The sequence below is a fragment of the Solanum verrucosum genome, unplaced genomic scaffold (genome assembly GCF_900185275.1).
Source record: "Solanum verrucosum unplaced genomic scaffold, falcon-dt-bn FXZP01000112.1, whole genome shotgun sequence".
Taxonomy (NCBI): Eukaryota; Viridiplantae; Streptophyta; class Magnoliopsida; order Solanales; family Solanaceae; genus Solanum; species Solanum verrucosum.
The window spans coordinates 2,774,721-2,828,620 of record NW_026020441.1 but is presented as its reverse complement, the minus strand read 5'-3'; the positions used below and the strand labels follow the sequence as shown (position 1 = coordinate 2,828,620).

The window sequence follows — 53,900 nt, the reverse complement described above, 5'->3', positions numbered from 1 at the left end:
GATTCGATAAAAAATGAATAAAACAATCATATTTTATAATGTAAATTTTTCATTAATTTATGATGGAGAAAGACATTATTTTTAGTATTGGATCTAATTTATCCTGAAGGAAATATTAATGTAGTCGATTTTCCCTCTTTTTCATTTTCGCTACAGCATCAACTGTTCTAGCTAATTATCTATCCTTTTCGATTGTAATTTTTATGTTATGCGTGGCCATGACTAAAAACATATCTATTAATTGAAGTAGATTTTTATTTTGATCTTTTTTTCGAAGCATACACCTTTCTAAATGTGAATGATTTTTATTTATATAGATGAATCTTATATACACCATAAAATGAAGTGTGTATATAATATTTATATAGATGAATCTTATATACACCATCAAATAAAAAGTGTGTATATATATATATATATATATATATATATAGCAATGTGTGAATGAGAAATAAGAATAAATAAGAATGAAAAAAAAATTGGGAAATGTGGGGAATCAATTTGGAGGAAACATGAAAAGTCATTTATTCCAAAGGTGAATACATCACGTGAACTTGTGTTAATTAGTTCTTATAAAACTCTCCATTTTGCTTTTTTATTTTGATGTAGGATCCTCCTAAAGTGCCGTATGCTCCTAATCTTGAAAAGTGATTATTTTCGCATGAAAAAATTTAAAGGCTTCTTAATATTTCAGCGAGAAATTATTTTTCACCATAAGTTTTATAGTGAATTGATCCGATGAAAATTAGATGAAGAAATTATATTTTATGATATAAATTTTTCATTGACTATTTTTAATAGTGGATCTAATTTGTCGGCCTCCGTTTTTAATAGTGGATCTAATTTGTCCACTCATGTAATTCTAAGGTAGTTATTTTCCCCTCTTTTCATTTTCACTACAGTATCCATTGTTCTGGCTAATTACATATCAATCTTTTTCAATTGTAATTTCTATGTCATGTATGATTGTGCCTAAGGACAATACGGTTGAAATAGACTTTTATTTGATCAATCAAATTTTTCAAATTATATTAAGCTTTTTTCAAAGCATAGGGCTTTCTGAATGTTATGATCTTCTATATTTTGAATCTTTTCGTTTTATTATCTGACTTATGTTTTACATGTAGCATTCAGAATAAATAATTATGAAACTATGTTTGAGAATTTGTATTTTAAATTATACCATTGAACTCCGAAAGCATGTATACCATATGAAGGTTGATATGCCTTATAAAGCTATTCAATTTCGATATGAAATTTACCTAAAATCTCATGTGCATCTCATCTTTAGAAATTTTGTAAACCTAAAAGCTTATTAGTCTCGCTTGAGCCTCCCTTCATTAGGGTGTGATATACAACAACCTCAAGAACCCAACGTCCTCATTGAGGTTTATTCGACTATTATATAGAGGGATTATTGGTTTTGATCTCATATTTTTCACGATCCGAAATCATGACACGTATTATCCTCTTTAGGCATGTAGACTTGTACTACTTTGTTTTTCAAGCTACGTCACATTAAGCTACAAAGATCAGTACACCACGTGAAACTTGTGTTATGTCTTATAAAACTCTTCACTTTTCTTTGTTATTCTGATGTCGGATTTGTGTAAATTATCATGTGCTCCTAATCTTTCAAAGTTTGTCAGCCTAGAAGCCTGGTTAGGGGCGCTCATGGTACAATATAAACTACTATTAAAATTTTTGATTCAATACATTAATTTTTTGTTTTTAAAAATATTATATCATTATCATGTTAAATTATGATTCAATATTTTTAAATTCATTGGCAAAGTACAGTACAATAAGTAGGTGTAGCCATGTGTTCCCAAAGAAAAAGAAAAGATCTTCTGTTCTTCTTTATTGGTTGTCACTCTTGATTAGTATGTAGGCTTCTCTAATATTTACAAATAATAAAGAATAATGACTTCAATTATTCAAAAAATATCTTCAACATCATATTAATACTTTACCCATACTGAAATATTTGAGAAAAGTAAAAACAAATTTCCTTTCATTAATTAATATAAAAAAAAATATGTCAATCTGATAAACAATTATTATAAAGTTTACTTGATCTATAAGTAAGAAACAAAATATATACAACTATAACAATAGAAGAAATCATAAAAAGAGATATCCAAAATAAATATAAAAATAAAAATAAAAAAGATATTCAAAATTAAATTACTAAAACAAATACAGTATGATGACATTCAAAAATATGGTCGAATGTATATGTTAAAATATAATTTCAAAATTTTAAATTTTTAAATTTTAAATTCAAAATGTATAATCGAAATAGGAACTTCGTATTGCCTCTTTTCCATTTTATGACACCATTCCTTTTCGTAATCGTAATATATAGGTAGAAAAGAATAAACATTCTTATATTAAACAAATAGTCGTACCACTAATGAGATTTTTATTCTATTTTTATTATTATAATTTGTAACATGCTAATATCATAAATTCTTATGATACTTTAAATATGTGTCAAAAGAAATTCTTCTATCTAGTCGAACATCACTTTATCAAGAGAAAAAAATTAAAAATAATCTTAAACTATCCAAAATTATATAAAAATATGTTTAGTTAATAGTTTACTCTAAAAATATCCTTCAAGTCAATAATTTGATCCAAAAATAGATTTATCATCAAATATTTGGTCCAAGATGTCTCTGTTGTTACTTAATAGATCAAACATGAACCCTAATAAATATATATTATTTTTTTAAAACACATTTTATTTCTAATAAAAATATTACTTTTAAAGAAACCTATTCATATTCCTTTTTAAAAATCACTTTAACTAATGAGTAAATAGAAAGTCATTTTTTTTTCTTAATTTCATTTAATCAATTGATATAAACTATAAAGTAACTATGAATATCTTTTTAATTCATTATATATATATATATATTTATATATATAAAGATCGTAGTAAGTCATAATTTTAGTTTCATTTCGAAACGATAAATGAATATTCTTATTAAAATACATATTTGTATTTCTTAATCTTTTCTAAATTGAAGTAAAATATAAAAAAGTATTTTTATCCATTAAGTAAATACAAAGACATTTTGAATTAAACTATTAACGAGATACTTTTAAACCAAATTATTAACAAAATATAATCTTATTCCGTTTCACATATTTTAAAGACATTCTTTTTATTATTTTCCATTTTATTAATAGAAATACAGAAAAGGTGTATTTGCCCCCATCATACGTGACGTAGACTGTTCAATCTTCAAATGGGCATCAATAAACAAAAAAAGGAAAACAGAAAAGAAAAGAAGAAGAAGACGAATTTCCCGTTTATGTTCCATATAATAAGTATATAATTCTATTTTTAAGATTCTATTCCACTTTTTATCTATATTGTGTTTAGAATAATGACGTTCCAAACATAAAAGAGTCGTCTCTCATCTTCCATACTAGATACACAATTCGTGTCAGCACAAGTCTAATATATATATATATATATATATTTTTTTTTTTAATTTATATAATATAGAGGAAATTTAGAAAGTCGTTCAATATGTTATATCGTTAATTATGATTTATAGTTTTTTTTTTATCAAATTTGTAAAAAATATATATTCCTTTTGTCCTAATTTATTTATATGTCTTTAAATATTTTAAGTAATTAATTATTTGTGATTTATAATATCTTTGACGTTATTTTCAAGTAATATATGTTATTTCCTTTGTCCTAAATTATGTGGCACTAGATAAAATTTCGAGAGTCAACGGAATTTTTTATGTTTTTATATATTTAAAGTTAATTATTGTGTTTTATAATACTTTTATGTCATTTTTAAATAATATATATTACTTTATCTTTATAAATTTATGTTGAACAGATAGAATTTTAAGATTCAACCAATTTTTTATGCCCTTTAAATATTTTAAACTATTAATTATTAGAATTAATAATATATTTACGCAATATTCAAATATTTAACAAACTTAAGAAAAAAAAGAAACTAAAAAAATACAAAAAATTCATAAATATTCTCATCTAGAAGCAGACACATCAACGTAGAGAGGCGTGTGCTTCTGGTAGCTTATGTGTAGTAGTAAAGTAATAAGCTAGTATAAAAAAGAATTAGTATGCAAAAATAATTAGCCAAACCAAAGTCGATGTTTTTAGTTCTCTCATTGTGGAATGAGATTATATTCCATGTTCCTGCCTTCACAAAACTCAAAATAACAAATAAAATTATAGGAATACTCATTTGTTTACACTAACTATATATCATTCAAATTCCCTAATGGCTTCCCAACCATTCCAATGGCACTATGCTGAGTTCGAAGACGGAAACTACGAAATCCATGGCTATGCTTTTTTCTTCATCCTCTTTCTCATCGTCGTAATTCTCTTACTTACCATTCTTATCCTCTACACTCGTTGCATATGCCATTGTCAAGGCCGGCCCGGGGTTGCTCGTCCCTCTCACGCGCCGCAGTCACTACTTTCTCATCGAGGTCTGGACCCAACTTGTAGCAGTAAATTGCCGATCACCTTATACGGAACTAACATTGCTGAAGCAGAGGAAGAAGCAGAGTGTTGTATATGTTTAGGTGTTTTTCAAGATGGCGATAAACTGAAAATTTTGCCGGTTTGTCACCATTGTTTTCATTCGGAATGTGTGGATAAGTGGCTCACAACTCGGTCTACTTGCCCGCTCTGTCGTGCTCAACTCCGATTCGACTCACTTGTTTGACGTCTATGTCAATGTGTAGATTACTTCTACACCACAAATTTATTTTGTCTTTTCTACTCTCTTCCTCTCATTTTATATGAGTTAGTTTGATTCGGCATGAAGTTTAAGAAAAAAAGACAGACTTTTAAAATTTATGATTTAAAATAAATGATAGATATTCGCGTGGCTATAAATCATTTAATAAAATGAGAATTTTAAAGTTAAATTGTTATTTAATATTTCCTCTATCCCTATTTACTTGTCCACTTTTCCTTTTTTTAGTTGTCTCTAATTACTTGTCCATTTTAACAAATTAAGAAAGGACAGTTTTTTTTACCTATTATATCCTCAATTAATTACATTAAAAAAGGTAGAACTTTTTGAAAAATTCAAGTTTTTAATCATCCACTTCATAATTAATAAGGATAAAATGGTAAACTCACTATGTCAATTATTGTTTTCTTAATAGGTATGTCAATTCAAAAGTGAACAAATAATTAGGGAAAGAGGGAGTATAGAAATATGAAACAGACTAAAAATGAAAGTAAGTTATATAAATTGAGACATAGGAATATGTTTTATCCTTTCAAAAATTGGATAAATCATTTTGTGTGTTGTTATTCCTGAATACCCTAAGTTAAAATTTTCGGCAATAGTGCGCGCAGCTCCAAATAAAATATGGGAGACGATTTGAGTGACTTGTAAAATTCACTCTAATCAATCTAGAAAGTATTTCTTTCTCGTCGAAATTTATATATGATGGAGATATATATATCTAATTTTGACTAGAAAAACAATTCTTGTTTTTAACGGTCCTAGATTAATAAATTATGAATATTGTATAAATAGTGTAGAATAGTTATATGATGTATAACTATATATCATAGATGTATATATATTCATATACGATTTTTTTTTCAATCCAAACCAATGCAAATCTCTTCTGAACAACCCCAATTTTTTTAGATATGAGTTCTTCTCAATGTTTCAAGTCTTTTACAATTCACGTTTGCAGCACATCAAATTTTGAAGTTGAGCTTTGAAGAAGTTTTAATAATTGGAAATGGAGTCTTTCAATTTTGATCAACTCAAGTCTCTTCTAAATAGTCTCAAGTTTTAAATGTGAGCTCCTCTCGATGTTTTGATGATAACTTGGTTTCATCACCCTACCACTTGTGTTTATAGGCTTTCAATACTGCACTAATATTTAGTCTTCTTGCATTTTTTTCTACTTTGAATGACTCATGATGCTCCTTAGCCTACTTTGAATAGAGTCTGGGGAAGTTTCGGAAAGTTTGCCACAAATCTCTTTCCAAAGATTCAAGACGTTCTTCATTTTGTGATTAAAGACAACACATTTTTCTTCAAAAGTAGATACAACTGCGTTTCCCCTATGAAGGACTCGTGCAAAGTCATTTAAATTAGAAAAAAAAACTCTTTTAAAACTTTAGTCATGAAAAGTAGATGATATCTTTTAATTTCTCTCAACAAATGAAGGTGATTTTGTCTTGTATTTTGGCCCAGCAATGATTCATCACTAACTTGCTACCTGTCATGTAGTGATCCGATAGGATTCAAGCTGGTTTGCGACATTACAAATCTTACCACACTATAAGAAAAGTGTGAATTACATGGGAATTTTCTTGGGATTAAAATGAAAATTCGTAGGAAACTTATTTTCCTGCAAATTTTCATACTAATCCCTAGGAAAATCTCCATTTAATTCACAGTTTTCTTGTAGTGCCAGATTTTAGATTTCAAATACATATATTTGACGCGTCGAGATATTTAAATACATTTATTTCATCATTTCAAAATTTGTAAGAAAAGACTTAGACTCAACGTAAAAGAATTGTTTGCATCATGTGAAAAGATTATTAAAGTATATATAACTAGCTACTATTGTTGACTAGTAGATTTTTATAAAATTGTGTGTATTTAAAAGTATGTAATCGCAAGTAATTATTGTTGTTCATCTTGTATTCCTAAGATACTTAGAACAAAACTTTGAAGAACTTGGTAAGAAACAACAAAGTTTAAAGAATATTTTCAGAACTAGAAAATTAAAACTAGTAGAGAAAATAGAATCAGAAACAGATTAGAAACAATATACACAATATTTTTCTCAAAGAAAGAAAATGAGCCCACTGAATGCACAGTGTCCCTTAAGGAAATTATTCCCCTCAAATACCCAAGGTTAATGGAATATATCCTCCCAGGTTAGAACAATCTTACTCACCGGTGTATCGGTACCTAAAACCACGGTGTCAGCGAACCACTCAATGACAGTAAAGTACACTTAGAATACTAGATTTAGTAGTAGTAGAAGAAGTCAAGAAAATTCATTCTCTTAAAATGAGAGAAAATTCCTGAATTTATAGAAAACAAAGGGTAGTGTGAAAAGGTTTTTATTGTACTTTATCGAAAATGTCACAATCCTTTGGAAAAGTCACAATCTTTTAGAAAGGTCACAACCTTTCATATAAGTCACAACTTTTCATAAAAGATACAACTTTTCATAAAAGTCACAACTCTTTATAAAAGTCAAAATTCTTCGTAAAAGTCACAACTCTTCATAAAAGTCGCAACTCTTCATAAAAGTCGCAACTCTTCATTTTTCATTCACACCTTTTAAAACCCAATCTCTCGCATGAATGAGGAATAACTCCAAGAAAAAGAAACAGACAAGTTTGTGTACTTTACAAGCAAGAATTAATTGCATCTAGATAAGTAGGTTTCCCTTTGAACTTTCCGTAGTGAACATATGTCAGATATACTTGGTCAATCGATAGATTTGATATCTTTGAACCATCAAGATTTGGTGTATACCTAGACAACCATATGTCACACAATCAACCCTTTACCGTTTATGGTTCTTACAGTTGTATTCATTTCAGCCATGTACACCTCCTGGTTTCATGAGTGTATAGAGAGATGGGTTTTTGACAATCATCCTCTTTGAAGCGGCTTACACTTCACACTCACATAGGTGATTTTTTAATTGTGTTATCGCGTAGATACACTATTTGGTCAAATCTGTCAAACTTAGCAAATCATTAAAAACTTTAAGCTTTATTAACTAATTAACAAGCCTTAATGTTGTATCCTTGTTCCTGAGCATTGCCTTCATCATGAGAATGGATTGAGTTGGTTGACAATGTCGAACCGTCAGTCACAATTTTGTTTTTCTCCTTGAACCTAGCTCTTGGGATCTCCAGTCTGCTAGGTAGAGTTACATCCATGATGACTTGTCCTAAGCCATAAACCCATTCCGTTAGATGATCTTTCAACTTTCTCTCTAGTTAGGCATTTTTGTAAGTGGATTCGACACATTATCCTTTGACTTAACAGAGTCAATTGTGATAATTCCACAAGAGAGTAGTTTCTAATGGTATTATATCTATGTCTTATATGATGAGACTTTCTGTTATACATCATGCTCTACGCCCTACCTATTGCATCTTGACTATCAAAGTGTATGCATACTGATGCCAAAGGTTTGGGCCAAAAAAGAATATCTATCAAGAAATTTTGGAGTCTTTCTACTTATTCACCGACCTTATCTAGAGCACCTAGCTCAGAGATCATTGTAGAGCTAGCGATACATGTCTTTTTGGAAGATTTCCAAGAGACTGCTCCTCCACCAAGAGTAAATACATATCCACTCGTGGATTTTACTTCATTTAATCCCAGTGATCCAATTTGCATCACTATATCCTTTTAATACCGCTGGATATTGTTATAATGCAACACATAGTTTTGAGTAAGTTTTACATACCTCAAAACTTTTTTCATTGTCATCCAATGGGTTCGATTGGGATCACTCGTGAACTAACTCAGTTCATTAATATCACATGCTATATCTGATCACACACACTTCGTGATATACATCATACTTCCCAATACTCTAGCATAATCCAACTATGAGTTACTTTCACCTTCATTCTTTTGAAGTGCAAAACTCACACTATTGGAGTCTTAACAATATTAAATTCAAGTATTTGAACTAGTCAAGTATCTTTTCAATGTAATGAGACCGTGACAGTGCTAAACATTATGGAGTTCTAAGGATTCTTATACCTAAGATCACATCAGCAACTCCAAGATGTTTCATATCAAAGTTGCTTTCTAGCATATGTTTAGTAGCATTTATGTCATTAGTGTCTCTACTGATGATCAACATATCATCAATATACAAACAAACAATGACCTTGTGATTTTAATGTAAACACATTTATCACTTCCTTCATTCTTAAATCCATTTACCAACATAGTTTGGTCAAATTTCTTATGTCATTGTTTGGGTGCTTGTTTTAGTTCATAAAGTGACTTAATAAGTTTACACACTTTCTTTTCATTATCAGGAACCACAAAACCCTCGGGTTGTTCCATGTAAATTTCTTCCTCTAATTCTCCATTTAAGAAAGTTGTTTTCACATTCATTTGATGAATTTGGAGGTCATATACCGCAACTAATAATATTAACATTCGAATGAATGTAATTCTAGTTACTGACGAGTATGTATCAACAAGATCAAGACCTTTTTTGGTCTAAAGTCTTTGACACAAAGTCTTGCTTTATATTTGTCAACAGTTCCATCGACTTTCATTTTCCTTCTGAAGATTCACTTTGAACCCAAAAGTTTATTTACTGGAGGAAGATAAACAAACTTCCAATAGGATTGCTCAAAATTGATTAAATCTCACTATTGACACCATCTTTCCAAAAGGATGAGTCCATATAAGACATAGGAAATGTTACAAACTCAGATCCGAAGAAAGTAGATGTCCTTTGACATTTACTACCTGAATCTCTTTATTAAGTACATTCTCCATTTGTTCTTTCCAAGATTTTTTAGACCCTTCACTAGACTACTCAAGTCTAATTTTACAGTCCACAGTCTTAGGTCCTATTTTAATCCTTTTAGGAATAGGAACTTGAACTTTGGCTAGACACTCCCACATTTTGAAATATTTCAAGTTGGATTTCCTTCCTTTTCATTTGTCATATGGAATAGATTATGTCCTGAACAAACAAAAAATTTATTGTTTTCTTTCTGAAAAGACAAAACTTTTTGTTGTTCCCTTTTGCTGTAAGGATAGTTTCCACACAAGTTTTGTGGCAAACCTGAACTTATAAGTAATGTAGCCATCATTTTCTTCAAAGTTTGATTTTTTTTCATTCTGCAATTCCATTAGATTGAGGTGAATAGGGCAGTAGTTTGATGGATAAATCTATTTTTCAAACATATTTCTGCAAAAGACAATTTATATTCTCCATCCCTATCACTTCTTATTTTATTCACAACTGATTTCAACTTCAGTTTTATATTGCCTAGATGTCTCTATTGCTTCATCCTTACCTTTCAGCAAATAGACATAACCGTATCAAATGCAATTGTCAATGAAAGTTATGAGATGGTATTGACTTCATATAAAAAAATATCAGTGTAAATCAACTCTAACACTTTGTTTGGATCATTGTTACCCATTGTTTCATAATGTATTGTATGGTAGATACAATGTTTGGCTAGACTGTATTGTTTGTTGTTGTTTAATAACATTTTAATTGTTTGGTTTGATTGTATCGTACTGTATTGTAATTTATAAATTTACTAAAATATCCTTAATTATTCTAGGGTAGGAGTTTAACTATAATTAAATAATATAAGGTAAAGGTAAAATAGTATTTTGAAATATTATGTAAAGATATAATTGGAAAGAGAAATTAAGTAACAATGGAAACACATCAAATCGGTTGTTCCATAAAATAGGGGTTTTCATTGTTACGTAACAACGAAATTTAACAATACAATACAATACATTTTAAGTAACAATCAAAACAAACATTGTAGGAATAGTAAAGATAGAATACAATGGGTAACAATGATCCAAACAGAGTGTAAGGGATTAGAATTCATTTCAACAGATTTATAAGAATGCTTAGCATACTTAGATTCAACACAGACTTGACATTTTTATTTATTGCACTCAAAGTTAGACAAAACTTCTAAGTTGATCAGTATTTCTTACAATGTTTTGTAGTTGACATGTCCCAAGTGTTCATGTCACAAATAGTTTGACTCAAGTAAGTAAGAACAAATAAAAATATTGAGTTTGAATAGCTCTCCGTGAGGTAGCTTTTTCTCACAAATATTTTGTTCCTACTTCTTACAATTTTGTGTGATACAAACATAGTTTAGAGTCAGCACCTTGTCAAATGTCCTTTTCAGAAGGACCTTTCCATAACTTTCAATTTGATTGTTATAGAACTACCCTTGACATGGTTTCATCGAGTCCAATAAAAACAATATAGTCAAAATGCTTCTTTTACAAAACATGACAAATGACTATTCACCAATTTTCATGTCTATACAAATAGTTATATTTTAATAGACATATTTTTTCATGAAAAATCCCAACATTTTAAGTGATACTTGTTGACACCCAATTTTGACCCTCCACAATAAAAATTAATTTTCGAACTTCTTAATTTCAAGATTTGAAATAATTAGTTTTAGAAAAATGCGAAATGTTTAATAGGTTTGATGATTTTTAGTCATTTCTACAACATTTTAGATAATAAATATGTTTTTACCTAATTAGTATATTTTATAAAATCATCTCCAAAGATGTTACATTTTAGTTAAGTGTTTTACTAATTCACTTTAGTTTAAGTTATAGTTACAATTTTCAAGTTTTAAAATAGCCTTGTAAATTTTATAACTTTTGACTAATAAATTTGCTTTATATAATTATATATATTATTAGTATGTTTTTTTATAAATATTTAATAATCATCCCCAAAGATTTCACATTTCAAGTTAAATATTTTATTAATTTAGTTTGGTCTAAGTTATAGTTGTAATTTCAAGTTAATTAATTTGCATATAATTTAATTATGTTTTAGTTAAATTAATTAATGTCGTTAAAATTAAGAAGTTTGTTAACTAATTAGATAATTCATCTTAACTAAATTTTAGTCGAATTCGTAAATTAAAATTGATTTGGCTAAGTTTGGAGCTTCAATTGGCCAATCGTAATTTGATTTGGTTTAATTCATTTGACTACCTTACTTTAAACCCACCAAAGGCCCAAAACATTTCAGCAGCCCAATACCAAAAGAAACCCATCCTTTTATCAAATAATCCATACAACTGACAACATACAATGCCCAAACCAGTCGACCCCACCCCCTGCACGTTTTCTTCTTCTTTTTCGTAGTGAACGAGCAGAAGCCAACAATTTCCAGCCGATTTAGTCCAATCCTATTACCTCGACCCGGCCCAATTTTGTTAATCAAAGAGACCCAAAAGAGATTCCCAGAAGCCTCTCTAACGCTAAAGCAGTAGCGCATGATCGACTCCAACGGCCTTATACGTACTTCATCTCCCTCACGCGAGGGAGAGTTCACAGAAGCCAGTCGTCAATAGATGGGAACACATGAATCAGTACTAGGCTATAATTTTTTCTTGTCTTCTTCCCCAATGTCCATGTCCGTCGTACAATTGCAGCAGCGCGCGTCCTACCCTCTTTCCTCTTCCAGAATGGGGGGATTTTTCAGAGAAAAATATGTTTTCCTTAATTGGTGAAAGGATTTGGGTTTGAATTTTGGAATTGATCCCTTATCTCATCCAAATTTCATCTATTTCCCCCCAATTTTTGCCCTAGTTTCATTTTATAAAGGCTGCCCTCTTTTCACATGTTAAGGGGGAACGAGATTTTTGGAGAAAAAAAAAATTAAGAGAAAAAGTGAGAAAGCAAAGAAAGAACTGAAGTTTTTACGCTTTAGGAATTCGAATATAATTTTCTGGTACCAAGTTCTTGAAAGGTCTTCGTTCGAATTTAGCTCAGATATTCCGATTCGCCATTTGAGTTTGAAGTTTTTGGATTATCCTTTGGTGTGAGATCGCTGCTCGTTCCAAGCTCTTAGCCGTCCCATTTCGCTGCCACCGGAAAGGTAATATCTCCTCGATTTTCTCATCTTTCATATTTAGAAAAATGGCATTTCTGGCATTTTGTGGGGTCTACTTAGTTGTTGTTTGTTATTAAGCTCTTGACATAATAATATGGTGTATCTGTGTTCTTTAACGATTTCATTGTCCACTAGTGGTGGTGGTGTTTTTGTTTTCAGTTTTCTCATGCCTAGCTTTGTTGCCTCTCTGTGTTTATCCTAAAGTCGTTTCACCATTTCTCATCTTGAGTTTACTGGCTTAAATGTTGTTGAATGATCATGTTGCGTCTTTCATGGCCTCTTAGCATCTAAAATCTTTTTTTTTCTTTCTACTGTAATGTCTTACTATTTGTTTCGTAACTTGAGTTAATGTTCGTCATTCAACGTCTTACCCGTCATTATTTCACCTCAAGTTGAATGAATAAACTAAAATGTCAATAATTTCGAGTTCGGATGTTGTATTTGTTACCATTCGAGCTCTTATTTTGCATTTGATTATGGCACATTTTTGTCCTTTACCCGACGGCTAGTTGAGTCATCTCTAAGTATAGGTTTTTTTTTTAATTTCTTTTTCTGGATTGAAATCTATCACGAGCTTTGATTTCTCACCAAGTTTGCTGTTATTTGTCCTTTCTTTTGCCTTTTTTTAGCACACTATATGCACAATCAATAGCGGTTTTGATGTCTAGTTTTCATGTTGATACAATATTTAGTTTTTTTGTGGTTTTCTTTCCTCTTTTGTTTAAGATTACTCCATCCTAATGAGTTTGTCAGTGTGACTTTGTCGATGCCTATTTTTTAGCTTCCTGACTCTTTTTTATGGTATATAATCCCTCGTCCCCTTAACTTCTCACTACGTCAAAAGAGCAAGACCGTAGCTTCTTGTAATTAATGTATTGTAAGATTTTCATATTTTGGTAATGTCATTTTTATGCTGATTGAATTCTTCGTGGTAACAAATGACCGTGTGAGACTTGATTTAGGTAGAGGCTTCAGTTTGCTGCTTCAGCTGATTGTTTAAGGTCTCAAATTAAAGTTTGTCACTTCCTACTTAATCTACATCATTTGTTTTCATCACTGGTTTATCTCTTCATCGTTGAAAAATTGTAAATTGGATTATTTTGAACTTCATTCATTATTTGAGAGTATGACATGTGATCTTTGTCCCTACTTGGCTTCGATTTCATGAAGTTTTCTTGGTTTCCTTTGGAGTGGCATGTAACGGTTATAGTTGGGTTTAATTTAAAGGTCTGAATTTAGTCTATTAGTTTCTTTCATTGCTTGTTCCTCGATAACTGGGTTGTCTCTAAAGCTTGTTTCTAGTTCATATTGTGGTTCATTCTCCTTTACTGTCCATTATTTATGATCTGAAATACCAAGTCTTCATCCTTTTCTTTTAAATGGTTATTTTGCTAATGAAGATAAGTATGGGCTAACATTTTCTATCACTTTAGTTTCTCCTTTAAATACTAATTCTGTCATTTATTTGTTTTACATGTGAAATCTGCTCAAGTCCCCACAGACTTTATCCTTGCATTTCCCTTGGGCCACGGTGGACCAATTTTAGTTTATTTGAGTCTGCCAGTCGTAAAAATTGATGACCAGGTCTCGGAGTTGAAAGAATATGCGACAGATCGGAAGATTGAAAAGATTGGGCCAACGGCCTAATCTTTATAAAAAGATTGTATTTTGTTATTTGTTGGGCCTAAGCCCATTTAGTCATTATTATTATTTTTTTTGTTAGAAGTTTAGGACAAGTGAAAGAATTGGGCCTAAGGCCCAAAGATAAAAATATATTTTTTATGTTAATTTAGTACAAGTGCAGGTGACTCAAATGGGCCCAAATACTGGCTCAAGCGGACATGAAAACTAGATTTGGGCCCAACTCTATCTCTCTTATTTTATTGTGTTTGTTTACTCATTATCATCTGCTATTAATCTTAAGGTTTTTGAAAAATTCAAATCCCCAAAAGACACCCATTTTGAATTAATCACTTAACTAAATTATTCATCTTTTACTTGACTTAAAAATAAATAAATAATTTTACAAAAATACTTCACTTAGATAATATTTCAATATTTTGTTTTCTCCCTTAAAATGGTCCTAACTATAAAATTGTTCATTTCAAATTAAGTCAAATGAAAATTAGACAAATAGTTAATTATCGGATAATCACATATTAGCGGGCATTTTGGGTGCTTCCAAACCCTTCCCGAAATGCTAATATGAACCCTGAATGCCCTTTAAATATTTTCAACAGATTTCTGTTTTAATCTTTTGAAAAAAATCAGTTTTCTTAATTTCCCTTTAAAAATTAAGTGGCGACTCTTAAAATCAGTCTAAATATATTTTCTTAATAAAACAGAATGATGACTTTGTTGGGGACTTGAATGGTTCTAATCTTAAGATTAATTTATTTGGCTATGTGTTTTTACTGTCTACTTGTTTTATTTATTGTATATATTGAATTGTGACATTCATGGCATCCGATTATGCCAAACGGTAAATAGATTGCATTAGGAAAAAAGGCAGTTACGTGGCTTACCATGACTGCCCTTAAAAGAAAAACACAAGTTGAATTCTTTGGAAGTGATAAATGAATAGTTGGCTTGTGGTCATCCAACGTCGTTTATTAATCTTCACCCTGTTGCTTGTCCGACTCAGGTTACCGTCATTTCTAGACCAATTCTACTCAACCTAGAGTAGAGCTAAACCAAATCTAAATTTAAGCATTAGCCTAAGACGACTTAATACCCAAGGCGTATTAATTTCATTAGTAAAACCGCCAAAAATCATGTCCAAGGTTCACAACCTAACGACATATCATATTATTTGACATTTGAAAGATGTATGTGTGGAAACATGATTGTTACCTATTAGGGGGGAATATTAACCGGGTTTTATTTTGTAGGTATGGATCAATTTCCTAAATTCGACATGGTGGTGGAAGCCCCAATTTTACTCAAGATGTGGTGCAACGACCTCAATACGTTTCACAAAAGGGACCTCAACAAATATGTAGGGGCCCTAACAGAACTCATTAATATGGTTGGGTGACCCGAGCTGATTGAAGTCCGCATGGGTTATTGGGACAACGAGAAAATGGTGTTCCGATTTGGAACCATGGAAATCACCTCGACAATTGAGGGAATTCGGGACGGAATAGACACAGTTGGTACAGGGCTTGAAAGAAGAGTGAGAAAATAGGAAGACGTCTTAATCCCTAACAAACCTACTCTCGAGGATATTATAAATTGGCTTGGATTAAGAAAGGATTACTCCTTCTGGGCCGAAAGTTCTAGCGTTTCTTTTATGGATCTCTATGTTAGATTCGGGCATGCAAGCTTTTATGCGAATTACAACCAAGAGTTCAGGGTTACCTTCAGAGAATGGGACGGGATCAGATTTTTGGCATTCACTATCGCGCTATTAGGTACTATGGTTTTTCCCCAAGGCCCGAGCCTCAGCATCAACACCCGGGTAATAATGTTTGCACACACTCTCTTCCACGGGCATCTGAACCATGGGCAAGTGAAGTATTATTCCATCGAGCCTGTCATCTTGTCTGAGATGTACCGTGCTTTGGGAAGATATAAGGAAGCACATCACTACTTTCAGGGCTGTAATCTCTTCCTCCAATGGTGGATAATGAGCCACTTAGCGAAGGGACACGAGACTTAACAACTATACACCCTCGATGATAATAATGCTCTTAAGGATTTGAATGATATGTTGTTTTGGACAGATATAGAAAATAGGAAGACTAGAGAAAGATGGGCTCAAATTTTCTCCGAGCTGAGAGAAGAAGATATTCAGTGGATGTTCGATCGCTTCATCTCAAAAGATGTCATAGTACGGGGCTTGTCACGATCCGGGATCACCCCCTAGTCGTAACCAGCGTACTCGACCTCGAAGAGGTTTAATACAAGCCTCTTAGCATTCATTCATCGCATAGACACTAAAACCATAAGGAATTAAAAACTTTCTTTACCAAGAAAACATTTCATTAAAAAAAAAACAATAGCAAGCGGAAGACTTTCTAGACTTTATACATGATGTCTCAAAACCATCTAATACTTTAGAGTACAAAATTCAGGACCAATCCCATACACAACTTAAACAATACTAAAAAGACATAAAAGAACATATGGGGTATTGTCCTCGAATATATGATGACTCACCAAATCTTCATCTTCAACACTTAGAAACCTATCAAATAGCCATGACATGTCACCATCTCCAAATCCCTACACTTTAGTCAAAAAGGGAAAGAAAGGGGTTAGCACAATTAAGTACTAAGTATGGAAGCCATGCAAAAACATGCTAAAAGGGACGTTTATTGGAGAAACATGCTTTTATGCCATTTGGTAAAACTTCATGAAAAAAATACAAGTATAAGAGTCACAATATCCAACCATAACCAACATACAAGTCATTAACCACTTTAGCACATACTCCACACATAACCCATTCCTTCACCTTAAACCATCCACCTCAAGTAACCCTTGGACAACACTTTGTGCAATGTATGGATAGCGTCCCATACCACCATCCACACTAAAACATCATCCTAAGGCCACCAAATGTGAACTTACCACTTATCATGCTTCATATCACAAGCCATCATGCACAACTAGTACCAATGTACAACACATGAACATAATTGACAAGTAAGCCTTTTTCATCATTTCTTGACCTCTATCTCAAGTTACCCAAAGCCACACTTAAGTGAAACATGAAGTGACCGCCCATACAATCTCTTCATATACACCTAAGTGTTCCTAAGGGTTACCATAGATAAGGAAATTTACCATTACAATATAACATACTAAGTCAATGTTCACATATTAAACCATAGCCAACCGTATACATACTCAACATATATTCATATACAACCCATGCTTAACTTTAAAGGAACACATGTCATTCATTACCATAGGACCTCTACCTAATATAACCTTAAGACACACTTGAGTAAGACAAGAAGTGACCGCCCATACAACCTCTTCAAGCACACTTAAGTGTTCCTCTAGATTACCTTAGATAAGGACATTTCCTTTACAACATAACATCAATAGACCAACATTCTTTAAGAAACCATTTTTTTGGAGACATTCAAGCACATAAGGGGACTTTCACATAATAGTCGTTAGACTTAGGGAACTCACTTTAGTATCTTCAAAGCCAACTCGTGCCATGTGTAGATAGCATCCCATACTACTACCTACATGTTGTAGAACCTATTCAATAACTAGAGTGCGCATCCCACATGATGGGAATAGGCATAACCGACATAGACCATACTAGCTAGGTATGAAATTCGGAGTCTATCCTACTCCGTGGAGGTTGTTCTACTTGCCAAAGGTAGAACTAGTAAGCAACCCATGTAGGCACATGGTTTAGGGGATGTCCAAGGAAGTTCATTGTGCCTAATCTCATACTCAACTAGGCCACCTTCCTAACCACATCCACTCGGTGCTAGCCTTGTTTCCCATAGAGTATTCAATCATATATGTACTTAGAGAAGGTTCCTTTTCTAGTTCAACCAACTCATAGTACCTCTTCCCAAGAAAGGCCCCATTTCTTAGTCATGGCCAATCAAGGTTCATAAGGATAGCTCATTAAATCCCCCTGGAAGGGTGCCTTAGGCCTACCGATTTTTCATTAAGGGTGCCTTAAGCCTGCCGGTCCAAGGTTCATCATTTCACACATGAGAAGGGTTACCACCATTAGGTCTACCGATTTCATGGTTTTACATTTACTTAGGAAAGCTAGACTTATGAAAGGGCACCATTTCTTAGTTTTGCCGATTTAAGTCTTGGCCTAGAATTCCTCTTTTAACATTTATAGAAAGGGCACCATTTTTTAGTTCTTCCCATTTCACACATTCATGCATTCAAGATTTTAAGTAACAAGGAGGGACACTTTAGTCTACCAACCAAGTCACAACATTTTCATTTAAGGATACTTCATAATCCAACATCATTTCATATATACATCATGAGAAATCATACTTTAACTCACAATGCTATCCATTTTACATAGGATCATCACAAGATCACATAAAACTCATTCACATCATACCTTCACATATAGCTTCACATAGGACTTTACATATAGCCTCATTCATATATAATAATATAACAAATACAATAACACTCATATAATGCCCTTTATGGCCTCAATTCACAATAATACAATATTCCAACATTATGCAACAACTTCCCCAATGCCTTCATGGCTACAATTCACAATAATACCACACAAGAACAAGATATAACACTTCCACCAAAGGTGGATTCAACCTACCAACAACAATTAATTCAATAAAGAGAGTTCAAGCTTTCTTACCATAATTCAAAGCCATAGCCAAAATCACCAAAAATCCAAGTAATCACCAATACTTCACTCATAAGGCTTACCACCCTTAATTCACCCATTATCAACAATTAATCATGAATAAACATTAAACAACACAAGATATATCAATACAATTCACTTTACACATAATTCCATCAACTTTGAATTTATAGAAATAGACCCACTTCATAAACACATTTTGGGGTTTTGTAGAATACAAGGATTCATGGAGTTTTTCATCTTAAAACATCAAATAAACATCAATAATATCATAACTTATCATTTGAAATCGTTTCATGCAAGAACCCATGAGTTTGAGTAGAAATTAGGCTTTTTCACAAACTTTGGAAAAGTTGAAAACCATTTGAAATTGTCTCTAGGGTGATAGCTTTCCCTAGATAAAGAACTCCCATACCTTTACTAAGATTCCCCAAGAAATTTGATGAAGAAAACGTCTTGCATCCACAACCCTAGCTCCCACTTCTTCTTCTTCTCTTCTTTCTCTCTTCTTCTCTTCTTCACTCAAGAACCCTAACTCTTACTCTTTTAAAATGGAACAAAAATGATCCACAATCAGCCTAACACAACAATATAACCTCAAAAGAAATGATTTGTGAAAAGACCAAAATGCCCTTAAATTTTCGGACGGACTCCTTGCCAACTGCCCAACTTTCAAAGGGCATAACTCGCTCATACGAACTCGGAATCGAGCAAACTCGGTGGCGTTGGAAAGATCGTTCCAAGGGCTTTCCAAACATAACTGGAACTACTCCTGGATCATCCTGAGCTAGGAGTTATGACTGCTCAAAGTTGGCCAAAAACTCACGGATTTCTACACTTGGCCGAATTTCCAGATTCTGAATTTTTTTCCAAAAATGACTACTTCCAATTTCAAGTTTCTTCATATTCATTTTAAATTTTCGGATGTTACAGGGCTATAGACAACTCGTGCTTCCTCTACCAGGTATTCGGGGTATCCGCCCGTATGCATCCATCCGGATCCTGAGGCAGTTTGGGAGAAGACAAACTACGCCTCCAAATGCATACTACCGTATTTATGTGTTCGACATCGGGGACGATAGAGTGCTTGAAGCTTCAGAGATGCTGAAGGAATGGAAAAAGGCACTCCGAATGAACAACGACACCATTGTCACGGATCAGTTCAACGCCGGTTATGATGAAACTTACAAGGCTTGCTTGAAAGATAGTCTGCAAGGTATCTCCTTTCCAGTCCCAGACATTTATCGCAGTGTGGAGGAAAAAGAGTTTAAAGCTTTGATAGAATTAAGGGAGGTAAAAAGGGAAGCTCAGGAAATGTACAATGAATTCCTTCGAAAGCAAGAAAAGGATACATATGCCCTCGAGAGTGTAACTCGAGAATTAGAAAGCTTGAGAAGCGATTTGGGAGAGCTTAATTTATGGATTGGAGATAAAAAAAAATGTGGAATGTGTCTTGAAGAATCGGAAGAGAAAGGTCGTCGGAGCGACGGATACTTGCTAATGATTCAATATAGGCTTCAGCATCTCAGGGCATAGAACAAGAGGAGCAGATTAGAAGCAGGGCCATCGGGGACTTCTTAGTGGACTTCGCCCCTCCGTGGGTTTTTCTATGTGTACTTGTTGTTATTTGCCCTTGTGTGGGCTTTCCTTTCTTGTGTTTCAATACTCTTTTCAAATGACCCCTGTGTGGGCCTTTCCTTTTGTGTTTCTCGTTTATTCCCTATTTCCCCTGCTTATTTTCACTTTTTGAACATCATTTTATATATGCGAAATTTGCTTTGGGGTAACAAAATAGTTCAATTCTACATATACATCTTTCAAATACGCTAGGCCTATCCTTGGCACAAAAGGCCCCCTACTTGTTTAGGACTCGTGTTAGCCGCTTGTGTGCTTTAACTGTTTATGTGATATTGTTGTTCTGAATGATGATATTTTAGTCCACTCCTTTTCAAAAAAATTTGGAAAAATCTCTACAATACTGAATACAAGTCACTACCCCAAAATGTCCGACCAAAATTCCATGATTCTTGAGTTTCTCAGCTAGAAATAAAATCCTACTACTAAATCCTAAGACATTACTCTATCATCTCATGAAAGGTAAAATCACAGCTAAGATGGAAAGAGGCAAGAGTATCGACATGGAGCTAATTGAGGAGGATTTGAGGATGGAATTGCAGCGGCTCAGACATGAGATCCAAGAAACCAGATAAAGGAGAATAGAACCGCAAATGCGGCACTAGATGAGGAGTTGGTGGCTAAGATGACAAGACACACTATCGTGAATGAAGAGACAACCGCTATACGGAAGGGAGACGATGTCTTCAAAGATAGTATAGCCATAAGGATTCAGAGGCTACGCGAAGAATACCCTCTCTTGGATAACGCAGTCCTTGTCCCGAAAGACACTGAATCGAAAGTTGTTGAAGAAGAACCTAAGGAGGAAATTGTCTATAGGCCTCCTTTCCAGGGACGGTGGAAATAAGGGAATGAGAAAATCGCCCTCGAAGAATACGAGTTTACCCCTCGTGATTAATGCGACAATCGAAAGAAGAATGGCTTGGATGGAGGCACGTTTTATCTTTTAGGAGCTTTATTGTCTGTTTTTTACTTTCCTTGTAATCACCAGAAATGAATGAATAAAAATGAAAATTTCCTTTGTATTCGAACTACGTAGGGCCTGAATTCTCCTATGGAGATACGTAGGCAGCCTTTCAAGGCCCGGCCCCTATCTTTTTAAAATTTTCTTTTCCCCCTTTCATTCTACAAGGAAACACTAAATTCACATCAACAGATGCCGAGAGATGCAGCAAGAAGACCTTAGCTCAACGAAATTTAACCTTTCTGAGTCACTAGTCCCGAAATAAAACGAGCAAATTCCCGCTTGTTCAAAAACCAGGCCCCGTTATTCGTGGGTTAACATGTTCTCAAACGAAGCAACTCTTCTGTGTTTATATGCCCTCTATGTGATATTTTGCATTGTTTGTCCTGAATCAAAACTAACTTATTTGCCTTTAAATTGCTTTCCTCTAAAGGTAGTTAGAATGGATTTGTGTTGATAAGCTAGCTGAACACCCCTATTTTACAAAATCAAAAGGCCCTACAGATTCATTCCCCAGTCAAAGTTCTCGGAAGGGCAACTCAACAATGGGCGATAACGTTAAGGATACCGGCTTAATAGATGTTGTTGTGGCTCAGCCCGTCATCGCTTATCAGAACGAGTTAATCATGCAGTGATGCAACAAATCACCGAGATGAGGGTCGAAATGCAGAGAAGGCAAGATTTGCCTAATCCAGCTTTTGCTTTCAATGCTCCAGCAGATAGAATGCTTCCACTTCACTTTCCTCCTTCAAGTGCGGAACAGGCTCAAAACCCACCTTCCAATCCTGCTCATAACCCCTCAATCATCGAACTAACCACCTAAAATCCCTATTATGCCTCCGCCTCTTATCAGACACCACCCCCTTCTCAAAATACAAACCTTCAAGTGTCATTTCCTCCCCAAAATGCCAACCTCCAAACTGGTCCACCCCCTCAAAACCAAAATGTTAACCACTCGCAAGCTTCCCTCCATCACCAAAATCAACACACCAACCCCCAGACTTTCCCTCAAAACTACCAAGCCACTTAAAATGCCCAAAGTCCCTCCATCGCTCCACCCCTACCTCAGAAAGACACTTTCCAAATTTCGGTCCCCAATGAGCATGACGCCAATGGTTCTGAGCTCAACCACTATGAGGAGTGAAAGAGAGAGTGGAGGTAAAAGGAAGAGGCCGCCAAGTTGGATATGAAGGAAGAGATCTGAAAGGCCATGAAAGAGTTATGGTGTATTCCTAAAGTCGCCGATTTGAGTTATGAGGATTTATGCATTCATCCAAATTTAGACCTCACGGAAGGGTTCAAGGTGCCAAAGTTTGACGTTTTCGTAGGAATAGGGAACCCCTTAGCGCACCTGAGGGCCTACTGTGACCAGCTCATAGGAGTTGGAAGAGACGAAGCTTTACTGATGCGGTTTTTTAGCCGGAGTTTGAGTGGAGAGGCTTTGAAATGGTTTACATCTCATGAAACAAGTCAGTGACCTAGATGGAATGCTCTGGCTAAGAACTTCATCGAACAATTCGCCAACAATATAGAAATCGTTCCTGATCGTTATTCCTTGGAAAAATGAAGCAGAAACCAAATTTGCATACAGATGGAGAAAGAAGGCAGCTAGAGTTCGGCCTCCTATATCTAAGAAGGAATTTGTTGAAGTATTTGTGCGGATTCAAGAGCCCAAATATTATGATAGAATTATGTTGCTTGTTAGAGCAAAGTTTCCTGAGATAGTGAAAGTAGGTGAGACTATCGAAGATAGATTAAGAATCGGGAAGATTGCCCTTATTGCTGCCTCACCCGGATCCTTGGGTTTGTTGAAGAAGAAAAGAGAAGATGTGTCTTCTATCTCTTATGAAGGGAAGAAGACCCCAAGGAAATCATTATCATACCAAGGTCATTCTCGACCTTTAAAGAGTTCTTGCCAGGCTTATTATGCACAACCTGATTACCAATATACCCTTCCCACCAGTTTTCAAAATACCCCTCCCAGTTATCAAAATACTCCCCCTCCTAGCTATCAAACTCCCTCTACTATCTACCAAACTCCCCCTCCAATTTACCAGACTCCATCTCATCACTACCGAAATGCCGCCCCTAACTGTGCCAACGTTCAGGCAAATTACCAAACTCTTCCCCCAATGTACCAAACCCAGCTCCACTTTACCAAAATACCCCCCCCCCCCCGAACTACAAAGCTCCACAGCCAAATTACCAAACCAACTCATATCCCAGATATCCACCCCCCTATCCAAACGATCCAAAGTATCATCAAATGCCTCCCCCTCAACAAGGCAATTACGATCCCTTCCATCCTAAATTTAAGAAGAAACCTGTTAGAAATTTCAATCAGCTCATCGAAAGCCGAACAAAGCTATTCGAGCAATTAAATGCGGTAGGATATATTCACCCAGTGGGGCCCAAGCCGGTTGACACTAGCTCAAAGTTTTACAGACCTGATCAAAGGTGCGCATATCACTCCAATAGTGTTGGACATGATACCGATGACTGTATCAACCTGAAGCATAAGATCCATGACCTGATTGACCAGAACGTGGTCTCTCTCCAGACAGTCACGCCCAATATCAATAGTAATCCTTTGCCAAATCATGTAGGCATCACAATCAATATGATAGAGACAGATGATGATTGGTGCGTGACAAAGGCAATGGTTTCGATCACTCTTGATGAACTGAAAAAGGGTTGTAGCCTCGTTGAGCATTAGAGAGAAGAAAGAGTTTGTGATTTTGACACCCGAGAAGGTTGTTGCCTTGGTGCCACGAGAAACTCTTACCTGACCAAAGTTTATGATTAAAACGGTTGTTACCCAGGGTATGACCAAATCCGGCAGGTGCTACACACCGAAAGAGTTGGCTCAAGGAGGGCAGAAGAAGGACCAAATAAAAAGGACAATCAGTGAAGCCGAGGCTGAGGAGTTATGGAGAAAAATGCAGCTGAAAGATTATTCAATTGTGAAGCATTTGGAGAAGAAGCCCACTCAGATTTCTGTATGGGCTTTGTTGATGAGTTCACAACTGCATAGGCAAGCGTTGATGAAGGCTTTGGATGATACTTATGTTCCTGTAGGCACTAACAGTGATAATCTTGCAGCCATGATAAACCAAGTTGTTCGAGGACACCGCATCAGTTTCTATAACGAAGAGTTGCCCTTTGAAGGAAAGATGTACAACAAAACTCTGCATGTCACCACTATGTGTCAAGACAAGGTCATAAATCATGTTTTGGTTGACGATGGGTGTGGGCTCAACATCTGCCCGCTTTCGACTCTCAAGCAGCTGAAATTTGACTTGGGAAAGGTTCAACAAAACTAGGTCAATGTGAGAGCTTTCGATGGAGTGCAGATAGACACGATAGGGGCAGTAAACTTAGATATTCAGATGGGTCTTGCAGAGTTCAATGTGGAGTTTCAGGTGTTGGACATCAATACCAGCTACAATTTACTGCTAAGAAGACCATTTATCCACATGGTTGGGGTCGTGCTTTCTACCCTTCACAAACTGATAAAATTTGTTTGGAAGAACCAGGAATGGGTCATTCATGGTGAGGAGAGTCACTCCGATGGGTATGCGCCGATCGTTGATGAGGTCTCCCAAGGTTGCAATTTTTACACGGTGGAGCTGGTAAATGCCACCGGTGATGACTTGGCTCCACAACCTCCTATGTCTGCCATGCACAAGATGATTGTTATTGTCATGCTCTAGAATGGTTTTGAACCAGGTCTCGGATTGGGGAAGCGTTGTCAAGGAATTATCGAACCTATTCAAGTTTCCGCTAGAGGAATGAAGTTCGGTTTAGGATATATCCCAATGGATGACGAACCAGAGACGAAGAACAAGAGTTTTGATCAAGCATTGGCCAGGCCATTTCCTCATATGTACTAGTCATTCTCGGTGCAAGAATATGTCAACAATGGTGGTCTCGGAGAAGGAATTTGGGGCCTTTATGAGGAAATTGATGCGGTCATCGAGGAGGAAGTTGGGACATCAGGCATCCGTGATGCAGAACCTGAGGAGCAATTGAAAAATTGGACCTCCACACCACTTCTGATTTCCCGCTCATTTAGGTAGAAAAGACATGTGCTTTTGTTTGTTTTTAAAATCGGTGGTAGTCCGAAAGAGGCCTGACACCCACCCTTTATGCAACTTTTATTTGTTTGAAGTTTTTAAATTCCCTCGTGATGTTTAAAAAGGCATAATGGCCTTTGGCCGTGGCCAAAGTTTGTTCTTGTTTTTCAATTTAAACGAAAGCCTCTTTTATCAAAAATTTGTTTACTTATCTCTTTATATTTTACTTTCCTAACTTTGTTTGATTATAATTTCAGTAATATTAATTTAAAACCTGCCAATGTCATGTCATTTCATGAACTGAGTGAACAAAATGAGGCAGGTGATGATGAGTGCGAGGAATATGAAAAAGAAAATGAGGTACCCGAACATGTTGTCGAAGAGTTTCGACAATTTGAGAATCAACACAAGTCGAATTTGGAAGAAACCGAAACTGCGAATCTTGGAGATGAGGAATGTGTTAAAGAAGTAAGAATCAGCGTCCATTTGACTGAAACTCAAAGAAGGGACCTGGTTCATCTGCTCAGAGAATACATCGACATATTTGCCTAGTCTTACAGGGATATACCAGGTCTAAGTACGAACATAGTGTCTCATAAATTGCCGATCAATCCAAATTTTAGTCCGATAAAGTAGAAAACTCGAAAATTCAAGCCAGAGCTGAGTTTGAAGATCAAAGAGGAGATTACAAAGCAGATTGAGTCTAAAGTGGTGGAAGTGACACAATATCCGACTTGGCTAGCCAATGTTGTTCTAGTGGCCAAGAAAGATGGGAAGATCAAAATTTGTGTCGATTACAGAGATCTCAACAAAGCTAGCCCGAAAGATAATTTTCCATTGCCAAACATTCACATTCTCATTGATAATTGTGCTAAACATGAGATGCAGTCATTTGTGGATTGTTATGCGGGTTATCACCAGATCCTAATGGATGAAGAAGATGAAGAAAAGATAGCTTTCATTACGCCTTGGGGTGTATATCATTATCGGGTGATGCCTTTTGTTCTCAAAAATGCCGGTGCTACTTATATCAGTGCTATGACCACCATCTTTCAAGATATGATTCATAAGGAGATCGAGGTATATGTAGATGATGTCATAATCAAGTCCCGCGAGAGTTTGGATCACTTGACTCACTTGAGGAAGTTCTTTGATCGTCTGCGTCGATACAATCTGAAGTTAAATCTCGCCAAGTGTGCTTTTGGGGTGCCAGCTGGCAAGTTGTTGGGATTTATAGTCAGTAGAAGGGGCATTGAGCTTGACCCTTCCAAGATCAAAGCGATTCAAGAATTACCTCATCCGAAGACCACGAAAGAGGTGATGAGTTTTCTGAGAAGGTTGAACTACATCAATCGGTTCATAGCCTAATCCACCATGGTGTGTAATCCCATATTTAAGTTATTGAAAAAAGATGTCTTAACCAAGTGGACCGGAGAATGTCAAACTGTTTTTGATGCCATCAAGAACTATTTGTCCAATCCACCGATGTTGGTTCCTCCACGGGAAGGAAGTCCATTGTTACTGTATTTGTCTGTCTCGGATAATGCATCCGGATGTGTGTTTGGTCAACATGACGAAACTGGGAAGAAGGAGCGAGCCATCTATTACCTGAGCAAGAAATTCACTCCGTATGAAGCTCGATACACTCTTTTGGAAAGAACATGTTGTGCTTTGACGTGGATTGCTCAGAAGTTGAGACATTATTTGCCTTTCTATACCACATACCTTATTTCTAGGATGGACCCGTTGAAGTATATTTTCCAGAAGGCGATGCAGACCGAAAAGTTGGCTAAACGGCAAATGCTTTTGAGTGAATTTGATATTGTGTATATGACTCAGAAAACGATAAAAGCACAATCCTTGGTTGATCATCTTGCGGAGAATCCGATTGATGAAGAGAATGAATCGCACGAGACTTATTTTCCCGATGAAAAAATAGCATTTATGGGTAAAGATATTTCTGAAGTGTACCCTGGTTAGAGAGTATTCTTCTATGGAGCGGCAAATCACCAAGGGAAAGGTATCGGAGCGGTCTTAGTGTCAGAAACCGGTCAACATTATCCTATGGCGGCTAAACTCTGATTTGATTGCACAAACAATATGGATGAGTATGAAGCTTGCATCCTCGGTTTGAAGATGACAATTGATATAAACGTTTATGAGTTGTTGGTTATTGGAGATTCAAATATGCTGATTCATCAAGTTCAAGGAGAATGGACCGTGAAGAATCCAAAGATCACACCGTATGTGCGGTATATACAGAAGTTATACAAGAGATTTCACAAAATTGAGTTCAGTCACACTCCCAGAACACAGAATGAGTTGGCCAATGCTCTTGCCACCATTGCCTCAATGATTAAACATCCAGTTATAAGTTATATTGATCTAGTAGATATAGAGGTAAAACAGCAGCCTATCTATTGTTCACATGTTGAAGCGGAACCAGACGGTTTACCTTGGTATTTTGACATCAAGAAGTATTTAGAGATCGGGACTTATCCTGAGAATGCAACGTTCAACCAGAAGAAGTTGATAGGCTGTATGGCCCTCAATTTCTTTGCAAGTGGGGAAATCCTTTATAGGAGGACACCCGATTTAGGTCTTCTCAAATGTGTTAATGCTAGTGAAGCTGCAAAGCTTTTGGAACAAATACATGCCGAAGTTTGTGGTACTCACATGAATGGGCTCACTTTGGCGAGGAAGATCCTTCGAGCTGGCTATTTTTGCATGACTATGGAACATGATTGTTGCAAGTTTGTGCAAAAATGTCATAAATGTCAAGTGCATGGTGATTTAATTCGAGTGCCACCTCACGAACTCAATACTATGAGTTCACCTTGGTCGTTTGTAGCGTGGGGAATGGATGTCATTGGTGCCATAGAGTCGACCGCCTCTAACAGACACAGATTCATTTTGGTTGTCATTGACTACTTCACAAAATGGATGGAAGAAGCTTCATATAAGTCGGTGACAAAAAGGTTGTAGCTAATTTCTTCGCAACAATTTGATATGTAGGTTCGGAGTGCCAGAATCCATCATTACTGATAATGGAGAGAATCTTAATAGTCACTTGATGAGAGAGATATGTGAACAATTCAAGATTACTCACCGAAACTCAACTGCCTATCGTCCCTAAATGAATAGAGCTGTAGAAGCCGCCAACAAGAACATAAACAAGATTTTGAGGAAAATGATTGATAATTGCAGAGGTTGGCATGGATGTTGCCGTATGCTTTGTTGGGTTACTGAACGACTGTCAGGACATCAGTTGGAGCTACTTAATATTTTCTAATATATGGAACAGAAGCAGTTATACCTGCAGAAGTTGAGATATCTTCATTGAGAATCATCCAAGAAGCTGAATTGAATGATGCTGAAAGGGTTCGCAAGAGGATTGATCTGTTAACATTAATTGATGAGAAGAGAATGGTTGTTGTTTGTCATGGACAACTGTATTAACAGAGAATGATTCGTGCTTTCCATAAGAAAGTAAGAGCCAGGATATTTGAAATCGGCCAGTTGGACCTAAACGCATTTCCCTCATCAGGATGAGTACAAACGGAAATTTGCACCAAATTGGCAAGGACTTACATGGTTCACAAAGTGTTATCTGGAGGTGCCTTGGTCCTGTCGAAGATGGATGGCACCGAATAGCTGAAACCGATCAACTCAGATGATGTCAAGATATATTATGTGTGAAGCTTCAATTTGTGTTTCTATCATTTCCTTGTAATCATTCTATTTGCTTGTAATCGCTTTGTTTGATATTTTATCCTTTTGTAATGAACTACGTCTGACCTGAATTCTCAAAAATGAGATACGTAGGCGGCCTATGTCGGCCTCAGCCGGTTTCCTTGTAATTCTCTTATTTTTGTTAATCCTCGAGAGAGGGAACTACGTTTGACCTGATTCCTACCTCAACAGGATACGTAGGCGCCACAATGGCTCGGTCATATCTCCCGTAAGATTTCTATTTTTTCTTTAGAATAGAAACTGGGACAGAATATTTGAGAGGGACACAAAAATTCTCAAGAAGAAGACCTCTCCAACAAGTCAAGACTGAAGTCACTTTGGGATTTGCAACTGGGACAGAATTTTTTAGAGGATCTCAAAAATTCTGTGATTTACTCACCAACAGTTCTAGATAAGTCAAGACAGTTAATTAGGACAAAAAAATTTTAGGATGACCTCAAGAATTTCAATAAGGTTTATCGGCAATTTAGAACAACTTTGAATACTTTTCAGCAAGTAATCAAATAGACCTCGAGACATTAACTTCAAAGACGTTCATTAAGCTTGACGTGACAAGACACTTGGCAGTGACTTTTTCCAAATATTACTTTTTGAAAGCCTATTTTCCTTAAAAATTTTATTTCATGTTTCAATTATTTTGCATAAAAATATTTGTCTTATCTACCAAGAGGCGGGAGATCGGAGAAATCAATCGAAGGTAGCCAGACAAGGACCGGACAACCGAGGGAATCGACACAGATCAGTTCACTTTAAACTAACGATTTTTCTGTGGATGCAGGTCTATAAGTTTCCTCAAGAGCATCATATTCCTTCATTCAATGAACACGAAGAAGTCGAAAGGACAAGAAGCTTCCCCAAAATTAATAATGTTTATGTGGATGCAGGAAACGTTTTATGCTTCTTATACCAATGAGTTGGGAATATGAGTAACACTATTTTATTCAAATTCTCAGCAAAACAAGGTTCATAATGAACATTGCAACTATGTTCGGAGATGGAACAAATGAAAACCACAAAGAGAGTAATATTATTATTTTCCAGCAACTAAAAATACCTGGAAGACGTTTATCTGCATTATATTATCAGATATGATAATATTCTTACCCTGAAGGTTATTTATATTGCATTATCAAATGAGACGATGCCACTACTCTAAGATTAAATCATATCGTAATGTCGATTAAAACGATTCCACTACCCAGAGAGTCATTTATATCGTATTGTCAAATGAGATGATACCATTACTTTGAGGGTCATTTTTATTTGTATTGTCAGTTAGGACAATATCGCTACCTAGAAGATATCAGAAGATCACTTATGTTGCTCGGTGAAGCATTACCTTCGTTCGGTACCAGGGAGGCATCAAGAGAAAGAAGTCATGCATAGCAAGAGAAAAAGGTCATGCATAGCAAGAGAAAGAGTCATGCATAGCAAGAGACAGGAGTTATACATCGCAGAGAAGTCATGCATAGCAAGAGAAAGAATCATGCATCGCAGAAGAAGGAAGTGATGTATTGCGGGAAAAATGTCATGTATCGCGGAAAGAGACTCTTGCATTGCGAGGAAAATGTCATGAATCGCGAGAAAGCTATTTATGCATCAAGAGAAAGGAGTCATGCATAGCAAGAGAAAAGAGGTCATGCATAGCAAAAGAAAGAGGTCATGCATAGCAAGAGAAGAAAGTCATGCATAGCAAGAGAAGGAGGTCATGCATAGAAAGAGAGTTATCAACATGCTACATCAGCCTATTTTATTATTTCAACATCAAAGAAAGAGTACATTGAAGATTATATTACAAATATGAGACACAAGCTTTATTTTCTTTACGTCAAACCCGATGAAGTTGACGTCAAATGTTCAAGGGGAGAAACAAAGTGTCAACACGATAAAAAACACTATCTCTCCATTTGAATTACATTTTTATGTTAATGAGTTTTATCTCAGTCTTTGTCGAGAGCATCTGAGAGGATGAATTCTCAAAACAAACCACAGATGCGGAAGAAATCAAAAAGGATGCAGCACAACGTGGAACTTTTTCTTAGCAGCGAACTAGGACATAGTCCAAAGAGTAGTGCCAAACTCTTAGGACGCGAGCAGAGAAGTGACTTCTACCACAATCAAACCACACCCCTATCAGAAGGCATATGGGTTTATCTTTGGGTTTGTTGGTTTTAGTTTCGCATCCGGAAATTTTTGGGTTCTACCGGAAGTAGCTTTCCAATCTGAGTGACAATGCACCAAGAGCTTTTAAAATTATGTCTGTGTAAGTTCTTAATTATGGGTGTGACGCGCGCCACACTCATGACTAAGAGGTTGCAAGACTCCTTTTCATACTCGACTTACTTTGTCGCTCTTCTAGAACCAAAGGTTATCTTGCATAATAGATTTCCTTTTCAACCGATCGAGTCGAACTACAAGCAGCCTAATTCCTTGAGTTGAGGGATATGTAGGCGGAATCAATATTGGAAACTCGATTGTATTCCAACATTCACTCTTAAATATTATTCTGGAGCATTCCGGTCCCTTCATAATTTGGTATCGGGATGACTTTTGAATTCTTTCAAAATCGTGTGTCAAATCAAGCATATCGAACTACAAGTTGCCTGAATTCTCATATACCCTGAGATACGTAGGAAACTCACTTCCGGTGTTCCACCATAATCCCTAAAGTCCATACCAAATTCCTTTTCTTAAGATGAAGATGTGGTCGGTCAAAATTGGATTCGTCAATTTCATTTTCCTCGAATTTCTTTCATCAATCCAAGTCAAATGAGGGACAGTTTTTGACACCCAATTTTGACCCTCCACGATAAAAATTAATTTTCGAACTTCTTAATTTCAAACGATTTGAAATAATTAGTTTTATAAAAATGCAAAATGTTTTATAGGTTTGATGATTTTTAGTCATTTCTACAACATTTTAGATAATAAATATGTTTTTACCTAATTAGTATATTTTATAAAATCATCTCCAAAGATGTTACATTTTAGTTAAGTGTTTTATTAAGTCACTTTAGTTTAAGTTATAGTTACAATTTTCAAGTTTTAAAATAGCCTTGTAAATTTTATAACTTTTGACTAATAAATTTGCTTTATATAATTATATCTATTATTAGTATATTTTTTATAAATATTTAATAATCATCCCCAAAGATTTCACATTTCAAGTTAAATATTTTATTAATTTAGTTTGGTCTAAGTTATAGTTGTAATTTCGAGTTAATTAATTTGCATATAATTTAATTATGTTTTAGTTAAATTAATGTCGTTAAAATTAAGAAGTTTGTTAACTAATTAGATAATTCATCTTATCTAATTTTAGTCGAATTCGTAAATTAAAATCGATTTGGCAAAGTTTGTAGCTTCAATTGGCCAATCGCGATTTGATTTGGTTTAATTCATTTGGCTACCTTACTTTAAACCCACCAAAGGCCCAAAACATTTCAATAGCCCAATACCAAAAGAAACTCATCCTTTTACCAAATAATACATACAACCGACAACATACAGCAGCAATACAATGCCCAAACCAGCCGACCCCACCCCTTGCACGTTTTCTTCTTCTTTTCCGTAGTGAACGAGCAGAAGCCAACAATTTCTAGCCGATTTAGTCCAATCTTATTACCTCGACCCGGCCCAATTCTGTTAATCAAAAAGACCCAAAAGAGATTCCCACAAGCCTCTCTAACGCTAAAGCAGTAGCGCGTGATCGACTCCAACAACCTTATACACGTTTCATCTCCCTCATGGGAGGGAGAGTTCACAGAATCCAGTCGTCAATAGACGGGAACACACGGCGAATTCATAGAAAGCAACGAAGAACACGTGAATCAATACTAGGCTGTGGGTTTTTCTTGTCTTATTCCCCAACGTCCCTGTCTGTCGTACAATTGCAGCAGCACGCGTCCTACCCCCTTTCCTCTTTCGTATTGGGGGGATTTTTCAGAGAAAAGTATGTTTTCCTTAATTGGCGAAAGGATTTGGGGTTTGAATTTTGGAATTGGTCCCTTATCTCATCCAAATTTCATTCGTTTCCCCCCAATTTCTGCCCTAGTTTCATTCTATAAAGGCTGCCCTCTTTTCATATGTTAAGAGGGAACGAGATTTTTGGAAAAAAAAATTAAGAGAAAAAGTGAGAAAGAAAAGAAAGAACTGAAGTTTTTACGCTTTAGGAATTCGAATATAATTTTCTGGTCTCAAGTTCTTGAAGGGTCTTCGTTCGAAGTTAGCTCAGACATTCTGATTCGCCATTTGAGTTTGAAGTTTTTGGATTCTCCTTTGGTGTGAGATCACTACTCGTTCCAAGTCGTAGCCGTCCCATTTCGCTGCCACCGGAAAGGTAATATCTCCTCGATTTTCTCATCTTTCATATTTAGAAAAATGGCATTTCCGACATTTTGGGGGGTCTGCTTAGTTGTTGTTTGTTATTAAGCTCTTGACATAATAATATGTTGTATCTGTGTTCTTTAGCGATTTCATTGTCTACTAGTGGTGGTGGTGTTTTCGTTTTCACTTTTCTCATGCCTAGCTTTGCTGCCTCTTTGTGTTTATCCTAAAGTCGTTTCACCATGTCTCATCTAGAGTTTACTTGCTTAAATGTTGTTGAACGATCACATTGCGTCTTTCATGGCCTCTTAGCATCTAAATTTTTTTTCTTTCTACTGTAATGTCTTACTATTTGTTTCGTAACTTGAGTTAATGTTCGCCATTTGACGTACCCGTCATTCTTTCACCTCAATTTGAATGAATAAACTAAGATGTCAATAATTTCGAGTTCGGATGTTATATTTGTTACCATTTCGAGCTTTTATTTCGCATTTGATTATGGCACGTTTTGGTCCTTTACCCGACGGCTAGCTGAGTCATCTCGAAGTATAGGTTTTTTTTAATTTCTTTTTCTGGATTGAAATCTATCTCGAGCTTTTGTTTTCTCACCAAGTTTGCTGCTATTTGTCCTTCCTTTTGCCTTTTTTTAGCACACTATATGCACAATCGATAGCGTTTTTGATGTCTAGTTTTCATGTTGATACAATATTTAGTTTTTTTTGTGGTTTTCTTTCCTCTTTTGTTTTAGATTACTCCATCCTAATGAGGTTGCCAGTGTGTCTTTGTCACTGCCTATTTTTGAGCTTCCTCACTCTTTTTTATGGTATATAATCCCTCGGCCCCTTAACTGCTCACTACGTCAAAAGAGCAAGACCGTAGCTTCTTGTAATTAATGTATTGTCAGATTTTCATATTGTGGGTCATTTTTATGCTGATTGAATTCTTCGTGGCAAGAAATGATCGTGTGAGACTTGATTTAGGCAGAGGTTTCAGTTTGCTGCTTCAGCTGATTGTTTAAGGTCTCAAATTAAAGTTTGTCACTTCCTACTTAATCTACACTATTTGTTTTCATCACTGGTTTCTCTCTTCATTGTTGGAAAATTGTAAATTGGGTTATTTTGAACTTCATTCATTATTTGAGAGTATGACATGTGATCTTTGTCCCTACTTGGCTTCGATTTCATGAAGTTTGCCTAGTTTCCCTTTGAAGTGGCATGTAACGGTTATAGTTGGGGTTTAATTTAAAGGTCTGAATTTAGTCTATTAGTTTCTTTCATTACTTGTTCCTCGAAAATTGGGTTGTCTCTAAAGCTTGTTTCTAGTTCATATTGTGGTTCATTCTCTTTTACTGTCCATTATTTATGATCTGAAATACCAAGTCTTCATCATTTTCTTTTAAATGGTTATTTTGCTAATGAACATAAGTATGGGCTAACATTTTCTCTCGCTTTATTTTCTAATTTAAATACTAATTCCGTCATTTATTTGTTTTACATATGTAATCTGCTCAAGTCCCCACAGACTTTATCCTTGCATTTTCCTTGGGCCACGGAGGATCAATTTTAGTTTATTTGAGTCAGCGAGCCGTAAAAATTGACGAACAGGTCTCGGAGTTGAAAGAATATGCGACAGATCGAAAGATTGAAAAGATTGGGCCAAAGGCCTAATCTTTATAAAAAGATTGTATTTTGTTATTTGTTGGGCCTAAGCCCATTTAGTCATTATTATTATTTATGTTAGAAGTTTAGGACAGGTGAAAAAATTGGGCATAAGGCCCAAAGATAAAAATATATTTCTTTTATGTTAGTTTAGGACAGGTGCAGGTGACTCAAATGGGCCCAAATACTGGCCTAAGCGGACAGGAAAATCATATTTGGGCCCAAGTCTCTCTCTTATTTTACTGTGTTTGTTTACTCGTTATCATCTGCTATTAATCTTAAGGTTTTTAAAAAATTCAAATTCCCAAAAGACACCCGTTTTGAATTAATCACTTAACTAAATTATTCGTCTTTTACTTGACTTAAAATAAATAAATAAATAAATAATTTTACAAAAATACTTCACTTAGATAATATTTCATTTTTTTTCTCCCTTAAAATGGTCCTAACTATAAAATTGTTCAATTCAAATTAAGTCAAATAAAAATTAGCCAAATAGTTAATTACCGGATAACCGCATATTAGCGGACATTTCGGGTGCTTCCAAACCCTTCCCGAAATGCTAATATGAACCCCGAATCTCCTTTAAATATTTTCAATTGATTTCTGTTTTAATCTTTTGAAAAAATCAGTTTTCTTAATTTCCCTTTAAAAATTAAGTAGTGACTCTTAAAATCAGTCTAAATATATTTTCTTAATAAAACAATACTCTTTCCTAAAAGAACACAATTATTTTGAACAAGTATATATATAATTTGGTAGTTTCATACTAGTCATACCATATACTAGTAAAACAGAAACTCAGCAACCACATTATCAAATATACTCCAAGAATTTGTGGGTCTAATATAATGCAACAACATCATTAAATTTCATATCTTGTGCTCCAAATTTAAATTTAGACACTAAATCTAATTTTATCTTTAGCATAAGCAAAGAAACCCCACATTTTAAATATGATCTCAAAAATATATTTCAAGTATTTGAAAATAGTTTTTCCACATATTTTTTCTCATGCTATCAAAATGTCATTGGCAACATGAAACCTCTTTTGAAAATATTATTCTACAAAAGAATTTTAGTACTTCAATTCCCTTTGACAATTTTTACACAACGTCAAAGTTCATTCCATAGAGGCACAAAATCACAAACTCTAAGTCATTGGTATTTTTCCTCTATCACAAATAGATATACCACTTAGTATTTAAAATACTAACAATAAAGACAAAAAAATTGTACAATTTATTTCTATATAACAGTATAGAAAATCAAAAGTACAGCACTGACTTATTATGTGAAGTTTTCATATTCTTCAAACCAATTACATAGTCTAATTTATCCAGAGTAGAAAACTACAAAAGTTTTTAGTCTACAAAAATCAGACACAATAAAATTTCACATGGAGTACAAAACTACAAAAGTTTTTATTTCTTTTTTTTTAGTATCCAAACAGAATAAAATATATTCTTAGATTATCACATAGATATACTTTTATTTTCAACTAGCCTTCCAACTATAACATTTTGACATACTATTTTGGCGGAATGATCTGAGAGACCCTTATATTTGGCTCCGTTCGTCAACTGGACCCTTCTACTCACGACTTTGTCAACTGATCACTTAAAGTTATTAAAACACACTATTTTAAACCCCTCTGATCATGTGTGTCTCTCAATTGCGCTGATGTGGATAACACCTCACTATCCATATCAGATATTTATTGTCACGTAATTTTTTTATTATAAATAATATTTTTTAAAAGAAACCTCAAACTAATCTCCAAAATCATTTCTTTCTTGATTTCTTTCCATTTTTTCTTTTCTTGCCATATATTTAATCTATTTTGCTACTTAGATTTTATGTTATTGTTCATTTATTTTTTCCTGGTGAATTTTTTACGTTGAAGAGGAATTAGAGATAAGCAAAACTTTGTTATGTTTTTTATTATAAATTATGTTGTTTAAATGGTGGCTAGAAATAAAGTGACTAAAATGGAGGATGAGAGAATGAAAATAAGGAGACCAAAAATGGATCATTATAGAAAAACTCTTCCAAAATGCTCTCAATAAAATTGTGTTACATTTAGAAAGAATCAAACATATGTTTTTCAAAAACACATCTAAAATTCACATCTATTTCACAATTTAGAACCTTTTTTTCCCTCTCTTTTACCAAAATCTAAATAAGTATATTTTTCCCCAATCATTGTAGAACTCTCAAATGATAGGAAGAATATGAGAAGAGAAAGAGGAAGAATTGTGTGTAAGAGCATTGGAAGAAATCGAAGAAGATATAGGTGTTGGGCAGTGGCGGAGCCAGACATTTTATGAAGGGTGTGCAAAATTTTAAAAGTAACCAACAAAATATTTAGTGAGTTTTGACTAACAAAAAATGATGTTAAAAACGTAAAGTTAGCAAGAATTGAACCTTCGACCTCAGGCATCAAAGCTTCTAACTCGCTCTTTACCACTGAGCCAAGGGCTCTAATTATGTCCAGTGTGTGCAAACTTATGTATATATTAACAATTTCATTAATTTGACCTATATATACGGTATAATTTTTCGGTGAAGGGTGTTCACCTGCACACCTATCACTGGCTGTAGCTCCGCCCCTGGTGTTGGGTAAAATTATGAGGACGAAGAAGAAGAAATGTACAACATATTGGGAACGGAGTTTTCTTTTCTTTTTTTAAATTTTTTTTAATTGTTATTTTTTTCTTTTAATTTAAATATTTTTTTAAATTTAAATAATTGTCTTCACTTGCTTTTAATCGTGTGTAACCACGCTCTTGATCCAATTCAGCAAAAAAATGTCACATAAGCTTAGTCAACGGTCAAAGGGGTTAAAAATAGTGTGTTTTAATAACTTTAAGTGTTCAGTTGATAAATTCGTGAGTAGAAGGGTCTAGGTGACAAACAGAGTCAAGTACAAGGGTCCTCAGCTCATTCCGCCTACTATTTTATCAAACTAAAATATGTATATCTCATTCCGCAAACTAAAGAATTTTAAAGTCAACACTATTTGCCAAGGAAAATTCATTCAAAAACATATGATTTGCAGATCATTTTCCAAAGACACACATGATAAATGTCAAAAGAGTTAACTTTTAGAAACTATTTTCCTCCTTAGATTAATAATAAGAAGGTTACCTGTGTAATCTTAACCGAAATACCACCAATTTTTCTGGTACATTCTCACTTCGACCTTTCTAAACAAGGCACTGAGTTCTGAAGAAGTAGTGCATTAATCTTCTACTTTCGTGATCTATTTCTCTCAATCAGTAGAATACAAGAAATACCAACAGTATAGTAATTTCCTTAAGATTGTTGTTCATTTTGTATTCCTAAGATACTTAGAACAAAACTTTAAAGAACTTGATAAGAAACAACAAAGTTTAAAGAGTATTTTCAGAACTAGAAAATTAAAACTAGTAGAGAAAATAGAATCAGAAACAGTTTAGAAACAATATACACAATATTTTTCTCAAAGAAAGAAAATCGAGTCCACTGAATGCACAGTGTCCCCTTAAGGAAATTATTCCCCTCAAGTACCTGAGGTTAATGGAATATATCCTCCCAGGATAGAACGATCTTACTCACCGGTGTATCGGTACCTAAAACCACGGTGTCAGCGAACCACTCAATGACAGTAAAGTACACTTAGAATATTAGATTTAGTAGTAGTCGAAGAAGTCAAGAAAATTCATTATCTTAAAATGAGAGGAAATCCCTCAATTTATAGCAAGCAAAGGGTAGTGTGAAAAAGGTTCTTATTGTGCCTTACCGGAAATGTCACAACCCTTTGGAAAAGTCACAATCTTTCAGAAAGGTCACAACATTTTATATAAGTCACAACTTTTCATAAAAGACACAACTTTTCATAAAAGTCACAGCTCTTCATAAAAGTTGAAACTCTTCGTAAAAATCGCAGCTCTTCATAAAAGTCTCAACTCTTCATTTTTCATTCACACCTTTTAAAATTCAACAATTATTTATAAAAGACACATGAAGACAGTGGCGAATTTAAAGGCAAAAAATAAGGCATCGGAACCCGTGATTTCTTCGTAAAACTAGATATTTTATGTATATATTTTCTAAAACTTGTATAATATTATATTTTGGCACTCATACTATAAGAAGTCTAACTGGTCCATATGGTTAAATGTTAGGCTTTTGACCTTGAGGACTCAAGGACCAATTCCCACTTAGTACATTTTTCTTGGTGCACCAAGTTCGGATCAATTCCTACATTCGCCTCTGCATGAAAATATACTATTTATTAATGCACAGCCTCTAGGAGAATCAGATACCTTATTTATAAACTATAATTTGTTCATTTGGTAAAAATCGTATTTAATAATGTTTACAAATTATGGAGACTTCTATATATAACAAAAATACAACCTGAAAATTCAAATAAAAAAATGATAGATTCGCCTCTACATGAAGATATACGATTTATTAATGCACAATTCTTAGGATAATCTCATACCTTATTTATAAATTATAATTTGTTCACTGGTAAAAATTGTATAAAAGTATTACGAAGTTCTAATAATTTTTACAAATTCTGGAGATTTCAGGTCTATATATGAAGGGGGGAAAATACAACCTAAAAATTCAAATGACATGTCAAAATAAAATTTCAACTTCGAATCAGATTTCAAATTATGTCAAAATAGTACTGTCTTCCGTGAAACTCCATGAATAATTGGTGATTATTTTACAAAAAAGAGGAAATTAAGAAAAGTGAGCGGGCAAGAAGAACCTCTGCCTCTTGCTTTTAATTCTGTAATTTGATGTAGAAGGGGATATAGCAATTCTAGAGAGGACAACTCTGAGTGATCTTTTGAGAGAATTCATGCAAACATCATTTGCAGAATTTTGATTAGGACAAAGCATAAACACACCTTTAATTCTCCCACCCAAACTAGTTATATCAGCCCCCATCACTGTTAATTTCAGATTCTTAATTCCCCGTTGTAGCTCTGAGAATAATTCAGGTCGATCATCGCAACAAAAAGAGGCCTTAAGAAGGCACCCTTTGTTTTCTTCTTCCTCATTTAAATGCTCAATTGTTACTTCATCAATGTCAGTTGGAGTGTTTAACACTTTGCTGATTTCTGCTGTTTTGCCTTTGAGATCCTTAACATGATCAACTACAGTTCCTAATAGAGCTGCCTTATCCATCTGCTTCAAAGAGGGCTCACAGTCATTAATTCGGTAATCATGTCATCTAATATCTATGTCTTCCAACTTTAAATGTGCATAAATAAATATTTAAATTTGTATATAGTTGAATAAGTAAACTTGGAATCTTATGTGGCAATTCACGTCACAGTAGTATGTCACATATTCAACTTTATATAAATTTAAATGTCTACTTGTACACATGAATTAAGTGACGTAGAAAATAAGACAAGTAATCAAATTACCTGCTATGACTAGTAACTACACTTATATTGTACTATAAATCATTTAGATTGTCGATGTATAGAAGTGAATATCAGTAATTCAGTCAGTGTATATTTACCTTTTCAGAAGTAGGAATGAGTTTTCTGAGAGTAGAAAGCTGAGCATTAATTCTGTCTCTGCGTCTTTTTTCAGCTTCACTGTGGCTCCTAGTAGCACTTTCTCTTCTCTCTTGAAAGGATTCATGAGAGCATTGAATTTGAGGGAAATAACAAGGAACCTGTGGCAGTAAATATACTGAATCTTGATTTTCAGGCCAATATTCTGAACAAAATGAATTCTCCATCAATTTTCTGTTACTTTTTTCTATTTCTCAATCTAAATGAAATTGATACTCTTAAATCTTTTAAAGAACATTAGAAGTAATTGGATGTCACTGTTGTACTTACGCGTGTTGTTCAACGAGTGATGCTGATTGGTCTAATTGGTCATGTGAAAATCTTATTTGGATTTTATCAATTATGACAAATTGGCAATGTCAATTCAACTTTACAATTTTTTTCCTGGATTCCTTTAACAACAGAAATCTTTGATAGATATAGGATCTTAAATGTCCAAGGCATTTACACTTCTAGGCCACTATATATATAAGGTAGAAAAAGAACATGGCCATTTGCTGACTCACCTACTGCTGATTTGGATTTGATTTGGTTATACTAGCCCCCAGCAAAGGGGGATTTAAAATTTAAAATTATGATTTTGACTCTATTTATCTGTTGTTTGAGCTGGACGTAATGATTTTTGTTGAATCGGGTTTAAGATCTGCCATGAGAATTAGATTAATGGATTTTTAATAATGAATAAAAATAAATTAATATATCATGATTAATTTGCCATTATTGTATAATAAGGTTAAATCAAAATGTCATGATTAATTTGACATTAATGGATAAGTATGAACCACAATGTCAAAGATTAATTTTCCAAGATTGGATAGGCAAAAGCGAGATTCACACTTGAGAAAGGCCTTTTTTTGCACAAAGAAATTGGCCCAGATTTTTCAACCACTCGATCACTAACTAATTAAATTGTCGAGAAAACACATCTGAATTTAAGGTAAATTATTAGTTTCGTTTTTGAATTATTGACAACTTTAAAAATATCATTTATTTGATTAATTAAACTTATATACACTCTCAATCTGTCACATGACATAACAAGTGGTCTCAATCTCTTGTAGGAGCATGAAACTCTTAATAAAAAATCAAGAGAAGTGTTAAAAACACTCATAAACTTTAGAAGAATCTAGGGGCGTATTTCACTCATATTGTAAAATTAGAAATGTAATTAAATTCAGTTAATCAAGTAAAAAAGTATTTTTAAGACAATCAATAATTCTAATATAAAACTAATAATTTACACCAAATTTTAAAATATTTTCAATCTCTCTAAAAGGTTAAATCAACATTTGCTTGATGGATTTAGGGAATTAGACATGATTAAGAATAAGCAGATTAGATATTTTTCTATACTTAAAAAAAAAGAAGGAAGTTTGAATAAAATTGTCCTTGCACAAGAGGACAAAAGAGGTTAACTGGCAATCACCCATAATTCCATGGTATAGATAGGGTCACAATAACTCTGCCTGTTGTAACTTCAACCATAAAGAGGGCATACAAGATTTGATAAGACTAGCAATCTACCATTTCCCCTTCCCTGCAACCTTATATTTATCTTATTGAATGTGTGGTCTTCCTATCTTCCTTGCTACATTTTTCCTCTAAATTTTTGGTAGGTACTTCAAGTGCTGCTGCTACTTTGCTATTTTGTTGTCATGTTTTCATTTTTTTCTCTTATCTTGGTCCCATTGATATGTGTTCAATTATCCTGTATTCTTGTCGGTGACACCGAGAATGTGGCGTAAGATATACAAAATCTGTAGAGATACTCAAGTACAACGCCTACAATAGTGACACAAATTGGATGCACATGCAAGGAAATTCAGAATGATCCTTATTCTCTCATGTAAAACGTTAATCCAACCGTAAAGATGGTTGAAAGTTATCATGAATGTGCAGACAGACACTCGTTGCAACGCAGTACAAGCACAAGAACTCCTACTTAAACAAGCAAAGATACTATACATTTAACTTGATCAATCAAAATCATAAACCAAATATAAGGCAATAAGACAGTTCCATAATATAGTGTTGAAGAGCTGCATTTTTGTATTCAACTATACACGGCCATCCCTACTCACCGTCCACCTGAGATCTTCGGATTCATTAAACTGGCGCAAAAAGTATAATTCTTAGCCATGATAAAGAAAGCATATGTTGTACACAAAACTCTGCTCATCTAGGGTGCTAGTGGATGGCTGCTGGCTAGACCAGTACCATGTCCTGAAAACCCAAGGAAACTGGATATACGATGACCATCTACCTCAGTACTCGTTGAAATGGATAGCACCAACTTTCCACACAATGTATGTTGTAGCAAACATAACTGTGCTGATGAATACAAATGAAAATACAACAAGAAAGACATCGATTCCTCCTGGAAACTCAAAAGTCCATCCTGGTTTTGGCATCCCTCTTTTGCTATCATCAAACAGATTTGTAGGCGCCTCTGGAAGTCCAGATCTCATTTTCCCCTTCTCACTTTCTCGTAGGGCCTCAATTAGTTTGCTTCCCATCTGAGGTTTAGAGGTCTTTGATTCATTGTACCGGCTGAGAACCCTGGCTGCCCTAAGTTTCTCTCTTGCTGTCAATGGAGATCTCTTCAAGGTTGGTTTTGGACTGGAGGAAGATGCTTCCTCTTCCAAGTTCGCAGAAGTTGCAGACCCATTTGAAACTTCGGCTTCTTGCACGGCCGACTCAGTTTGACCAATGGGCTGCACTTCCCCTTCTGTTTTAGAAGATTCATAGGATGATGTATTCACAGTTGATGTAATAGCTTCAGAGTATGAGCTTTCAGCATTTCCAGAGTCCTTATCACTAACTTCCGTTTCAAGACGATCACTTTTAGCAACTAAAAGAAAGAAATTCTGTCTAGTAACTGGCACACATCTTCTTAACCCCCGCATCTGAAAGGAAGATGGGAAGTGTGCAACTTTCTGCAGAGAGGCACTCCTAGATAGATTCCAGTAGTTTGCCTGTAGCTTTCATTGAGAAGAAACAAATAAATCACTGAGACAAATAACACCAAATTCATGAATCAAGAACTGTGAGCATAACTCTCCATCTAGATAAAAATGGCAACCCTTAATCACAAACTACTTGAGGTCGCTATATGAATAATCCATATTTATTCCAGTACCTTTTGTCTTAGGATAGGACAAATTAAACTACTCTCACACACATCCCCCCAAAGCTGTCATACAATCTCTAACCAAAAACTAGAAAGACTCGTGTCAAATACTGGACCTAATGTAAGTACGTCAATAATGATTACTCTTAACCCCAACTAGTTAGTGTTGCCAACATGGGCATTTCACTTTTACTTTATCCTGCTATTTACTGAGCTTACATTGATTCTAGAAATTACATTTAATTGGAGACAACTTCCTTCAGGTCATTTTAGATTTACCTCGTCACATTATAACACAACTATCATGGAGACACACTTACTTACCAGAGCATTAGAGGTCTCCATAAAACATGATCAATCCATCTCAAACAACTTCATCTTCTTCTTTGTTCTCTATATGTTACTTGCACAAACTATCAGATGTAATCATTTTCAATCTTGTTTGATATCACATCTCCTAGCATCTATGTTTTCTATGATACCTAACTAGTTGATATACTGGGCCTTAGGGGCCCAACACTCTCTAATATAAAATTGTTGGTTCCACCATTACATGAAGGCATGCCTTATATGAAACTAGCCTTTTACTTTGGTATGGTGCTCCTATCGCACACAACTCTTATTCAAATCCTCCACTTAACCAGCGCATTTTAATTGTGTGTGTATATCTTAATCTATCATATTAATCTCCTCAAAGACTTGAGTGTAGACATCAGAAATATTTGCATTTAGACATCACAATATAAACAAATATCACCTGAACCTCATTCTTCAGACGTTGGCTAAACTTGTATTGCATATTATTTATCTTACTTGTATTAAAATTCTTGCTCTCTGCGTTGCTTCTCCACAGGTCAAGTTTTTCTCCACTAGTGTCATCAACACAACATTGTCTACAAATAGCATACTCTATGACACCATATTGTATATAATTCGCCTGATAATCCATGACTAGGATAAAGAAAAGGTATAGACTAGAGCAGTTCCTGGTGTAAAACCAAAGATATGGAAAACTCCTATATATCCCCCCCCCCCCCCCCCCCCTTGTTCTTACATGTGTGATGGCTACTCTGATATATCCTTTATAAAACTTATGTATATAATGGGACTTCACTTTTCTTCAGCACCCACAAAAGAACTTTTCTTGACATTTTATCGTATGTTGTACCTCACTGAATATCACAAGGAGATAATTCATTCTTTCATTGTGAACTTTCTTCAATTCTGAACAAAAATATAGCCTCCGCCTTGGATTTAAAAGGCATATATCCAAACTGGTTTTCTATGACCTTTATTAATGCCCATAAGCCTACTTTCTTTCACTTTTAAGCAGATCATTTGCTCTCATGTATCGAAACAACGTACTTCATTTCCACTTATTTGGCATCTTTCAACTACTAATATAACTATGAATAGCTTGATAAACTGTATTAATCCTAGCTATCAAATCATTCCCTAACCTGTATAAGAATACCATATGGACCGCAAGTTTGCTAATCCTCATATTCATAGCATTTGCCACTTGTGCAAATCTAATTCTAAGAGAGTAGCAAGGCTCTCTTAAACAGATATATCCATCTTTAAAGTTGTCCTCGTGATTTGAGTTAAGCAATGGATCAAAATAGCCTCTCCATCTCTCTTTGATTTCACTTTCTCATGTCAAAACTTATTGATAATTGTCTTTAATCAATTTAAACTGACGTTAAGTCCTTACCTCTCTTTTCTCTCAATTGTAATAGTTCATAAATTTATTTTTCCCCTTCTCATAATCCTAACTTTTGGTAAGAGAATCACTTAGGGCTTCTCCAACATCCTTTTATCTTAACTCTTTATCTCTTTTATGCTTTTCAAAATTGCTATACCACTCTCTTTTTTTTACAGTAACTGGAAATAGCACCTAGATATTCCTCCGCCAACAGGACTAGCCCTTTATTCAACCAAGCAAGTAGTACAAGAAGGTATGAAATTCGAATAAGATTATGGAATTTAGCCAAAAGCAGCATTCCCTCAATACTGTAGAGAGAATCATGAGAATTTCTAACCGATTCTAATCTAATAAATTGTTGCTTCTACTCCCTCTGTGCTATCAAATCACCAGCGTAATTTAGTATCGAATGACCGCAATTAACAGTAAGTATATGAGCAAAGCAATTTATGTTCCATTGAAGCAATGAATTTACAAGGAAATAAAGAGAAGGAGGTGACATACGGTTGACGGAAAGCCCAGAACGGAATTCAAAGAAGTAGCCATGGACTTCTTCTTTACGGTGTGTGGTTGCTCAAAAGAGTTGAGGCCCAACCATGAAATCTTGCTTGCAGGGAAGTGAGATGATGGAGAGAAGAGAAAATTCCACTGCAGCGCTGCTTTGCCTTCAGTTTCCCAAATGAATGGTGCTGATTGAGAGCTGTAATTATCCTCAACTATATTTTCTCAAGGGATCTCTATCAAAAGAAAAGAGAAAATACACAAGTTACACTCTTGTTTGGATCATTATCACCCATTGTTTCATAATGTACTATATTGTATTATATTATATTGTATTGTATTGTATGATAGATATAATATTTGGTTAAACTGTATTGTTTGTTGTTGTTTAATAATATTTTTATTATTTGGTTTGAATGTATCGTACTGTATTGTAATTTATAAATTTACTAAAATATTCTTAATTATTCTTGGGTAGGAGGTTTGATTAGAATTAAATAATATATGATAAAGGGTCAAAAAGTATTATGAAATATTATGTCATGATATAATTGAAAAAAGAAATTAAGTAATAATGGGAACACACCAAATCGATTGTTCCATAAAATGGGGGTTTTCATTGTTACGTAACAACGAAATTTAATAATACAACACAATACATTTTAAGTAACAATCAAAACAAACATTGTAGGTATAATAACGATAAAATACAATATAATGGGTAACAATGATTCAAACATAGTGTTAATCTCTGGCAGCATTTGGTTGATTTAAAGTTAAAGTTTTATTTGAACGTATTATTTGATTTTCTTAAATTGTACTATAAATTTAAAAGTTTCATAATTTATGAAACTTGTTATAAAACCATTGAATTGTGGATGTTTCTTTTCATCAACAACATAACGTAATGAACTTATTTAATGTAAGACTTAAAGTTGTGCTAACGTATTTGGTTAAACGATGTAAAAGGGTGTTTTCTAAATCCTATAAAAGGGTAGTCATTTCACCCTTATGAAATACACATTGAAGAGTTCAAAGAGTACTTCTACTTAATATTTTTATTTGTCTTACCTCCTTGTTTAGTATTATAATATTTTGCTCTCATTTCACAACACGTTATCAGCACGAGTCTCTAACCAATTGAGACCTACTTAATTCAAAATTAATTCCTAAAAGTTAATCAACTTTCTTTTAGAGTCAGGTATACATTTATGTGTTTATAACATCTCTAATAAGACTTGCATAAATCTTTGATCCGTAATTTAATTACTACATATATAACTTGCTATAGGTATTATTATAATACTTTACTAGGCATAATAATCAATACGTTTCAGGTTTATATTTTTATGTTGTTTATATGCTACTAACTTATAACTCTAAATTAAATAGTAGGAAATGTGATAACATGCTAGTTAGAAGACTTGTAAATATTTTCTTGTCATAAATTTATGATAAATATTTGTGTGTCATAAAGAGAGTAGTATTATATTAAATATGACTTGAAAAACTTACAAAAGTTTGACGTTAATAACTATTGAAACTAGAAATAAATATTGAAAAATAATTAGAACATATATTAAAACTACCATTTCATACTTTATGAGTTTACATGTTTTTGTAACATTCCATGTTCATGCATATAATATACTTTATACTAATTCTTAATCATTTGAAACATAAATTTATCTTTTATTATAAAGAAATCACATCATGTTATTAACTCAACTATTTTATGATAGTTTTCAACATGTCGAATTTATCAAAGCTTGAATTTGTGGCACTTGACATTTCTGGAAAGAACTATTTGTCATGGGTACTTGATGCTGAAATTCACCTTACCGCTAAGGGTCTTGGTGATTGTATAATCGAAGGAAATAAGGCATCAAATCAGGATAAAGCGAAAGCTATGATTTTCCTTCGTCATCATCTTGGTGAAAGCCTGAAGGTTGAATACTTAACAGTGAAAGATCCACTTGAATTATGGATAGGTTTGAAAGGGAGGTATGACCACCTCAAGGCAACTGTATTGCCAAGGCCTCGTTATGAGTGGATGCACTTACGGTTTCAAGATTATAAAATTGTAATTGAGTATAACTCTGTTGTATTTAGAATAACTTCCCAATTGAAATTATGTGGGAAAACTATAAAAGATGAGGACATGTTGGAAAAGACACTAACTACTTTCCATGCCTCTAATATGATATTACAACAGCAATATCGTGAAAAAGGTTTTTAGAAATACTCTGAACTAATCTCATGCCTTTTGGTGGCTGAGCAGCATAATGACCTTTTAATGAAAAATCATGAAGCCCGTCCCACTGGAAGTGCTCCATTACTGGAGGCACACGAGGTAGAAGCACACGGCCAGTCTGAAATAAGATAAAATAATCGAGGCCATGAAAATGTGTGGGCGTGGCAAAGGCAAAAGATGATATAATAATCGTCGAGGTGGTGGTCATAACAAAAGAGAGGACAATATGGGTTCTCAAAATAATCCATCTAAAGGAAAGGGCGATCACTGTCATCGTTGTGGCCTTGAAGGTCATTGGAAAAATAAATGTCGGGCACCTGAGCATTTTGTCAGGATGTATCAGAATTCCTTCAAAAGAAAAGGAAAGAAAGGCGGTGTCTCCTCTTCTAATGCCCGGGTGGAGTCACATTTGACTCTCAAGGATGATGCTCAAGCAGGATCTTCTCAAAAATATGATGAGAATGTTGAGGCAAATTTAGCATTGAAAGATGATGCTTTGATGGGCTCGATGATATTACTCATCTAGAAGTTGAGGACTTCTTTGGGGATCTCAACTGAAGATTGATAATTAAACTGGGAAATGAATAATGTCCTTATGTGTTTTTAATGTATTACTTATAGTTCATGTCCTTAAATTTTCTTTTGTTAAGTTTCGTACTTCTTATTAGGTATTTTTATTTTTGTGAAGATAAATAAAATTTTCCAGTCTTCAGTTGGATCCAAGATGAATAATGGAGATATGTGCCTTCTGGATAGTGCCACAACTCATACAATACTAAGAGAAAGGAAATATTTCTCTCATTTGATAATGAAAAAGGCATATGTTAATACAATATCCGGTAGTACAAAATTGATTGAAGGCTCTGGAAGAGCGGCCTTATTACTACCTGGAGGAACAATATTAATAATTAATAATGCATTGTATTGTAGTAAGTCTCAAAGAAACTTATTAAGTTGCAAGGTTATTCATCAAAATGGCTATCATGTTAAGACTGCAAATAAAGGAAAGGTGGAATACCTTAACATTACTACGATAAATGCGGAGAAGAAAACTGTGCATGAAAAATTATATGCACTTTCTTCTGGATTGTACCATACCAATATTGGTACGGTTGAATCACATGCCATAGTAAACAAAAGGTTTACTGATTCCAATGATTTTGTCATTTGGCATGACCGATTGAGCAATCCCGGTTATAATATGATGCGCAAAATAATTGAGAATTCACATGGGCATACTTTGAAGAACCAAAAATGTTCTTCAATCAAAGGAATTCTCTTGTGCTTCTTGTTCACAAGGAAAGTTGATTACCAAACCATCAACGACTAAGGTTGGAGTGGAATCTCCCACATTTTTGGAACGGATACAGGGTGATATATGTGGGCCTTTTCATCCTGCATGTGGACCATTTAAATATTATATGGTCTTGGTAGATGCATCTACAAGATGGTCTCATGTGTGCTTATTATCAACTCGCAATATAGCTTTTACGAGGTTGTTGGCTCAAATAATAAGGTTAAAAGCATAATTTCCAGATTATGCAATAAAAATAATTAGTCTTGATAATGCTGGTGAGTTTACATCTCAGGCATTTAATGATTATTGTTTGTCCACTGGAATAACAGTTGAACATCATGTTGCACATGTTCATACTCAAAATGATTTAGCAGAGTCATTGATTAAATGTCCTCAATTGATACCTAGACCATTGTTGATGAGAACAAAGTTGCCTGTTTCGGTTTTGGGGCATGCTATTTTGCATGCAGCGGTCCTTGTGCACATAAGGTCAACCAGTTATCTTGACATCTCCCCATTACAATTGGTTTTTGGTCAGGAGCCAAACATTTTCCATCTTAGAATCTTTGGTTGTGCGGTATATGTTCCAATTGCTCCACCACAACGCACAAAGATGGGTCCCCAAAGAAGGTTGGGGATGTATGTTGGGTATGAATCTCGTTCTATTATAAAATATTTGGAACCTAGAACTGGGGATTTATTTACGGCAAGGTTTGCTGATTATCATTTTGATGAATCAGTATACCCAATATTATGAGGAGAACAAAAGCAGTTGGGAAATGAGATAGATTGGAATTCACTTTCACTGTCTCATTTAGACCCTCGAACAAATCAATGTGAGCAAGAGGTTCAAAGGATAATTTATTTGCAGAATATTGCAAATCAAGTACCGGATGCATTTACTAACCTTCCACGGGTTACTAAATCATATATCCCAGCTGCTAATGCTCAAGTTCGAGTTGATGTCCCGATAGGACAAAATGTTAAGGCAAATGAGTCTGGACCACATTTAAAATGTGGTAGACCAATTGGTTCCAAGGATAAAAATCCTCGCAAAAGGAAAAGAATAAATGACCAAGATGAACATAATATGGAGGCAATTGCTCATGAAGAGCTCCGAGACATAATAAATGATGACACCAAAGAGGAGGTCCATGTACCTGAAAATAATGAGAATGAGAAAATCTCTATAAATTATGTCTCGACGAGAAAAAGGTAGAATCGAAATAATATTGTGGTGGATAATATTTTTGCCTATAATGTTGTAGTTGAAATAATGCAACAAGATGAAGATTTGGAACCAAGATCTATCAATGAATGTAGACAGAGAATTGATTGGCCAAAATAGAAGAAAGCAATTCAAACAGAATTGACTTCACTTGAAAAACGTGAAGTTTTTGGACCAATAGTCCGAACACCTAAAGGTGTCAAGCTAGTGGGGCACAAATGGGTTTTTGTGAGAAAACACAATGAAAATGGTAAAGTCGTAAGATATAAAGCACGACTTGTGACACAAGGTTTTTTGCAAAGGCCTGACATTGATTATGAGGAGACATATTCTCATGTGGTAGATGCAATTACCTTCAGGTATCTAATAAATATGACAGTTCATGAAAATCTTGAAATGCATCTAATGGACTTTGTCACAGCCTAGTTATATGGCTCACTAGACCACAATATTTTTATGAAAATCCCTGAAGCACTAAAAGTTCCTGAAAAGTATAAAAATTCAAAAGAAAGTTGCTCAATAAAGCTTCAGAAATCCTTATATGGATTGAAACAATCAGGGCGAATGTAGTATAATCGTCTTAGCGAATACTTGTTAAAGAAAGGGTATCAGAATGGCCCTATTTGTCCTTGTATTTTTATACGAAGGTCAAAGTCTGAATTTGTAATAATATCTGTTTATGTTGATGATTTGAACATCATCGGAACTCTTAAAGAGCTTTTAAAAGTTGTTGAGTGTTTGAAGAAAGAATTTGAAATGAAAGATCTTGGTAAGACAAAATTTTGTCTTGGCCTTCAGATTGAACATTTGACAAATGGAATATTTATCCATCAATCAACATATACTGAAAAGGTTTTGAATCTATTTTACATGGATAAATCACACCCACTGAGTACCCCATGGTTGTGAGATCTCTCGATATAAAGAAAGATCAATTCCGACCCCAAGAAAAGGATGAAGAGATTCTTGGTGATGAAACACCATATCTCAGTGCTATCGGGGCACTAATGCACCTTGCCAACAATACCCGACCAAATATTTGCTTCGCATTAAATTTATTGGCGAGATTCAGCTCATGTCCAACAAGAAAACATTGGAAAAGTGTTAAGCATATATTCATATATCTTCAAGGAACAATTGATATGGGGTTGTTGTATTATAATGCATCCAAGTCAAAATTGATCGGTTATGCAAATGCGGGATATTTGTCTGACCCACATTAAGCTAGATCTTAGACATGCTATTTATTCACATATGGAGGTATAGCTATATTATGGCGTTCGATGAAGCAAACAATAGTTGCTACTTCTTCAAATCATGCAGAGATAATAGCCATTCATGAAGCCAGTCGAGAGTGTGTATGGTTGAGCTCAATGACTCAACACATTTTGCAATTATGCGATCTTTCTGTGCAAACAAAGACTCCAACAATATTATGTGAAGATAATGTTGCTTGCATAGCTCAATTAAAGGGAGGTATCAAGGGAGACCGAACAAAGCATATTTCACCTAAGTTCTTTTTCACACATGATCTTCAACAAAATGGTGAGATAAATGTTCAACAGATTCGTTCGGGTGATAATCTTGCAGATTTATTCACTAAGGCATTGCCAACGTCAACATTTGAGAAGTTAAGATATAAGATTAGAATGCATCGTCTCCGAGATGTCAAATAAAGTTTTCATCAGGGGAGTAAAATACGCGTTGTACTCTTTTTTCCTTAGCCAAGGTTTTGTCCCATTGGGTTATCCTGGTAAGATTTTTAATGAGGCAACACTCAAGGCATATTACAAGATTGTGTGTACTCTTTTTCTTTCACTAGGTTTTTTCCCATTGGGTTTTCCCTAGTAAGGTTTTAACGAGGCACGTTATCTATAAACATCCAAGGGGGAGTGTTATAAAACCATTGAATTGTGGATGTTTCTTTTCATCAAAAACATAACGTAATGAACCTATTTAATGTAACACTTAAAGTTGTGCTAACATATTTGGTTAAAGGATGTAAAAGGGTGTTTTCTAAATCCTATAAAAGGGTAGTCTTTTCACCCTTATGAAATACACATTGAAGAGTTCAAAGAATACTTCTACTTAATATTTCTATTTGTCTTACCTCCTTGTTTAGTATTATAATATTTTGCTCTCATTTCACAACAAAACTTTAATAAAAACTTTTTCAATTTCTATTATAATCTAATCAAATGAGTTAATTATGATTCATAAATAAGGTATCATAATATTCTAAAATACTGCATCAATAAATTGCACATATTTATGTTACTTTTGTAAATAAATGTTTGTGCAAACTTTCAAATATATATAATTTTACAAAAATATGATGATTAATAAAAGTAGTAATTAGTTATTTTTTTTATATAATTCTTCCATGTACAATATCTTCACGTTATGCATAGGACCGAATCGAATTTAAGTACAATCTCTTCATATCAATTGACTAGATTATCTTTGTATGGATGGGCATATATACTAAAAATTGGATCGAATCAAATTTAAAAATTAAACTAAATTGAACGAAACTTTAAGAAAACACTTAACTTCAAGTTAATGTTGCTAACATTTCATTTGTAAAAGGTTTAATTAAGGCAGCTGGGTTTTTTGAAGAAAATAATTAGAGTGAATCTATATTGAAGATGGATTTATCTGGATAACTTGGAAAAAATAAATTATGTGGTGTAATTTAATCAAATATTTTTTACCCTTTTAATGTAAACGCATTAAATACTTATATGTGATTTTA

The 53,900-nt window shown here is 34.4% G+C and overlaps 4 protein-coding genes and 1 pseudogene across 5 annotated transcripts; 3 read left to right on the top strand and 2 right to left on the bottom strand.

The window, feature by feature from the left end:
- Nucleotides 1–4,280: 4,280 nt before the first annotated feature.
- LOC125808487 (RING-H2 finger protein ATL66-like) lies at nt 4,281–4,733 on the top strand. The gene has a single exon (XM_049488189.1). It carries the CDS (start codon nt 4,281–4,283, stop codon nt 4,731–4,733), a length of 453 nt encoding a protein of 150 aa, XP_049344146.1.
- A 10,847-nt stretch (nt 4,734–15,580) lies between these two features.
- Nucleotides 15,581–20,563, top strand: LOC125808486 (uncharacterized; annotated as a pseudogene).
- Nucleotides 20,564–40,179: 19,616 nt separating this feature from the next.
- Nucleotides 40,180–41,197, bottom strand: LOC125808485 (transcription factor bHLH51-like). Its single transcript, XM_049488188.1, has 2 exons — nt 40,973–41,197; nt 40,180–40,629 (listed from the first exon to the last, which is right to left on the bottom strand). The coding sequence occupies exons 1-2, from the start codon at nt 41,195–41,197 to the stop codon at nt 40,180–40,182; spliced, it is 675 nt and encodes a 224-aa protein (XP_049344145.1).
- A 1,805-nt stretch (nt 41,198–43,002) lies between these two features.
- On the bottom strand, nt 43,003–46,602 carry LOC125808339 (uncharacterized). 2 transcript variants are annotated; one of them, XM_049488057.1, is made up of 2 exons: nt 46,370–46,602; nt 43,003–44,005 (listed from the first exon to the last, which is right to left on the bottom strand). In XM_049488057.1, exons 1-2 carry the CDS (start codon nt 46,409–46,411, stop codon nt 43,295–43,297), a joined length of 753 nt encoding a protein of 250 aa, XP_049344014.1. In that variant the 5' UTR covers nt 46,412–46,602; the 3' UTR covers nt 43,003–43,294. The 2 variants fall into 2 exon arrangements, with proteins under 2 accessions (XP_049344014.1, XP_049344013.1); XM_049488056.1 differs by having other exon boundaries at nt 43,003–44,011; nt 46,370–46,586.
- A 1,514-nt stretch (nt 46,603–48,116) lies between these two features.
- Nucleotides 48,117–48,752, top strand: LOC125808484 (uncharacterized). The gene is made up of 2 exons (XM_049488187.1): nt 48,117–48,449; nt 48,648–48,752. The coding sequence occupies exons 1-2, from the start codon at nt 48,117–48,119 to the stop codon at nt 48,750–48,752; spliced, it is 438 nt and encodes a 145-aa protein (XP_049344144.1).
- The last annotated feature ends 5,148 nt before the right edge of the window (nt 48,753–53,900 follow it).

Coding starts and splice junctions, on each gene's coding strand:
- LOC125808487 (XM_049488189.1), top strand. CDS start 4,281: ATGGCTTCCCAACCATTCCAATGGCACTATGCTGAGTTCGAAGACGGA.
- LOC125808485 (XM_049488188.1), bottom strand. CDS start 41,197: ATGGAGAATTCATTTTGTTCAGAATATTGGCCTGAAAATCAAGATTCA. Junction 40,630..40,972: donor TCATTCCTACTTCTGAAAAG/GTAAATATACAC, acceptor TCTTTGAAGCAG/ATGGATAAGGCAGCTCTATT.
- LOC125808339 (XM_049488056.1), bottom strand. CDS start 46,411: ATGGCTACTTCTTTGAATTCCGTTCTGGGCTTTCCGTCAACC. Junction 44,012..46,369: donor TTCTGGGCTTTCCGTCAACC/GTATGTCACCTC, acceptor TCTCAATGAAAG/CTACAGGCAAACTACTGGAA.
- LOC125808484 (XM_049488187.1), top strand. CDS start 48,117: ATGTCGAATTTATCAAAGCTTGAATTTGTGGCACTTGACATTTCTGGA. Junction 48,450..48,647: donor GGTTTCAAGATTATAAAATT/GTAATTGAGTAT, acceptor GTGGCTGAGCAG/CATAATGACCTTTTAATGAA.